Here is a 59,952-nt window from a genome sequence, read left to right on the forward strand (position 1 = left end):
CTCAGATATTCATCAAAAGAGGCTTCCTGCTCCCTAGCATCCTGCCTGGAGTTATTGGAGTTCTTCCTGAGGAGGAAAACAAGCTTTGCAGGTGCTCGCTTTGTGCTGTTCCTCTGCTGCTCGTGGTCTCCAGGCAGAGGTCACCTCTGCTCACCCACCACTGTCTTATGGCAACACCGGCAGAAAACCGGAGAAAGTGCCCACGGAAAGCCCCGCTCCGTGCTCTCCGGGCACGCACTCCCGCTTCGGAAATGCCTAGCGGGTACCAAACGGAGGCGGCAGCAGCACGGAACGGGACGATGCGCCGGCTGCCCGGGCTTTCCCGGCCTGCAGCCGCTCTGCGACACGCGTGAGGTCCCCGCTCTCCGCCTCCCCCCCGCCGGGGGCCGAGCCGCGGGGCCCCGCCGAGCCGCTACCGGCCGCGCTGCCGGCGGAGTCGGGCGGCACCTGCGGGCCGGGCCCGCTACTGCAGCCCGGGCTGGCGACGGGGAAAAAAGCTGGGAAGGGTTTGGGTGGGAGAGAGCCTGGGGGATGCCAGGGGCTCCTGCTCCCATCCCATCCCACCTCACCCCTGCCTCCCAGCCCGGGCAGGACTGGGGGAAAGCAGCTTCCAAACCCAAAGGCGGATCGCAGCAGGGCTCCTGGCGATTTATCGCAGCATCTGCAACTGCTGGAAAAGCTGTGTTTCCCTCCCCAGGGTGTGTATTTAAAAAGGAGGTGTCTAGGCCCAGCTGTGGCACGCTCAGCACAAAGTGCTGTGAGTTTGGCTATTCATTGACAGCACCACTTCGCAGGTGATTTGGGAGCCCCAAGCATTTCCTCCCAATCCACATTTTCTTTTTAAAAAGGTGGCTTCTTTTGAACCAAACGCTCCTGGTCTTTTCACATCCGACTGAGTGGAGAATCACAAAGCACCGCAAGCCCAAATGTTCCTGGGGATTTCTACAAACCCCATCTTTTCACCATCCGACTGGCTGGGGAATCACAAGGAGTCACAAGCCCAGATGTGCCTGGGGATTTCTAAAAATCCCAAACACGCACTACAAAGCAGTTCCTGAAGACGTGGGAGCCTTTCCAAGCGTTTGTGAGCTTCCAGTGAACTGAACCGCTGAGGCAAATCCGAGGGCTGGCGGCCTGGTCGCTCGGCGGGAGGGAGCAGCCTGGCAGCCGCGGCTCCGCGCTGGAGCTGCTCTGAAGATTTGGGAAAATTGCAACGGGAAGAAGGACCCTGCTTCATCTGCAGAGGTTCTTGCGCAGATCCTCCCTGGGCAACCACTTCGCAGCTCCCACTGGAGTGAGCTGGATGGGTAAAAAGAGGAAAACTGGACAGAGCAGGTTGAAGCAGCGTGCCTGCGTAGGGGCAGGGGGCTCGGCTCCGAGGGGCTGCTCGCGCGGGCGGGGGGCGGGGGTCGGGGTTGGCGTGTTCAGCTGAGCAGTCAGATGTGGGGACTGCCTATTTTAGACAAGTTCCCCACGTAGCAGAGCACACGTCTCGAGGATTGAAATAGACAGCGGTTTGATCATTGTCTCTCCCAGGGAAACGGTTTTTAATGAGGTTTTAAATAATAAAGTGGGATAATTTCCCTGGCTGGCAAGATCGTGTAATTTTTATGCCTCCTTTCTCTCCCAAAGTTTTATCACCCTTTATTTTTAGCGACGCATAATCCCCCTTTTTGAAAGAAAATTAAAAAAAAAAAAGAAAAGAAACCACTGATTTAGGGAACGCCGCTCCTCGGCAGGACCTCTTGGCCGGGAAGTGCCGGGGGCAACTCCGCAGGCAACTCTGCCCCACACTCCGGGGTGGGCCAGGACCCCGTGGGGACAGAGGGGGCCTCCAGTGCTGGTGCAGGGTGCTGGTGCAGGGCGCCAGTATTGGCCTTCCAGTACCTAAAGGGGGCTGATAAGAAAGATGGGGAGAAACTTCTTAGCAGGGCCTGTTGGGATGGGACGAGGGGTAATGGTTTTAAACTAAAAGATAGGAGATGCAGACCAGCTGGAAGAAATCTTTTTACGCTGAGGGTGGTGGAGCCCTGTCCCAGGTCGCCCAGAGAGGTGGTGGATGCCCCATCCCTGGAAACATTCCAGGCCAGGTTGGCCGGGGCTCTGAGCAACCTGATCTGGTTTGAGATGTCCCTGCTCCTTGCAGGGGGTTGGGCTGGGTGGGCTTTAACAGTCCCTTGCAGCCCAAACCATTCCATGATTCTGTGATTCTCTTGGCTACTGGGTGCTGGTGCAGGGTGCCAGTACTGGGTGCAGGGTGCCGGTGCCTGATCGTGGTACTGGGCACCAGTACTGGGTGCAGGGTGCTGGTGCCTGATCGTAGTACTGGGCACCAGTACTGGCTGCAGGGTGCTGGTGCTGGATGCGCGTGCAGGGTGCCGGTACTGGGTGCAGGGTGCCGATGCTGGTACCGGTGGGGATGCCGGTACGGGTGCGGGTGCGGGTGCGTGTGAGCGCGCTGCCGCGGGGAAGCGCGGGCGCTGCCATGGCGTTCGGAAGTCAATCGCAGGGGCCGGGGGACGCGTGCGCAGTGCGGCCGCGCCGCTCCGCTCCGCTCCCGCTGCCGCTCCCTCGCCCTCTCCCTCCGGTGCCGAGCCCGGAGGCAGCGCAGAGGCGGCGGCCGCGGGGCGGGGGGAGCGGCGGCGGCGGCGGCGGGGCCGCGGCCGGGGGCTGCGCGGCGGCGGAGCGGAGCGGATGCCTGGCCCGTGAGTACCCCGCGCCCCGGCCCGGGGTTGCCGCGGGATGCGGGAGGGGGAGACACGGGGGGGGACACACGGGCCCATCGCCCCCTCCCTCGCCCGGTGCCCAGCCCTGCCTTCCTCCCCACGGGTTGCGGGCCGACCCCGCTTTGCACGCCCCCTCCCTCCTCACCTGCATGAGCCCCCCCGCCCCCCCGCATCTTCCCTTCCGCACGTTTTGCCCCCCCGTCCCCCTTCCCGGCCACGCACCGGGCACCGCGGAGCGCCGGGGCTGATGGAGCGGTCGGGCTGTGCGCGTCTGTCCGTCCGTGTGTCCGGCTGCTGCCTGTCACCAGCCCCGTGTGCGAGGCATGGAGGGGGGGACACCCGGCGGGATGGTCCGTGGGGACCCGGGCAGGGAGGGGGCCCTCCCCGCCGCATCGCCCCGGGAGCGAGGAGGAGGAGGATGGAGGTGGAAGGAGCCGGGCACCCTCCAGCCGCAGGGCCGGTTGCACCGGCGCTTGCCCAGCCCAGGGAGGGAGCTTGCAGGGAGGATCCCCCGCTTCTCCCAAAAGCCTCCCCGGCCCAGGGCTGCCCCGGCCCTCCCTGCACCCACAGGTGGGTGCTGGGCCGGCTCTGGAGCACCCACGCACCCTGGCAGCGGCTCAGGCGTGCGGCTCCCCGTGCCCCCCGGTGCAATGGGGTGCCATGCCTCGCGTGGCGAGCAGCAGCAGCGTGGGGAGCCCTGACCTGGCCAGGGCTCGGGAAGGTTGGCTGAGGTCAGGGGGACAGCGGGCTCCCGTCCTCGCCGCGTCCCCCAGCAACAGCGCGGCCAAAGGGTCGAGTCGGGGGGTGCGCCTCGGTGGTGTCCGGGACGTAGCTGAGGATATCCGTAGGGATACGAGACATATATCCCCATATGATATCCATAGGGATGTGACATCTGACCGTCGCTCATTTCGTGGGCAGCGGCGCGGGATGCTGTGACTCCGTGCCGCGTCCCCATGGCCAAGGGATGGAGAGGGTGAGGCCGTGGAGCTGCTCCGTGTGTGGATCACTGTGCATCTCTGGGCACGGAGAGCTTCCCCCAGGAAAGCTCCCTCTCCCCGCCACTTCCATGAGGCTGCTCTGGCACGGATCCATGGCCTTATTTAAGAAACTAAACAAAAAGTGTTAAGTGAGTGGGAGGGATTTCCCCGCTGCGAGGGGAGTTCATTCCCCTCCGGATGCGTCTCCACCATCCCTGGCGATAGAGATGCTCGTCCCATGTCACGCTGGATGAACGGAGCCCGTGGCGTTTGCTGGCCTGGTGGATATCGTTTTCTTTGGGAAAACGGGTCACCCCAGTGGGCACATATTTCAGACTGTCTCCCAAGGGAGAGCGCCACATCAGATTTCCCTACAAGGATTTGAGCTCCTCCGCGTCAGCCCTTCCCCACAAATGACTCAAGCCGCTAATCAAAATACAGTCGTGTTCTTCAGCAATTAAACAAACTCCACCTCGTAAGATATAGTGGAGAAGCAGGAATTCAGTGACACGAATATATCTCCATCAGGGTACGCATGCCTATCTTGATATTGTTATTATAAAAAAAGAAGGAACCAAAGGCAGATAATCAGATAATGCAACTCAAACCCAGAGAAAGGGAGAAAAATACATTGGCATAGTAATTAATGCTGAGCCTGCCCGAGGTGCGGGAGCTGCACGTCTCTGCTGCCTCCCGAGGTGCGTGCTCTCCTGTCCTTGCTTATCCCTGGTTGTGGGCTCACTTTTAGGCTGGACTTGGGCTACAGCATCTTGAGTTTCAACCGGGCTCGCGCAAAGTGGGCGGGTGAGCTCGGTGCTCAGGGCTCTTCCCTGCGAGCAACAGGTCCAGAGTGGCAAAGCGGCCGCCAAGCCGCTCCTCAGCCTCTGCGCAGCACGCACTCAAGCGGCCATGGCTTTTCCATTTTTTTTTTTTTTCCAAATTTCTATCCTCTGGATAAAATTATTTTGGAAAGTCAGCTCAAGAGGAGGTAAGAGCCATGCTGGGTGCTGAGCCATCCCACGGGGCGCCCTGCCTTCCCTTTCCAGCTCCTCCTGCTCCTCGGGCCGGTTTCTTCCACCAAATCCGGCCGTGCCCGAGCACCCCGAAAGCAGAGCAGCCACAGCGGAGCGAGGCCGGCTCCGCACCGTGCGCTCTCGGGGTTTGGTGCTTCGAGCTCTTGCCTGGAATAACAGCGGCTTCCGGGTGAGCCGGTGCCCGCAGCCTTCACCGAGACTTCCTATTATTCAGTTCCTTATTCGTCTCTGCACATCTCTCTACGCGTGTCCATTACAAAAGCTGTTCAGAGAGGGCTGGGTCTAAAGCCAGTTGTTTATATACATTTTTTCATAGCTACCTCTAAATTTGGGGGGAAGAAGAGATACTGGACCTTATCACCCGTTATTTTCATCCCCAATGTGTTACAACATGTTTTTCGCCCGTGGGGAGGGACAGGATGGGGGAAGAGTGTCTGACATCTTCTGTGGTGTAAGAGGGGAAGAAACTGAACTCACCAGCTCGCGGGGACTCCAGCAACCCCGTCGCAGACCGGGAAGCTGCTCTGCGGTGGCCGTCACTGCCCCTGCTCCAACTGGCTCGGGGAATGAACGTCTAGCCCCACAAACATCTCCCTTTTCATCCTGTCCTGCACCCAGCATCGCACGAGCCTCCTCCAGCTCGTTTCCATCAGTACTGGGCTCAGCCAGCCCATTTCTTTCCCCAGCTGCTTCGCCACGGGTTGCCCTGTGCAGCACAAGGGAGGGTGACCTGCAGAAAGTCCCCGAAAGTCCTAAATCCTTATTGCCGCAGCTGTGCGAGAGCAGTGTGGAGCCACGGTGTTGTTTGCGGTAAATAACTCCGCTGGCCGGCTCTCCCCGCTGCGATCCTGAGTTTCAGGACACCCGTAACTTTTTGCAGGGCTTGGATGCCTTAAACGCTGCCGTGCGTGCGCTGCAGGAGCCGCCGGCCCGGTGCCCTACTGGGGCCATGCTGGTCCATGAGCTGCGGGGTGGGACCCCTGTGCAGCCCCCCAGCCTGCCTGGGTGCTCGGTGGGACCTGGGGATGTTGGAACTGATGGCTTTGGGATAAAACTGTAGTGGAGGCAAAGTCCTGGCTCTTGCTAGATCCAGAGAACCGCCTAAAACAAGGCAGCAGCTGCTGAGTTTTGATCGACCCTTCGCCCTTCTGCGAAAGCACTGGGAGCAGGGAGAATTATTTTATTTCTGTTATTTTTGGCTGGAAATCCACTGGGTTCCTTCTTTGGGAGGGGAACCAGTGACAGAGACCTCCTGCCTGCATCTTACCCGTTCCCAGGCCACTGGGGTGGGCACGGAGGGCGATGCCCCAGCCCACCCCGTCGGCTCCTCCGGCTCCGTGGGAGCTCGGCCGTCTCGGATGAGTTTACTGGGAGTGGCGCGGAGCGCTCTGCCTCTCGCCCGTCTTGCAAACCTCCTGTCTCTGACCGTTCCGTGGGAGCAGAGATTTAACCGGGGGGAAGGTGGAGCAGCGGAGTCAGTCGGGGTTCAGCTTTAACGTTCACCTTAGACATGGAAAAAAGGGGCTTTCCTGACTGCGGGAAAATGTGTGGTAGAGTTTTATAACAAGCTGCCCTTCCAGTTCTCTAACCGCGTGGGAACAGCCTCAGTTGACCTTTCGTGGGCTCTGTGCTCAGGTTTGGGGGCCCAGCTTTGCCGCGCTCCAGGCTTGCGTGTCAGCACCTGCCCGCTCCGCCGTCAGCGGGGGCTCCGGGGCAGGGACGGGACGGGCACAGCGGGAGCGGAGCCCCCGGCGTCCCCACGCGTGGCCATGGCTCTGGGTGCGGGGTCAGGCTGTGGGTGCGCTGGCAGCCCAGTCCCGGAGCCAAATTTATGGCTGGTTCCGTATAGAGGGGGTCAGGCAGCCAGCAAAGGGGTGTGGGGTGAAGGGTTTGAGTTTTCCAGCTGCTCCCCCTCCTGCAGGCACGAACCCCTCCGACAGAAGACAAACGCCCGAGCGGCGTTGCAGTGCGAAGGACAGGAGAAGAGCAAACGGGTACGGATTGGCATCAGGGGGCAGGAACCTCAGAAAAGGAAGGGGACGCTTCAAGCTAGCCTTGGAAAAGAGGAAACGAGGAGAGACGCTGCCTGCGGGTCTGGTGTGGGTTTCACCATGAGGAGAGGGCTCGCAAAGGGGATTTGGGGCCGGGGGAATGTATCGCCGTGGTGGCGGTGGCAGGCGAGCTGCTGCGTCCTCCGGTGGCACAGCCCAGCCCTGCAGCGTCCCGAGGGCTTGGCCAAGGGCACGGCGGTGGCCTGTCGCGTCGGGGTTCTCGCTGACATCCCCGGCCAGGGCCGCAACCGCCGTCTGAGCACGGGTGCGGTGGGCACCCGCCCCGGCCGTGTCCCGAAGCCATGTCTGGCAGCAGCGTGCCCGGCCAGAGCGGGATGCAGCGGCTTCGGCTGCCTGGCACTGCCCTGGGGCCGCCTCTGTGGCACAGGGGCCACACAGAATGACAGTGCTTCCTTCCTCCCCGCGCTGCCAGCTCCTCCCCGGGGATGGCCGAGCCAAACCTCGCCGTCCTTTTTCCCCTTTGGTCGGGTTTTAAATAGCCAGCGCGGCCGGTCTCAGAGGATGCGAGTCGTTCGCGGAGCTCCCCGTTTCTTGTCGCGGCTGGAGCAGGGCAGAGCATCACTGGTGCTGGGGAGGCCGTGGTGACCGCAGCACAGGGGTCACGTATGTCTCTTGGGATGCTCCAGAGCTGGGACAGGGCATCAGGTCACCAAATCCCCCTTGCCTTGGGTATTTGCCCCCGGGACGTTCTCCTGAGGGTCTCCTGCAGTCCCTCACTGTTTTAATGTTGGACCAAAGTGTGATGTGGGAGGAAGTTTCCTTACTGGTGCAAGCGGGAGCTCGGCTCTGCAAGCTCTGCTCCTGGGACCCATGGTGGCACTGGGTCTGGGGCCAGGGGGACATCCCAGCCCTGGGTGCTCCACGGTGAGGCGTGACATCTGCCTGATGGACCCCAAAAGCATCCATCAGGGCTGGCAGCATGCGGGCAGCGGGGCCCGGCGCTGCCCAGGCGAATAAACCGCGGTGGGCGAGTGTCCCCGGGGTGCAGTGTTTGGGGGGTGGTCCCAGCTGTGGTGCTGGCGTGGCCCCGGCGCGGCCGGTCTCACCGCTGGCTGAGCTGGCTGCCGGGCTCAGCCCTGCCCTGACCACATCAGTGCCGTGTGGCGGGGAGCGTGGCTGGAGCGCAGGGCCGGACCTGTCCTCGGCACGGCCGGACCCACCGCCCGCCTGTGCTGGCGCAGGCTCCCAAACCTCCTCCCCGTGCCCGGCCAGCAGCTCCCGCGCTGGCACGGGTCTCCGGATGCAGCCGATGGGGTTTGGTCCCGTGCCGGGGCTGGGGAGAAAATCGCCCCTCGGCTGCATCGGGGAGCGTGCGGAGCTGCGGTAAGCGACCCGTTTGATGCGGAGTTTCCCTGGGATGCAGCGTCCCTCCTTTTCATCCCCATCCGGGCTCGATTCTCTGTCTGGTTCCTCATTTCCTCAAAAAGGTCAGTTCCTCATCTTCTTACCCGTGGTCCTGCCAGCATCCCTGTCCCCTAAATCACCACTGATGTCCCCTCCTCTGCCCCGTGGTCCCCACAGGACACGCTCCTGCCCTCGCCGGGATGGGGATGAGCGGGTCCTGGGCAGGCAGCACCCCATGGGGAAGGAGCACCCTGCCACCCATCCAACTCGGCTCCCACCCTGGCCACGCCGATGCCGTATCCCTCCCTTTCCTCTTCCCTTCCCTTCCGTCAGCCGCCGGGCTCTGTCCGTGGGGTTGAGCCCCTGTTGAGTATTGATTGCTGTGATGTTTCTTCTCCTTTCGCGTGGATCATTACCAAATGCTTCATAGGCGTCTGCCTTAGCAGCGTCGTGGTGCCTCTGCTAATAGAAACGTAATTGTCAGGGCTCGCCGTATAAATCCCCCAGCTGATTGTCGTGGGTGCTATTTTTACACTATGAAATATTTAACTCCGTTTCAGAGCAAGGGCCGGGGCCACAGGGGTGGGTGCTGGCAGCACCGCGCCCGTCGTGCCGCATGGCAGCCCACGGTGGCCGTAACAGCGGTGGCAGCCGCGCCGGGACGGGGCTGCGGGTCCACTTGCCTCTTTCCAATGGGTGCTGGGGAGGTTCGCGCGGTCCTTTCGGGAGGTGAGGTTTGGCTCAGAGGGTGGTCGGTGCAGAAATACAGCCGGGCTGGGGATGAGGAGAGGGGCAGGGAGCAGAGAAGGACCCTGCCGTCGTCCTCATCCCAGCAGGAGAGGCTCCCACGGGGCTGTTGGCCCTCACGGTGCGGAGGACCGGGAAGACGTTGGGACACGCCGCAGCATCTCCCGGCTCCCATCACCAGGACCGGCCTTTCCGGTCTCAGGGGATGGCAGAAAAATCACTGCCGGGCAGAGGAGCTCTGCCAAAGGCATCCGCTCACCGCCGCCGCCTCCGCCACGTGCACGGGCACATCTGCCGGCGTTACCGGCAAGGGTGGCAGGGAGGCAGCCGGGGCGCGGGCACGTGAGCATCGCCACCCCCTCGTCCCGGTGGGACCAGGGGAGTCCGACCCAGCTGGTGCTCGGGGTCAGCCCAGCCCCGTCGCTGCGGAGCAGGGGGACTTGAGCCTCACCTCTTCGGTCTTTTTCTAACAGATTGCTAAAGTGGAGGGGGGGGAAGCCAGGTCTAAAAATAGCTCCTAAAACTTCCTGTCCCGCTGGCAGGTGGCTGGGGCAGGGTGCGGGGGCGGGCGGCAGCTGTGGGGCTTGGCAGCGGTGCTTGGTGGGGTAACCCCGGCAGAGGGGAGTCCGGGGGGTGCCAGCCCCTCGCCGCTCCCCAAGCTGCCTGGGGGGCTGGCCAGCGTCTGGTGGCACTCGGTGGCCGGTTTCAGCCGAGTCTGGCAGAGGTCGGAGGTGCTGGGTGCCTCCCGGGAGAAAGGCAGGGAGGAGGCGGGGAAGCTGCTCAGCCCTTATTAGACACTGGAGAATCCAGCAGCACTGCTCCCCGCTAAGACATTGCTGGCATGTGGTGGGTCTCGGTCTTGGCCGGGGATGGTCCCTCCACCGGCACCCAATGGGTGCCCCGAGGCCGGTGAGCTGGGGGTGCTGGGGGCTGCCCCTCGGGAGCGCGGCCGCGTCCCGGCAGCCCCCTGCTCCGAGAGCTGTCCCTGCCCGGCAGCGGCGAGGGGAATCCTGGAAAACCAGACGGAAAATAAATGAGGTGCCGGTGACTGGAGAAACAGAGCGGCGCTGGGCGCCTGCGAGGACGGCGGCACCGGCGGGGTGGGCACTGGCAGAAGAAGGGGCTGTGACTTTTGGGTGGCAGGAGGGGGTGGGGTTGGGGATGGTGACGCCGCGACCGCTTTGGGTTTTGGGTGCCGGGTGATGCGGCGTTGGGGAAGAGAGGAGATGACAGCTCGGTGTCCCCGGGCGCCGAGCAGGGCGCTGGGCTGGGCTGATAACGGGCCGGGCGCCTGGCCCAGCCCCGCGGCCCCGGGGAGCGTGCAGGGGTGCCTGCGTCCCCCCATCCCTCTTTCCCCCCTTTTCCAGCTGCGTGAGCCCGCGTCAGCGAGGGGGCAGCCACCAGCGGAGACCACAAACCAGTTTCGGTTGCTGGTGCGGTGCCAGGGCCGGAGCCCCCTCCACCCGCAGCGGCGCTCAGGGTGAATTTAATCAAGGAAACCGAGCTTGGGCGTCTGATTTCTCTCTCTCTCTTCTTTCTTTTTTTTTTTTTTTTTTCCTGAGGAGGAAAAAAGAAAACCAAACAACTTTGTTTGTGAGTCACTCTTGGCGGAGGGAGCCGGGCTTCGCTCGGCGCGGCGGGCAGGCTGGCACATCCCCGCGTCGCAGGGACGATGCCGCGCGGCAGGAGGCTCTGACTCAGCCCGCCCTCAGCCCCCGGCCCCCTTCCCTCTCCGCCCTCAGCCCCCAGCCCCCTTCCCTCGCCGCCCGCGTCCTTGCCCCGCGCCCCGGGGACACCAGCATGGCGGAAAGCGCCGGCGCTTCGAAGCGGCCTCGGCCAGGCGCTGGGAACCAGCCCGTGCCCACCATGGGACGGATCCTGCCCGTCGCTCCTCGGGGAAGCCGCGCCGGCCGCTCCTGGCCCGTGGGGCTGTTCCATTGCCGGCGCGCCCGGGCTGCCTCCATCGCCGAGACGCCCGGGTGCAGGCGGCACCGTGGTGGGTGCCCATCCCGGCCGGGGAGCCGCGGCTCGGCTGCTCTCACGCCTCCGGATGCGTCCGAGGGGTGGGAAGCAGGAGCGCGACCCAGCTGAGCTGCTGGCAGGGCTCGCTCTGCCCCGCTCCTGCCTCGTCGGGGCGGCGAGGAGAGCAGCCGGGCCCCGCCGGGGCTTTCCCAAAAAAGGTCTGAACTCTTCGGTTGAGTTTGCCACTTCCCTTACCACTCCCTTTCCTGTGAGAGGATGTGTTCGGCCACTTTTCTTTTCTCTTTCTCTCTTCTTTTCTCTCCCGTCTCCCTGCCCTCGGACCCAGCAGTCCCGGCGATGCCGCGCGCCCCCTGAGCCGGCTGGGGTCACCCTGGCTGGCGCCCGCCGCCACGATGGCCAGGCTGCAGGTACGGACGCGCTGCCACCGGCTCCCCCCGTGCGCCCCGGGGTCCCCCTGCCAGCGGCGGTGCGGGGCGAGGTGGGCGTGGGAGCCAAGCCTGGGCTGTGCCGGGGGTCCCCCCGCACCGGGGTGGTTGCTGGTTTCCACCCCGGTTTGCAGGAGTGGGGGTGGCTGGAGGGGGATGCCACGCTGCTCGGGGCATCATCCCCGGCCGGGGCGCTCAGGAGAAGTGGGGTGCACGGAGAGGGGTCATTCCCACGGCCGGTATTTGGCGTCACCTCGGTTTTGCCCGTGGGGGCACCCCGATGCCACGGCTCCCACTGCAGCGGGGTTTTGGCGACTGCTTCTCCCGGGACGAGCAGGTCACAGGGTGCTCCGTGTTTGGCCGCACAGGACGGGGCCGACTCGGCCACCCCAGCAAAGTGGAAGGGGAAAGTTCCCTTCAAAAGCGATTTTGGGGAGCGCTCGTCTTGTCTCGTGTGTAGGGGGGTCCCCTCTCCGTTTGGGGAGAGGACGGGGCGGTGCCAGGCTCGGCGGGGACGTCACGGGCGCGTGAGCTGGCAGGGCCCGGGGACACCCAGCAGACTGGGGACTCCTTGGCCGGGCGCCGCAGCTGCTGGGCGGCGATGGCGAGGGCTCACGGGGGGATTAGGGGGCTCAGGGGGTTCAGGCAAGGGCGGCTTTTGGGGCGTCTCTTCTCCCTGCTGGGGAAACGTCCCCTTCTTGTCGACCTTCCTCTTTTTCGCAGCCTCGCGCATGCGCCCTCGCCCTTCTCTCCAGTGCTCGTCGGCTCTGCCGCCCGACGGGACTTCCTTATCCATGGGCACCCACGGCTTCGCGGCAGTGCCCGGCTCTGGGGGCGGCTGGAAACGGCCCTGCGGCACGCAGCCCCCGCCGCCGTGGTGGGATGGGGTGGGACACCGGCCCTGCGAATCCGGACCGCGCCGGCGTTGCCTTTCAGTGCCGTGGGGGCCTTTGCAGCAGCCGGGCGCTGCATGCACCCCGCGGGTGTGGGATGGGATGTTCCTTACTGGGGGATGCTGGGAGCCCCTGGCGGGTTTGCTCTGGCCGAGCTGCAGCAGCCGTGTGCCTGGCAGCTCCCGCTGGAGTGATGCCACACGCTGTCCCCACGTCCCCGTCCCTTGGCCACCCTCCGTCCGCCTGCTCCGCACCCCGCGGCCGCCGCTGCCTGTGTTTTGGGGCGAGCCGGGAGGATTTTCCCAGCCTGCGGGTTTTCCTCCTGCTCGCCCCGCTCCCGCAGCCTCGTCACTGCTCGCTGGGAAAGCCATGGCGGCCATGGCTCCATGGGGCAAGCGCGATGTTGCCGTGGGTGGGCAGGGGGAAGAGAACTGGAGGTCAGGGGAAAGCAAAGGAAAGGGACAAAAGTGGGGGGGAAATGGACCTGAGGGCAGCGCGGAGGGGAGCGGAGCCTGCCATCGAGTGGGTGACAGGGCCACAGCCATCCTGCCAGCGCTCAGGGCTATAAATAGGGACAACTGGGAGCACAACGCAGGCTCTCTCCTTTTTCGTTCCTGCGGGAGCGATGGGAGCCAGCGAGAGGCTGTGCAAGGGCCTGGGTGAGAAGCTCACGGAAAGCGCTGCCAGGTGATGGCCGGGGGGGACTGCATCCATGATGGGGGACACCCTGGGGACAACCCTGTCCCCAGCTGGGACCCACACCCCAACTCCGTCCTCAGAGCCAAAGCGCTGAGACCTGGGGCAGCTCGGGACAGGGATGCTGGGGCTGGGGCAGCCGGGGGCTCTCCCTGCCCAGTGCCCCCCGCTCCCGTTCCTTCCTTGCCCCGCTCCAGGCTGGGCCGATGGTGTCGGCAGGCGGGCGCAGGGGGACGATTTTGCAGAGAACAAACGCGGCCGTTGGGCTCGGCCAACGCTTGGCACCGGGCAAGTTTTGGTTCAGTGCTGGGAGCCGTGAAAACTTCCCTCCCCCCAACCCCGTTTCCTTCCACTCACATGATGCCGTGAAGCGCCTCCGACTTCCCCATCCTGGGCCCAAACGCACCAGGGGGGTCCGGCCGCACTCCGCCATGGCACGGGGCATCGCCGAGGGTGCACGAGGCCGGCCCTGAGCCCCACACCCTCCCCGGGGCTCGGCAGCACCCCCAAAGCGTGGGAGGGGGTCCCGGGTGAAGCGTGGGGCTGGCAGAGCATCTGCCGCTGTGTCCGCCCTCCGCCTTTCCTTCTCGCTTCCTTTTCTTGCACCCTCTGGGTTTGCCCGCCGTGCCCCCAGCCCGCCGCCCGCGAAAGGCTTTCCCCGGCGCAGAGCAGCCCCCCCACCCACGCGCCCGAAGCCAGGGGGTCCCTCTGCGAAGGTGACGCGGTGCCGCTGCTCTCCCTCCCCGCAGGCTCCGTCCAGGAGGCGGCAGGGACGTTAGCCGGGGGGTCCGGGCGGCACGGCTCGCCCGCGCGCCGGCGGGAGCCGAGAGCAGCAGGAGAGCCCCGGAAGCACGACCCGACCCCGTCCACCGTGTATGAGGCTGGGACGCAGGTGAGGCGGTGACCGTCTGGGGGCCGGCCCGCGGGAGCCAAAATTAAATCCCAGCGAGTCACTGTGCGGGGGTGGGGGGTTCCTCGTTGGCCTGCGGCTGCTTGCCCGTGGCGGGGGGGATAACCCTCGACGGCTCGCTCACCCGCTCCCTGCCCTCGTGCCTTTCAGTACGCAGGACCCGCGTCCGCAGAGACACCCCTTCCGATGTCCCGGCATGAGACTTCTCCGACAACGGTGCAACCCGCCAGCCACCACCGCCCCAACGCCTGCTGCTTCTGCTGGTGCTGCTGCTGCAGTTGCTCATGGTACGTCCCGCCGCCCGCCCCACCGCCCGACGGCCGAGGGTCCCGTGAGCAGGGGGGATGCGAGGGTCGCCTGCCTGTTGCGGGGCCGCGCACCGAGCGCTTGAACATGGCTGCTGCCCAAGCAGGCGCCGGGCTTCGAGGGGTACAGGGTCCCCTGGGCGCGGGAGGGCGGCCGGGATGGAGCCGGCCCCGCTCAGCGAGCCAGAGTCGCGTCTCCGGGCCGCTGGCGTGCTTGCGTTGGGTCGGGAGTTGAGGGTGCCGTGGTTCGAAAGGGGGTAAAGGGTGTTTTGGAGCGGGTGGGCAGCACCCTGAGGGGCCGTGCTGAGCCGCGCCTCGGAGCACCATGGCTCCTGCCCATCAGCCAAATCTTTTCAAATACATCAAGCAGGAAGCGGCACCGGGAACCCTGCTCCGGCCCTGCGTTAACAGCTCTCCTGGGCTGGGCGTCCCCAGCGTGGTGCTCAGCCGAGCTGCCTGACCTCTGCCTCCCAACGCGCCCTCCCCGGGTGCCAGGGCGGGGGGACGCTGGGCACAGCGCTGCGCGTGCAGGGGGACGTCGCTGCGTGTTTCAGGCAGGTCAGGGCAGGGGGAAAGCTGGGTTTCCCTGCCCTCTCACACCCGAGGCAGACGGCCCTTGTCCCTGGGAGCCCTCCCGGGCGCCTCTGCCGTGGAGCAGCGGGTGCAGAGTCCGGCCCTGGGCTCCCAGCGCTGCTCAAAGCCGAGGACGTAACCAGCCGCTTGCCCGCAGCATCGGCTCCCATCCTCTCCGAGGATCCCCAGCTCCTTATTCTCTGGCTAGCCCGGATTTTGGAGAGCCTGTCTGCTCTCCATCCTCAGCGCTGGCCCGCTCCGACATCGCCGGTGGCTTCGAGCTTTGCAGCAGCTTTGGGCTTTACAGTTGCCAGCAGTGCTGAGCTCAGAGGAGCAGACAGCCCCGGAGCTGAGCTCCGCGCGCACCCACGCTGCGTCCCCGGCACTGGTGTCAGCCCCGTGCAGACCCCGACTGCATCCTTGGGGCCCCATCTCGCCTCATCCCCTCTGAATTCCCCGCTTTTGCAGGGCAGCAAGGGTGGCGATGGGTTCCTGGGTGGCTTGGGGGGCTCACGGGGCACTGACCAGTGCCAACCATTTTGGGGCTCAGGCAGGCCAGGCAGTGAGTCCCCGGGTCGGCGTGGGCAGGGACGCGCCCGCAGCTTCGCCCACGCTGGCCACCCGTGCCGCCGGGGGAGAAGTTTGCGCGTTTAATCTTGTGCGAACGGCGAGGGACGGTGTCGCAAACAGGAAGCACTGCGGTTGGTGCTGGGCACCGAAATTCAAGGGCCCGAAGGAAGTTGGCTGCAGGCTGCTCTCCCCTTGCGCCGCCGGCACCCCCAGGGCCGCGGGATGGCGGGGGGACAGGGAGCACCGGTACCCCCCAGCCCTGGCGCCGCTGTCCGGTGCTCAGCCTCTGGGCTGGCCCGGTGCTGGGCTGTCGCGGGGGTGCAGGGTCTGGCCCCTCGTCTGTCTCCGTCTGCCCTGGCCACCAGTGTCCTGGGCGAGCCGGGGCCATCACCAGCTGGGGTGCTGAGCACACAGCCCCGCGCCCCGCAGCCACCCCCGTTTATTTATTTATCGGTATTTATTTGTGGGCTGAGCCGGCTCTGACCTCTGCCAGCTGCCCGGCCCTGCGGCCGCTCCGGCTCCGGCTCGGCCCTGGGACGCGTGCGGGGCGCTGGAGCTGGGGCTGCAGCGGTGCCTGAGTGCAGGAAACACCCTTGCGCGATGACGGCAAAATTGCACAAGGAGCCGGGGTGCCACCGGGGCAGGCAGGGTGCTGGGGCGGATCTGAGCACAGGGGGATGCTGGTCCCGCAGAGATTTGGTGACTGGGGTCGGTCGGGGGTCACGGTGGGGGTCTGGGTGCATTCCCAACGCCCCTTACTACCTTTCCATCTCCCCGTTAGGAACGAGGACCGGGAGCGAGCGTGGAGGGCGGGACGGGAGACCAAACTGGAGACCATCCCAAACTGTGAAGCGTGGTGAGTGCGAGGGCGGCGCGGCGGGTGCGGGCAGAGGGGCACCGGCACGGCACGGCACCCAGTGCCACCCACCATGGTACCAGCCCTGCATCCCGCCCGCTGGTGCACACACGGGGAGCAGGACCGGGGTGCCGGGACTCGGGGGCTTCTGGTGCTGCTTCCAGCAGCACGTCCCCGGTTCCCACTGAGAAATGGGGAGCTTAGTGCCACGGGCTGCAGCCCTCCACGTTCCTGGCCCTTGGACTCCTTACAAAGGGAAACTGAGGCACGCAAGGACCTCAGAAGCTTCCAGGCCATGTCCCGGGGCAGAGCCTTATCCTGTTAGGCACCCTGCTCCAGGGATACCGAGCACCCACCCCGGTGGGACTGATAATTACTGACCCTGCGCTGCGTTAGCAGGTAACGAGTGTTTGCTGGGGAGCAGCCTCCCTCCCGCAGCTGTGAAGGATGAGGGACCGATGTCGGTCTCTCTTTGGCTGGGGCTTGGCAAGGGAAGGGCTTTTGCCTGCTTCGGTGTTTGTGCAAAGCCAGCACCAAAATACATCTCCGTTTGGGAAATTCAGCTGAAACCAAGCCCACGCCCCAGCCCGGCCGAGCGGAGCTGGGGCAGACCCCATGAGCGACCGCCAAAAGCCCCCATAACAACCGGAGCCCAAGCAGGAATGGCCTCGGCGTGAGCCCGGGGGATGCGTTCGGGCACCGTCCCTCCGGAACGGGACCAGGGACGCGCAGAGCCGAGCTGCACAGGGAGGGACGCGGCGGGGACCCCGCAGCCCCACCCGGCCGGCCGTAACGCTGTCCCTTTGTCTTCCCCGCCGCGACCCCGGCAGCACCAAACCCACGCCGGAGGAGGTGCGAGGCTGGGCGCAGTCCTTCGACAAGCTGATGAAGAGCCCGGCGGGTCGCAACGTCTTCCGGGAGTTCTTGCGGACTGAGTACAGCGAGGAGAACATGCTCTTCTGGCTGGCGTGCGAGGAGCTCAAAAACGAGTGCAACACGCACACCATCGACGAGAAGGCCAGGATGATCTACGAGGACTACATCTCCATCCTCTCACCCAAGGAGGTACGGGGCAGAGCCCCTCCTGGTGCTCCCGGGGGCTGGCTCAGGCTAAAATGGGGCTGGGGTGGTGCTTTTTAGGGAGAGGGCTTGATCCCAGCTGCCACCGCAGCCTTGCGGCAATTTGGGGATGGGGTAGGGGTGGGTGAGGATGAGTTTGGCAGAGTAATGGGTTTGCTTCACGCTTGTGCGTGGCAGTGGGGAGGGTACCCCCGGCCTTCCAAAACCCCCGAGACACAGCCGGCAGCGGGACCGCCGGCCGGGTTGTGCTGCGGGGCCGAAACCTCACGAGGGCACCAGCGGCCCGAGGAGATGCTGGAGCCCAGCTCGCAGCATCCCCAGAGCGGGGACACGCGGGGTGGGAGCACCCCAACCCACGCCCCTACACCCAGCAAGGGGACATGGAGAGGACCCCCGAGACCTCCCCGCAGCTCTCTCCAAAGCACCCTGGCTCCGGTGCAGGGATATTCGGGGTGGAGCACACCGGTCTGACCACGCCACATTGATACCCAGTTTCCCACGAGAGCTCGCACAGGGGTGGGTGTTGGGGATGGGGGCTTGGTACCGGGGGGGGTCCCTCAACCCCTCCGTTTCTCTCCCAGGTCAGCCTGGACTCGCGGGTGCGGGAGGTCATCAACCGGAAGATGCAGGAGCCGTCCTCGCACACCTTCGACGACGCGCAGCTCCAGATCTACACGCTGATGCACAGAGACTCCTACCCTCGCTTCCTGAACTCTGCCATTTACAAATCGCTGCTCCAGAGCGTCTCCCGCTCCTCCTCGGAGTCCTAAGGGTGCCCACGGGCCGCGGGGACGCCAGCGGGGACGCGGCGGCCGGGGGGGGTGGTTCAGTGCCCCCTCCCCTCTGCTGCCCTCCCTGCCAAGCCCCCCTCCCAAGTTTTTAGCTTTTTACCTATGAACCGTCACCCCGGGTTCTGGGCCACCCTCCAGGACTGGTTCCCAGTGCTGGTGCCACCGCGGCAGCGCGGCCCGGGCTGGCTCGTACTACTGAACCTCTGCCCCGTCCCCGCCGCGGGCCGGAGCGAGCCGGGGGAGCGCGCGGGAGAGGGCCGGGGCCCTGCTCCCCACCCCCAGCTCCACCCGCCCCCCGTTTTGAAGAGGTCACTTTATCCCCTCTCCACCACACCTGGGGACAGGGCACGTCCCCGTTTCCCACCTGAGACCCAGTTGGGGACTGGGTTGGGGGTTTTTTGGGGGTGGGGGGGAGGTCGATGATTGTTGTTGTTTTGGTTTTTTTTTTAACTTTTTATTTTAAATGCTTCTTTTGTTGGCTTTTATTGGGGGACTGGAGGGGCGGGAGGGGGGTTTGACAAGCGTCTCTGTACATATAAAACAAGTGTCAGGTTTACATCGCTCCGTCTGTTTGAAGCGGCCCACGGGGCGGGGGGCAGCGCTGCAGCCCCTTTGGTATTCCCCGCGGATCTGCGGCGCGGCGCTGGGGCTGACGGAGCAGAGAGCCGGCAGCTCTCCCTTCCCGGTCTCCGAAGCTGCCCGAGGGGCTCTGGAGGGGCAGAAGGGACGGTGGGGCCATGAGGATGCGCTCGGGGGGTGGGCAGGGGGTACCCTACGGCTGCCTCCTCTGCGTCAGCACCAGTCCAGCCCTGGGACACCGCGCGCTTCTCACCTCAAAGCCAGAGCATCCTGCATCCTGGGTTCACGGACCTCGGGGAAGAGGAAAAGAGACGTGCAGGTATCATTTGCCCCCCCCGCAGAAACCCGCAGGCCCCGGGACCCCTGAAAGCAAAGGTTCCCAGCCGGCCCACGCCTGCCCCGCCAGCCGGGAGAAGCCCAGGGCTCTGCCCTCATCCCTCGGGCGCAGCTTGGCACCGAGCGGCGGCCGGGCAGGGCTCCACGCGGGATGGGAAACGTCACAGGGAAGATAAATGGGATGTGTGTATTTTTGTGTGGCGTGAGGAACGGTTTGCTGGAGCCTCGGCACCCAGAATTAAAACATTTCTGCCAGCAGCCCCTGCCCTCTGCGCTGAAACGAAGCCAGCGCCGCACTCCTGCCCCCCGCTCGGCCACGCTCCGGCTCAGCCCTGCTGCAGACCAGCGCTTCTCTCTGCTTTTCCCAGAACAGCCCGTGGTTTCCTATTTATCTACCCCTTCCCCTCCTTCTCTCTCCATCTCTTTCAAAGAATAAAGAAGGAGCACTGGTTCTTTTTATTGAAGATACTTTTTTAAACAAACAAACAAAAAATTCTCTCTGCTCTCTCTGTTTGTTTGTTTGTTTCCTAGTGGCACAACTGTGCGGAAAGTCATGTCAGTAAATTCAGTTTTGTTTGCCAAGCTGGAAATACAGTTCAAGAAAATGTATTTTTGAGAGAGCCCAGAGTTCGTTCGTCTGTCCAGGAATGTCGGCGTTGTTGTTATTTGGTTGTTACTGGCAGGTTTTCTCCCCCAAGTGCCCAGTCTGCACCACTGCAGCCCCGCAGCACCCCCGCCCTGCACTGGGGAGGTTTGAGTTCTGGCGGCTTGGTTTGTTCTGTGAGTGAAGGAAATACCTCGTTCCCAAAACCTGGCCCCAGCTCGAGGTTTGGAGGTTGAACATTCAAGAGGACAGCAGAGGGGTGGGAGCCTCTCCGCATGCCACGGACATCTCGGCCCAGGGAAGACCCCCGCTGCCACCAGATCATCTGGTTTGTCTCTCCCTCCCCGTCCCAGCGCTTTTAAACACCTCGTGAGCAAATCCTCACTTCCAAGACCCCTCTTTACGCAGCGGCGTTCCCCTCCCCGGCTCTCCTTGGTGTAATCCCAGACACCGGCACAGTAACTTGCCCTGAGACGTGGTACTTCTCCCTAGGTTTGAGGGGCTCCTTCAGCTTGGGGCTCTCCACCCCCAATTCAGGATTGTCAGCAAACTGTACCCAAGCCCCGCTCCCCTCCTTGCAGTAACACAAGAAGAAAAGCAGCAGCAACTGGTAACCAGCTGGCTCCAGTTCACAGCGCAGGAGCCAGAGGCCCTTGGCCAGCGTGGGTTTCGGATCCTGAAGGGTTTTTTAAGCATTAATGCGAGGACACTGCTCCTTCCCAAGCCTGGTTTGAATAACCCCGTTCGCCGCAAGACTCGTGAGGCTTAAACGAGTTGTCAGCATCTTTGAATCTTTTCCTTCTTGGGAGACTTGGCTGCACCCCGTCAAGTGAAAGCCCTGAGCAAAGGATCCTGTTGGGATCCCTGCCTCCCGAGGAGCACAGCCCTCAAAGGGGCTGCAAGCACATCTTCCGCTGCTTTCATGTGGCTGCTTCCTCCTCTCTAACCATCTCCAAGGTCTCTGCTGAATGTCTGCTGTCTGGCAGGCTGAAAAGCCAATGGAAATACTTGTTTTTCACTCTGGAACTGGGAAGCAATGCCATAAGAGATGTGACTACAAATGCTGCTGCGCTGCTTGTCAGAGGACTGCTCCTGAGCAGCCTCCAACGCAGAGGCCTTACTGGGGTCCCCCAAATGCTGCCTCACCCAGCTAAAGGCTAGGAAAAGAATAGAGATTTTTAAGTCTCAGGTTGAAAGCTCTTGTGAGGACAGACAATTTCCACACCAGGTTCTAGTTATCTCCCAGAAAGAGCCTGATCCTGCAGGTCCCCCTCCCAGGGTCACATTTGCAGAGGTGGCACCTGAAGCCCGCTTTGCTCCTTTCTGTGCCTCGCCCCTTCCCAAACGCTGGCCTCAAGCTCACTTCAAACCCCACTGTTTCTAGAGCCACGCGAACATCTCCCACCAATAGCTGTAATCCCTACCTGCTCCAGGTCCAAGCCTCTGGAAAGGTTCCTGCATTTGCAGCATTTCCCCTCCTGAGCCTCTCCAGCAAGTCCCTCTGACAATTCAAGCTGCCTTTTAGCCGTCAAGCTAAGAGCAGAGCACGGCACAAGCCAGAAAGTGCTGGGGAATCCCGTTCAACACTCACACTGGCCCGTGGATTCCCACTGCCTCCCCCTGCATGGAGTTTAACTGTCCCCAGGTTCCCTGCATGATGGCCACGGGGGAGCTCGTGGCTACACGGGTCTCCTTCCACAGAGACGGAGTGCTAGGAAACACTGACCTCGCCTGGGTCTAGCACACTTCCTCCCTCTCCTGCTTTCCCAAATCAACAGTTTCAGTTTGGGGTTTTTTTTTCTGTGCCTGATGTCATCCTGCTTTCAGTCTGTTACAACCTGGGCAGGACATTCTCATCTTTGCAGCAGCCTGCGCTGTTGGGATTTCAAGGTATGCATTTACAAATCGCATGAATGCTGATCTGTGCCCCAAAAGCCATCTTCCATCAGCAGGTCCATCAGAGGAAGACCAGTACTGCCCACCCAACCACCCCAGTGGTTTACATTTCATGTGTTGACTATGAACAAACCTCCATGCACCAAGGGTGTACCTACCAGCGGCTTGTCGCTTTCTGGCAGCCCGGGCAGCGTTCAGTCCTCATCCCTCTGGACACTGACTGTCCGTCAAGCTCTCCTGCCGTTCCACGCCGCAAAAGGAAAGTGCTGCACGCACACAGTTCAAATAAAAGTCAGAAACTGACAAAAATGTTTAATATTAGTTTTGAAGAAAAAGTGACCGTACTCGCTTAGATGAGAAAATAACGACTACGTGTGTTGAAGTGAGCTCTCCTGCCACCCTGTCAGCCCACAGCTGCGGCTCTCCACCGAGGCCCGAGCGGAGAGGCAGGCCTCCCCGCCGCCGCTCTCTCAGCGCGTGACAATGCAAACTCACTCAGGACACAAAACACAATTGCCGTGGGAGCTGGCGTATGGAAGCTGCGCTCTGATCTGCGTTTGGCTGCCGCTCTCGGGCCATGGCACATATCAGCAGAACTGCAAGAGAAGGGAGTTTAAACCCCGATTAGAAAACTTCGCTGCCAAGGGGAGTTGCGGGTCATGCGCGTGCTGCCTAGAAGAAAAGAGGGATCCGTGTGATGGTCTTGTTTCTGAAGCTGGCAAAGGTTTGGGAATTCTGCAGAGGCAGGGCTCGGCCCCTGGAGCAGGGGTTGAACAGAGCTGCCGTTCGAATCTCTCAGCTGTGGCTCTTTGGCACTGGACAGCGGTGCCATTGCTGCTCACCACTGACCGGGAGATTTCTGCTCGCTCCCAAGCTCTGCGCACAGTATAACAGAGCAGTTTTAAAATCCTGAATGTCATCACCATCATCTCTCAGGGGGCAGAGGGAGCACGGAAAGCACTGTGAAGTTGGTCATGGCAGAAGAGGGGATGTTGAGGGGAGGCAGGGAACGTGAGCGTGAGACAACCCCAGCTGGTTTGCAGAGATGGGTTGAACCCAGGAGCTCCTGCCTCTGTGCTGGGAGGAAGGATCACTTGCTAGAGCCAGGCAGCGTTTGGCAAGGACCTCTGAGGGCAGCAGCTAAGCATCTGCAGTACCCTAACACCCCTCAGTGCCAGTAATATCCTTGGTGTGCTACCTTCCAGCGATTCCCACACTCGTTGCACACGACGAAGGTGGTCATGGGCTCATCGGAGCTGCGAGTCTGCACCTGGGGGAGGAGACGAGGGAAATGAGAGCCCAGCATCACACGTGGCCCCGTGGGGGATCACGGGGAGCTCCCTGTCCCTCTGGCCACCAGGGATTCATGCTGCGGTGACACTGTCAGAAATCAATGAGAGGCCAAGGCTTGGGAGGGCAAAAGGAGCTTCCCTGTGAAATGATACACACCTCGACACACATCTCATAAGCCCTCTACCTGGAGTGATGTGTTTTGGGGCAGCACATTTCCCTCCTCGCCGCTCTGCTGCCCATTCCTTGCAGGAGGCTCCGGAGGTGGACCACAGCCAGGCCCTCTCCGTACCGTCCCCCGGGAAGGGACACGGCCAGCGGTGAGAGGACAAAACCCTCAGCCCACCAAGCACGCGCTCCGCAGTGATCCATAAAAAAGCACTCAACGCATTCCCGTTTACAGAGCAGTCCTATGGCCTGGCCTCACAGGAACATGCTCTGGGTTACCAGGTTCTGCACACTTCCAGTCTGTTTTGTATTTGAGCCATTAAGGAGCTCTGATATTTAACCCAGATGTGACTGCTGCCTCTGAGTGCCTCTTGCCAGAAACACATACTTTGCTAAAAATCAGATTTTCATGGCATTTGAATACCACAAGGCAGATCTACACCAAAAATACTGGCACTCCCTGCACAAGTCAGACAGAAGGACTATGTCGAGGGGTAATTATGGTGATCTACATGTGTAATTAGCAAATGTGCAAGAGTCACAGCATTTGCATGATGCAAAACAAGCATGTTTTGCAAGCTAAGTTCTGTAATTCTCACCCTACATTACTGCTTGGCTTCCAACGCTTTCACAAATGCCAGTTAATCTACTTGGAACTTGCAACATCTCAGCCACCAAGCAGTGATTTTGCTGGAAAACTAATAAAAATACAGAAAACCTTCTGATATTTCTATTTAGAAGACACTGTGGTCACCTGCCCCAATTCCAGGCAGTCAGACTCCAGTCCTCTACAGGTAGAAACAGAGTCCCACGCGCTGCTGAGGCGAGCGAGACAGCCCAGGCAACACTTGCAGCCGACTGACTGGGACGCGCTCACAGAGCCAGAGCCCTCGCCTGAGCCAGCCGCAGGACGCAGGGCTGCTGCCGAGCCAAAGGAAAACCCCCGGTCAGCCGCCGGGCTCTCATCTGCGTCTGCACAGCACATCCAAGCGTACGAAGGCGTTTCACTCGGCACTTGCACACGCAGTTTGTGCGCACCCACTCAGTAGCAATCGCGTGGTTGCTGGTGAATTTTTGGGTATCTGCACATTCTGAAACACTGACTCACAGCAAAGGCACATTTATCTCCAGATGCCTGGCGCAAACATGGGAACTAAAAAGCACTGGTAATGCACAAGGCTTCCAGCAGCGGTCCACCGAGAAGCAAAATCCCCTCTGCTTGCTCACGTCGCTGATTCGTTTATTCCTTATGTTTCACGATTTTTTATTTTAAATAAGAGCCTCGAGTGTACAAAAAGGTTCTCTCCACCAGTGGCAACATTTGTGCTGTGCCGCAGGGTCTGTCACAGAGCAGTAAGAGCTTGTGACCATGACAGATCATGTCCTGTGCGGAGGTCAACAGTGTGGAGGCTGTGGGAGCAGGAGGACTAACCTGGGTGTAAGTGCAGTTCTTCTTCTTGCATTTCCCACAGGTGAAGAGGTCGGTCTGCGTCCCTCCTGTCTTGGCCATCTGATGCTCCCGGATTGCTTCTTTCGTCATGGCTTTCCTGATCTCTTTCAGCTCATTACTGGCCATTTCCTTTCAAAAAAAAGCAATACAACCACATCTGTCCAGTTTTACCATCACACTCACTACAGTGGAAAGAGTCGACAGGACAGGGTGGCCTAAGAGATGAGTATTAAGACAGAAAACCTTTCATTTCTGGTTCATAGCTAGGCCCCCATGACGATGTGAAGTACCAAAAGACAGCTCTCCACATTGCAAACCCCAGTGCTAGCTCACTCCCCATGCACTCTGGCAGCAGCTGCTGAGAAATCTGCAACTCTGGCTGCACATCAGCCCCCTGCTTCAGTCCCCAGAGCCCACACCCCCTGCTCCTCAGGCTTCCTCACCTCCGAGGTCATCACCGCTATCTGCTCAGGGGTAATTGTCCCACACAGCACGTTCTTTTTCAGCTCAGGATTTTTGGAGTCCTTCAGATTTGAGATGCGGCTCCTCACTCGGTTTTTGTATTTCATGTCGGTGTTCTTGACATCTTGGTATATGCGTACACGGCAGTCAAGGAGTTTGCGATCAGCCCAGAGGCCTCCAAGCACTTTCTACATCACGTGTGAATTGCAGGGAGCGTTACCCGCTGCCAGGACACAGATGGGGGTGCTGGGACCCAACAGCAGTGTCTGCTCTGGGAGGTTAATGCTGGGTTTGAGGCCAGGCTTATACAATCCCAGAGGCCAGGGGCTTTCAATTCTGGCTTTTTCACTGTGATGGAAATAACCTTTATTTTCAGTTATGCCCTGAGCTCCCAGCACCACACTGGTGGTTCGTTAGTGACCCAGGACTCAGCCAAGCAGAGCTGGAACCAGAGCCCTGACTAGCAGAGCTGCAGCAGATCATCTACACAAAGAAAGACTGCTCCATTTTCCCTCCAAGCACACTAATTTCATGGCCTGGAGGTACACAGACCCTCGAGGAAACCCTGCACGGTAAGGATATATTCTTCAATCTGGGCTGCTAGGTGCTCACAGTCGGCGCCAATGGCAATATAGTCGTCTGTAAGACAGGAAAAACACGAGGTCAATGACTTCCAAGCAGACAAGAGGTCCCCAGGCTCAGTATTTCTGAGATACAGATCTAGATAGTCTGCTATTTTGATTTACATGCTTTTTCCATCAACTGGCATCTTGGCCTTTGCTCTAGCTACCTTTTGGTCCTTTTCAAAACCGCAGTGATGAAAATAGACCAGTCCAGCCAGTCTAGACCCTCTGTCTCTCTAGGAGATGGATGGCACTAGACAAAGCTAAAAAGGACCTGGCCCCCAAAACATACCGGTTTCCAATATATCCTTGGTATAGTTGACACCAAACATATTGGCATGAGTCTCAGGAACTCATCAGATATCGGTGTCAACAAGGAGTAGCTCTACTCCGACCAACAATCTGGCAGAGCCTGAAAGCGTGCAGCATCAGAGTCAAGCCTGCGTTTCTCTTCTCAGCTCAGGACTCCGCCCCTCTCCTCTCCCATGCTGCTTCTTGCCAATTAAACAGCATCATCCAGAGTGCAATAACTGCCCCGAGTTTGGACACTGGCGATGGTAACCAGTGCCGTAAAGCAGGGAACAGGGACGAGCTTAGCAAAAGACTCGAGGGGACTGTTTCCCAGACTTCACATGGAAAGGTTTTTTCCTAAGAGTTATACAAAGTGCTTCATGCAGTATATATGTAACACGTGCACGCGCACAGGAAGGCTCGAAATAAAGACTTTGTGAACTTCTCCATCTGCTATCTACATTCCTTGGCTCCAAATTAATAAAACTCTGCAGTGCTTAGACCTCAGTTTTCCAAAGGGATTTGGAATTTGGACACCAGCATGTGTTCAGCTTGAGGTGTTTAAAATCCAGCTTTCAGAGACGCCGAGCACCTGCAGATGCCTCTCATTTTAGATGGCACAGCCTGAGTGCAGGAGAGACCTTCTCCACCCCAGACCCACAGGGGACCACGATATGGAAGGGGCTTCAGTTTGCAGGGGCATGGGAGTCTAAGAGCACGTGGTGACTGGCATGAGCACCATTCCTGACAAATTCCATGCATTGAGCTGCATTTTGTGCCCCAAGGGTAAGCAGAGATGACAGCTTCACTTTACAGCTGAGACCTGGAAAGGGAAGCAAATACCTGCACACCTTAAGATGAAACTTCTGGCCCAACCACCCCAGGCTGCAGAGCAGAAGAACCCACATAACCCCATGTTCTCGACAGCCACCGCCGGACACACTGCCGTGCCTCTGGCTCAAGCCAGGTCCACGTGCAAGTGTCTGAAAGTGCTGCAGCGCCAGCCAGTTTGTCCAAGGCTACACTGAGCTGATGGCAACAATCCTTCGGCAAGGCTGCTCCAGAAGAACACGTCTAAGAGGAGCTGGCGCTGACCTGCACGCGGACATCTCTGACAAAACACACCAGGAGCTGTGAAGCCCTTTAGGCAATGCAGGGTTTCCCCCAGCACTTACCATCAGCCTGGAGAGCCGCTGTCAGCATTTCTCTGCATTTGTTGCGGACAGCATCGCAGGTGACGGGCGCTGGAGGGAAGGTGGTGATTTTGGGGGTGGTCGGAGTCTTCGGAGGCTCCTGCCTTTTGTTGGAGCTAAAAGAGAAACTTCATCTGTCAGAATGTCTCAGTTCGAGTCACTGAGAGCAGAGAGAGGATCAGCAGGTATGTGTCCAAGCTTCCTGTTAATCGTAATACAAAACCAGTCAGAGGAAAACGGTGCAAAGACACTTGCCCCAGACACTTGCCCAATCCAGCAACCGACACCATCAACCCAGGTGTGAGCTCTCCCGTGGGCTCTGCCGGCTGTAAATGAGGGTTTACTCCAGGAAGCAGGCCTGGCAACCAACTTCTGTTATTGAACACACATCACAACTGCCACATCGCTGGGCATCAAGTGAAAATATCACAAAGCTGCTGGACACTCAGTAACTCAAATATACCGAGGACTTCCCACGACCATCAGCGCTCTGAGAACGGTAGCGCAGTGCACAGATGCACGGTGCTTTATTCCCCTCTCACTTTGCAGGACACAAAGCCCGTAACTGCTCTCAGCAGAAAGGGAGCAGAAGCCACCACTAAGGTTCATCTCAGCTGGTTCCCCGTCTCACATCCTTTTACCGCCAAGATGTCAGCAGCAGGAAAGAGAACAGCTAAATTAAAAAGCAATCGAGCTTTCTGTAGCTGTCAGGGAGTGCAGCACGCTGCCTTCTGGGGCAGAAATCACAGAAGCCTACACTAGCCCCTCCAGAAGGAGCTGCTGTGCTAAGGAAAAGAAAGAAAATGGCTCCTTCAGCTACAATATCCAAAAAAAAATCACGGGCACGAGCAAGGGAATGCAAACACCTGCCTGCCGTGGCTGACTCAGTCAGGTCTTCTGCCAGGGGAGCTGGCTGGAGAGACGGAAGGTGAACAAGCACCGCACAGGCTGGGCTCGCACGCACCGCGGCGAGGTTTGCGTGCCAGAGGAGTAACCTCACCGAGCAGCTTGGCTGGGTGTACACCCACAGCGTGGAGACATCTTGCCCATAAATCCTGACATCTGCTCAGAGAGTTAGTTAGCCCTGCGAATAACTGCTGGTAAAAGATTTGGGCTATTATGATTCCCAGATGATTTTATAGAGCTCCCCGTCACACCCCTTAAATCTAGGCAGCAGAACAGCAATTTTTTTTCAGCAGAGATTGCTCTGACTTTGGTGTTTGGGCCATAAAACACACTTATTTATGGCCAATGCCTGGTAACGTTAATGCAGTAAGAGACAGAGGGGAAAAAGAGAAACCCTGATACCACACCCATGCCATACTGGCAGCATCTCCTTGAAGGTCCAAGTGGCTTGACAACTGCTTTTAAGCTGGGTCACTACTGCCACTTCTTTGCCATTAAAAATAAATCCGTTATGAACAGGCACTTCCACTACGCTGTCCTGGAAGGGATTAGTCAGCCCACAGGAAAACAGCGCTGCGCTGGAAACCTTCCGAACCTACTGCTGTAGAAACGGAGCCAGGCAACTTCAGCGACTTATCCTGGGAGACTCTGCTGCTGCTCAGTTCAAACCCAGTCTGGCTCTGCAGTGCCTCAAAGCCCGTATATCATCATTAGGGCTACTGGATTGCTGCAGTTCAGCACCTCGCCAGGCCCTTTTAAGAAGCATCCAGCAGTGCACCTTCAGCAAATTGTTCAGCTCAGACCATAACAGATGATTATTTCTTGCTCAGATGAAATAGAGGGAGGCTATAGTGTGAGCTCATCATGTTTCTCTTTGACCAGTAGCTGAATAAAGACACTTTACCAGCTAGTTTTACTGGTCAGCACTGCAGGAGGCTATTAAGGAACAGATTTCATGGAATCATAGAATACCAGGTTGGAAGGGAACACAAGGATCATCTAGTCCAACCTTTCTTGAGATTTGTGTCCAAACAGCTCAAAACACTCAACAGGATTTACACTCACGTACTGCAAAAAGAAACAACAACTTAACTTGCAAATAATCAAAGCATACACAACTCGGGAATGACTCATCTGAAAATCACAGCTGATCATGTTGCATGAAACAGTTTGGAAAAATGAGACTTCCCAAAGGACAAAGGCAAAAAGCCTAGAAAACATACCTACAAGGCAAGACTGAAGGAACTGGAGTGGTTTGCAGCAGGGAAGACTTAGAGGAGACAAGTCCTGAAATACTGGAAAACTTGTAACAAAAGGAGGACAGTAGGAAAAGTCCTCCATGCTTGCTAAAGACAAAAGCGTGAAGAAATGGTCTTAGCAAGTCAGGTTTTGATTGAGAGTAAGTTTCAAATTGTACAGGTGAGTTATGAATTAGAAGATAATGCCACGGGTAGCTGTGGAAATGTCTTACCCTGAGGTTTTTTAGGAGAAGAAGAACTTGGAGAAAGGCCTGTCAGGGACAGCTTTGGCAGAGCTGGTGCTGTCCTGGGAAGGAATGGTGGGAGAAGCTTTCCTGAGAGCTCTTCTAGCGTTAACTTTTGGCTCATTTTGCAAGCAACAGTGACACTAATGTCACCCAGAGCAGAACACCGCATGTGAGCTCTCAACTCTGACCCTCACCACATTCAGTACTTCAAGTCAGGTCTTTAAACTAAAATTTGCACTGGTAATACCTGATTTTCAGGAAGGATCTGTCTGTAAATGCTATTTAGATGTTTATTCCCTGGAGGTGGAAAAAAGGCTAGACAAGATGCATGGTTATCGCACTTCTGTTAGCTGACAAGTAATCAGACGAAACAGACTTCTCAGTCATTCCAAAGACTGTACAGAAAGTTATTAATAAATAATAATAAGCTTTAAGAGTTAGTTTGTCATTAGAAGAGTTGGGAAAGAGACCTCAAACACACCTAGAAGACTTATTTCAGGAAATCCTTGTGGTTCACACTGTTCTTGTTAAACAGGAGAAAGAGCTTGTAAATCTATCCAGGCAGCAAAAGTTTATACATGAAAAAGGCTACGCTGGAACAAAATGGTGGCACAGCACCAGCCAGGCACTGGAAGCAGAACCCAGGGATGCACCAGAAGAAAATCCCACGGAAGAGCTGAATTCAGGCCACAGGTCTAAAACCTCCTAATAAAGGCAGTTTAGAGATTCCTGGGAAAGAAAAAGCTCATGCTGCCAGAGACAGAGAAACATTAGACACAGCCCATTAAAATACACTACACTAATGGTCTAAAACACTACAGAATGTGCTTCGGATTACAGTAACGCAGCAAATAACTGCGCAGGTGCCAGCTCCACACTGGCTGGCTCAGAGCCCCCAGGTCTTGGTGCTCTTGAGTCACTACAGAGGGATTTCTACATCTGTGTTCCAGAAAGCAAGACAAGTTCCAGGCCAAGAGCTATTCAAGTATTTCTCCCTGACAGAAGAGGAAGGCCTAGCCAAAAGTTATCAGACTAAGTGGCTGAAATATCTGAATACAAGCTGATCTTGCTAGCAGCCTCATCTGAACCAGCAATCACACACTGAACAACGAGTCAGACCCCCTTCATCACAGCCTGTGCTTCACAGAACAAAGACTCTTCACTGCTAATAAACTTTTTTTTTTTTTTTGGCAAGGCAGATGAGTTTATTTTGCAGCACTGGAGAACAACCAGTCCTGTCTCTGCAAAGAGAGCCTGGCTCAAGGGGCTGACACCCAGCGCCAGCCGCTTCTGCTGGTCTGTGCTGTGCTAATCCGTTTGCTTCTGTTCACCCTTCACACCAAGAGGATGCCTTGCCATTCAGAAGATGGAGGCTGAATACATGTAGAAAGCATCAAGGAGAAAAAAACCACAACCCTGCAGTATCTGCAGCACGTCAAGGCACAGGGGAGCATTAGCAGCACAAGCCACTTCGCTTACCCCTCGATAACTGTCTGACAAGGGAAGGGGACAGCGGGATTTTGCCTCTCTGCCTACAGCCAGGATCCTGTTCTGAGTGAAATTACTACAAGCCTCAGCCTTCAAACCAGATGTCCCAGCAGGCCCAGCTCGTTCTGCTCCTGAAGTGTCTGCTGCCACTCTGCCCATGGAATGTCTCACACTTCCTTCCCTCCAGGCTCTATTCCACGAGGTTAATTTTCCAAAGGTTAAATCAGAAGCTTCCCTTTTTCTTTGAACTGCAACACTACGTCCTGGCTTAAGCAGGACCAGCCAAGTTGGTAATGCTTGCCTTCTCCTTTCCTCATCAGGAACAGTCAACAAGTATTTCCAGCAAGGCTTCTACGCTCACCCTGGAAGGAAATCTGCCTCCCTTGACCAGTGAGGGCACACACAAAGGCTCCTACCCATGACTGACTCAGTTCCTACCCTCATCAGCCTTACAACAGGCTCTTCCTGCGTCCACACCCTGGGGAAGGCAGTACGGAGTACAAGGATCAGGAAGAGAAGGTATTTGCATCACAAGGCTGGTGATGACTGCTCAGACCAACTCTCTCAGCTTACAAAGCACACTGACTGCTCTTTGACCTCCAGTCCTCATCTCCTCTTACCGGGACGAAAGGAAACTGCAGCTGGGAGACTCCATCCTACTGCTTTTACCACTGCCACACACCAGCCTGCCACTGGAGGTGTACAGCAGCCTTCTGCATGCAGCGGCTGCGCAGAGCTGCAAAGGCTCACATCGAAGTGTCAAGCCTTGCGAGATTCAAGAGGAAAAGGAAAAGCAAAGGGTAGAGCGACAAAAAAAGTGACCAGAGACAGCCTGCAAATACAGGAGAGCCTGCAAACCAGCAGGACTGTAGCCTTAATACTCCAAATCTGCTGGCAAACTCGGGAAATTGGCTAAATCACGTCAGGGTCAAACCTACGTGGCGCACACCCTCCTGGGATGCGAGGCTGGCAGCAGTATCTCGCCTCTGGAATAAAGCTTTGAATCGCATTTGCCTACTCCCCTTTGATCACTGCCTCCACTCAACGGCTTGGCAAGCACAGTCATAGACAGTGGAAAGCAACATCTGAGGCACGGCAAGCGTGCAGCGGACCTTGCCAGATGGGTGGACATCGGTCTAGAGTGAAAAGAGGACTTCTGCTGGGACTCGTCAAGGACAAAGCAATGGAAGTTTTACTACAGCAATGTGTTGGTCAAACCCATCCATCACTAGAAATTGCAAAGGCCAAAAATAATCCTCATTCTAAGGACTACAATGTTAGAAATAAGCAAAAATACACAAAAATGCAACACAAGAAAGAACAGAGGAATGTTTTACTAACAGAAAAACCAGCACATAACCAGGAGTAGAAAACCAGGAAATAAGACGTGAATAAAACAAAAAAAAAAAAAAAATCACTGAAGCCACTGTATTTTGTAGATGTCGATTTCTGTGTCACAATTTATTAGAAACACTACACAGATCGTCTCTGCAGAACTCCAGACTCCTGGTGTTTCCAACCAGGAATTTGACTACGCAAAATTTCCAGCTCAGACACTTAAAAACAACAATGTAAGGCGCCATAAGAAAATCCAAATTCTGTAATAGTACCGTCTTTGGTTAAAGGGAAACATTACCTTTGGTCTCTTGAGTTACCAGTCTCCTTCGAGGAAGATGTTGGCAAGGACAGGCTCTTCTTTTTCTCCTCACTCTTTTCCTCAGAAGCATCTATATTCAAAAGAAGAGACACAGACGCTAAAGGGGACAGAACCGGTCTTTATGCTGCAGCCCTGCATACAGTACGCAGCGTGGGCCTAAGGCAAGGTATTATTTTCCCAAAAGAATGAGGAGAAAGAATGCCTTTATGGCCTTCCTGCTTTCCAACAGACCTTTTTCTTGCCTCTAAGTGGAAAGTAATTCAAACAAAAGCTTTCCTCACCAAACTCAGCAAACACCTTCCCTGCCTAGGAGATAAGCTTCCTCACAAGACATGCCTCATCACAAAAGTTTCTTTCAGAGACATCCTGGCTGCTGAGCACAGATTAGATCAAGTTCTCTAAAGCACCACTAAAAGCAGCATTTCCAGCCAGCACCACCTGAAGGGCCAGCACGGGCCAGTCCTTCTGGGAACACAACTTCTAGTGTTTCCCAAGTGCTCTTGAAAGCCTGGAGAGCAAAGCTCTGGAGGGGACTTTCATTACACCACAGAACAAGTGTGACCCAGAGGTAAACTGTCTCAGCCTAGCCCATACACACCAAGCCTAATGAGGAAGTGACAGTCCCAGTTCCAGGACAGGAAAACACGGCTTCTAATGCTCATTCAGCCTACCAAGAAACAGGGAGCCCAGGAGTGCAGATAGAGCCAGCTGCACGTTTCATTTTGCCTCAAACACCACATTGCTAATATTCCTTTTACAAAAGGGCAAAATGCCCAAAAGATTCGTTTAAAAAATAAGCAGCGTTTGAGTTTTACATTGAGGTACTTTGCTGCTAGCAGAGTGGGAGGCACAGGGTCTTGTTAGCAGGACACGGGTAGAGCTGTCCTTCCAATCTCAGCGCCGCAGAATCTCAAAGATAACCACTAAAACCGTATTTGTAATTCCTTCATCTGCAAATTTGACATTAGTCTGTGCCGTATCACCATGAAAATTTCTCAGATAGAATTACAAGCTTCTGCTTATCACTGTCCACCCCCATGAAAGCCTCCCCAGCAGGAAACAGTCCATGTGAATTTCCCTACAAGGTGTTAAACTAAGGTCCTTCTATAGCTCATCAGCCAAAACGCATTCCAGCGTTTCTCTTTCCAAGTCGTTGCACAAGGCTGACAGCACACGCTGTATTACTGCCACACAGCACACAACTGGGGTTGAGCGCAGATACTGTTTCTACAAATAATGCTGCTAATCATCATACGAACAGGTACACATTAAGAACAGTCCTGAAGCTTTCAATGCTCTTTCAAGGATGAGCTAGCTAAACAGGAGCTACATCTAGAGGAATGCATGGTAGGAGACAAAACTTGAAAGACCGAGGGTGCAACTGTAAAGGCTGATTATTCTATTCATCTGAATAGACAAGCTCTCCTGAGAAACCCAGCCTCCCACTGCAGCCAGCTCCTTCACAAGCTGAATCTGACGGGAAGATGCTGATTTTCTTACCTAGAAGTTTTTTCCAGGATTTGATGAGGGATTTGGCAAGCGATATCACTTCTTCATCTGTGCTCTGCTTTCTCAGTGCATTGACTGACATCCCAATGCGGGTGGACTGCAAGTGAACACTCAAATGAATCATTCCAGAGCAGATTTGCTATTTGTTACTAATCGAAATCAGAAATAAGCATGACAAAGTCAAAGCAATGACCAAGACAGGAAGTATCCAAGGTCTTGCAGAATTATTATCTCCTTTCAACTTCTGAAAGCGAGATGACAGGTTAATCCCCAGGTTAATCAAACCCATCAGAAGCTAGACATCCAATCACCCCAAACACCTTCCCTACACACCTGTAAGTGATATTCAAGCCTAGAGTGAAAAAATCCAACGTGCATATCTTAACCTCTGAATCGTAATTCTGTTCACACCTCCCCAGTGTCTTGAGCATCACTGTTATAAAGACGCAAAGAACTTTTCTCTGTGACTGCCTTTGTGTTTGCTGCTCTGATCTGGCTGGTCTCTCCTCTTTTTGAAGCCTAAGAGAAGATGCGAGCAGTTACCCACATTTGCCTCACCAGCTGTGCACAAGCCTCAGACAGCACACGGTGGCCCAGAGCTATCAAATTGCCAGTCCAAAACCCAGCTTCAGTACTATTTTCTGGATTTAATGTTTATTTTGATGCTTTGAATGAGGCAAGAAGCGAGAAGAAATCTATTAAGCTTATTTAGACAACACTTCGAACTCACCCAGATAGACTTCAGCTTTTGACCCTAGCTGTGCAACTCACCTGCAGTAAGTCCAAGGTCATAGGCATACTCTTCAGTTCTTTCAGTAAATCCATTGCACCATCCTGGAGAGGAAAAGAGAAACAGAGTGAGTGCCTCACCTTCTAGTAAAGAAATGCAACAGCCTGGGAATAACTTCAGAAAGCTGAATTCAAAGGGAAAAACACCAACAAGCCTTCCCCAAAACATCAGCGAGATTACTGCTGGGATTGCTGTTCCGGACAGACAGTAGATCCCACAATCTGGAGAAGGCACCTGAGATATTGGAACGGGCGAAACAGAAGAGCACTAGAGCGCTACAAATCTTTGCTGGTGTACGGTACAACCGCAGCATCAGCTTCTTATCCTCACCTGGCAAGCTTAACACTTTTAACACCTGGAAAAACACACTCTGAATCACAAACTGACCCCTCAGCACACCACTTGGCTTGCAGGAGTAATCCTGCTATCAAACTCACTGTTCTGAGGGCCCTGATTGTTCCATTAGCTGACAAGAACAATTTACCATAGTTGCAAGAACTTCAGTCACCAAGCTGAAGCTCAGAATCCCTGTCCAGAGCCAGAGCTAAAAGAATTGCCCTGCTCAGGACAGGAGCTAACAGCAGGAGCAAAGCCATCAAGCAGTGAAGCTGAAGAGCTGGTTGCTTGAAACGCGCTACGTGAAGTTTCCTTGCATCAGCTCTGCATCCCAGAACTCAGATCAAAAAAAAAAAAATCTGACAAGGCAATCTGTACATACCTAAAACTGGCAGTCACTCAGGGAAATGGCAGGGACAGAAGCAGCAGCCTGCCTTCAGCAGCACTCAGCAGAGCGCAGCCGGAGAACGCCTGTCTCCATTCGGCTGGCTCCTTCCTCCCATCCCCCTTCCATCAAACAAGGCCTTCTACTGTTCACTCGTAACCAGCTCATTTAAACACCAACCACTCCAAACCCATCTGCAGCACAAGACCTACAGGGCCTACGACTGCGGAGAGGCAAAGCAGCCTGCGCTGACAGACCCTGTCCCGGATCCCGGCCTCCCTACGCAGAAGGGGTTTCCGATTCACCGCAGGAAGCAATCCAGCTGCCAGTGCCACCCGACAGAACAGATGCTGAGAAAGCCAAATTAAAGCAGAGTCAAAGCTTTCGGCGTGCAGACAAGCAACTCACAACAGCACGAAGCACGCAGTACCGTACCCAGAACCAGCGGCTTCCCGCTCAGGCGGTTTCACACCTTTCCGTTCCTCCAACAGCCAAAGGGACTCCATTAAATCCAGCCCTGAACACACAACGCGACCGGGTGATTCCTGTCTCCGTTATGAGAAACGGAGCCACTTGGCACAGCGGCAGCAAAGGGGGATCCACGCAAAAACTAGAGCAACAAACAGGTACTCCAGGCAAGCACCCTGCAGGAAGAGTTCGCAAATTAGCCGATACACAACAAACACGCTGCGGGTCAGTCCCGTATAAAGCGCCAGCCAAGAGGAAACATTTCATACCGCTCATTTAAGAAGCTGCCTCTTTCTCAGTGAAGCTTGGAAGCAAATTCTGCAAGGTTGCTCCTTTCCTATTTCAACAACGGTGTTGAAAACCTGCCGTCAACGGGAACAGACATCACAGGCTGCAGTTTAGCCCAAACACGCTTTCCCGGGTTGTTACACCAGCTACACAAGTGCCAGCGCTCAGCCCGATCCACGGCTGGCAGAGCCGGTCCAGCATCCAAAAGTTCATGTGACAACCGCACCCAGCATCCCGTCACCCAAATACCACGTGTCCCTAACCCTCCTCACCCATCACCTCCCACTCCCCACAGCCCTCCTCAGCCCCAGAAGCCCTCTCCCCCACCCCAAACACAGACATACCTCCGTCACAAACCCTCCTCAGGCAGCTTGCTGCCTTGGCGCTGGCGTGACGCTGTTTGTAGGAGCACCAGCTGACATATCCCTTTAGGCAGGGAAATACTTGCTGCTGTCCCCCCTGGCCAGTCCCATTGCTTACAAGGCACCCTGCAAGACCCCCAGTGTGCAGACAGCAGCAAAAGCCAGCCCTCCACACTCCGAAGGCCACGGGAGAGCGAGCAGAAGTGGTGTTTGCATGGGATGGGGATGCAGGAGGCAAATAGAGAAGCACTGGGGTTTTTCCTGAGGGCACAACAGAGCCCCAGGCCAATGCTGGGGGGGTGCGTGAGGATCCCCCTCCCCAAGGGGACAAGGGAGGAGGGCTGAGGATGCTCCTCAGGAGGGGAACAGCCCAGCAGGCAGCACAGGGTGAGCCCCAGGGTGCTGAGCTGTGGGGCAGAGGGTGCGTGGGGTGGGGGGGCACAGTGTGGGGAGGAGGGGTTGCCACAGCACCATAGGGGAGAACATGGAGCCCCCCTGTAACCAGCAGTGGGCTGGAACGCGGCGGATCCCACGCCACAAGGGATGGCGGCCCATGGAGAGGGAGACCACCCCACGGCAACGGGGGCTGGGGGAGCGAACCCCACCTTGAAGGGGCGGCTGCTGCTCCACCACGATAACGACTGCATGGAGAGGGAGGGCCCCAAAATGGGGGCTGGGGAAGGGGAAGGCCCCCTCACAACGGGGACTGAAGCAGAAGCGGGGGGTCCCACACCACGGGGGCCCCACGGAGAGGGGAGGCCTCGGCTGCCAGCCCCCCCCAACCGGGCTGCGGGGGGCCCGGCCGTCGCCACTCACCGCGCTCTTCTTGGCCACCATCTTGTCCAGCCGCCTGGCGATGCGCACGATCTCCTCCTCCCCGCCCATCGCGCCGCTCCCCGCGGCTGCCGGGGCCGGGGGCCGGACGGACGGGGCGGGGGGGGGGTGGGGTGGGCGACCGGGACAGGACGAGAGCCGGCGACGGCTGCCCGGTGCCCACCACCGCCCCCGGTACTGCAGTCCGGGCGGGCGGCGCGCGGGGCACGACGGGAGTTGTAGTCCTCCAGGAGCAGGCCCGCCTCTTCCCGAGGGGGCGGCAGGACTACAACTCTCAGCATGCCCCGCGCCGGCCCAGCCCGCCGCGAGGCACTGTGGGGGCTGTAGTCCCTCCTCTCAAGCCGCCGCCCTCACGGGCCGGTAACGGAACGGGTCTCCCCCTCCCATGGTATCCCCGGCGGTGGCGTTTCAGGGTTTTCCCGAGCCAGCACAGACTACACGCGTGTCCTAATCTGTTGCGGGGTAACGGCGGCTGAGCCAGGCTACTTTCCCCCCAGCCTGGAGGCTGCCCCATCCCTCCGGGATCCCCCGCCTGCCTAAACCGAGACGCGGGGCCGTGCAGCCGGTCCTAGTGCTGACTTAGGGACTTGAGACTAATTAACGGGAGTGGGGAGAAGGGAGGGCCGGTTTGGGGGTGCCCAGGGCGGGGCGCGGGGCCCCCCTGCAGATGGCACTCGGGAGCTGCGCAGTGGCCGCTGGCGGGCCTCCTCGGTGCTCTCTCCATCTGGTTGCTGGCAGGGGGAGAACTTCGAGGCCTCCTCCGGCACAGCCGGCTTCGCAGCCCTGGCCGAGCGCCGATGTTTCGGAGAGGGCCCTGCCTGTGCCGGTAAAGAGCGGCCCTGTCCCGCCCCGGCTGCAGACGAAGCAGAGGCCCGGAGCCGCGTTGTGCCTGGCCGCGGGCTGCAGAATTGGGTAGCGGGAGCCAGGGCTCCCTCAGCTCCGCGCAACCGGGTCACTGAGGGCAGAGCTCAGCTTTACCGGCACACAGAGGTGGGGAGTATTGAACAGAGCCGTGCTAAACCTCTCCTAGGTCGTTATCCCCCAAAACTGCCTGTTGGTACCCCAAGCTGCCAGCTTGCTGTTCTTTATGGCAGCTGACCTGGAATCGGACAGAGCTGTGGGATGCCCTCGAGCTAGCGCGGCTCCCTAGATGTGCAAGAAACGTTTTAATTCATCCCCAAAACAGCGGAGGTGGCCCCAGACCAAACCTGAGCTCCAGACCCTCTCCCTGGCGTGACACTTGGAGCCACCTTGAAACTTCTTGGCTCGGCCCCATGTTTGCGAACGCGACTTCCCTCCAGCCCACCGTCTGGAGCCTCTGCAGAATCTGGAAAGCCTCCATCCCTTGGCAGGGTCTGGCCAGGAAGCCAGGGGGTGCCATTTTGGAGAGGCCCACCTCTGCGAGGGAGGAGGAAACATGTCCCAACAAGGGGACCTTCTGGAGGTCCCTGGAAGCGGGCAGCTGCCTGTCCCGTGTGTGGGGTCGGGTCACGCCGGTCCTTGGCGTCAGAGGCGCGCTCGAGCGGCAGTGCTGCCGCTGTGATTGTGGTTTGTATCGCTGCAACGCGAAGATGGTTCCCGACCACAAGTATGGCCGGGGACGTGTCTCAGATTCCAGAGCTCACAGTCACCGATGCCGAGCGCCGTCACCCCGTCGCTCCCTGCCTCAGAGCGAGAAGCTCGTCACCCCAAACGCCAGCCTCCCGCCGCGGCCAACCATCCTTGCCCAGGCCCCGCGACTGCCTGGTTGGCAGCGGCTTCCCAAGGAACGCAACAGCATGAAATCCTCACGCCTGCACCCCCGTCCGCTGCCTGCTGGGTGGGAGAGGAAAATGCCCCCTGCCCCTGCACACCCACGGGCACAGGCCAGCTCTGCAGCCTAACCCCGCCAGCCTGCGGCTCCGCTCTTCCCAAGGGTTAACGGGACAGGCGTCTGCGGAGCGAGGAGGGTTTCTGGCTGACCTTGGCTGGGAGGCAGCAGTGGCGTCGCTCAGCCCAGCCCCCCGAGCGTGGAGCCGGTGGCCGGAGCGTTCCCCAAGCCTGGGTGGAGGTAGATCCAGAGGAAACTCCACCTCCGCGGGAGCCAACCTGCTATTGCAGGAATTCCCAGAGAAATTCCCGCTTGGGCTGATCTGTCAGCGGATCCATGAACTTTCTTTTACCTCTTGTGAAAGCAGCTACTTGACTGTGCTAAAAACAGAGCAGGGGTGAGCCTGTTGCTGGAGCTGGGCTGGGGGGAGAGGTTGGGAGGGAACTTTAGCTGACCCCCACGCACCGAGAGGCACCGCGGAAGTCTCTGTACCCGGACCCTTGCTGGCAGCTCCCCACAGCAGGCAGAGCTGGTGGAGCCAGTTTGCTGCAAAATAAACCTCCAGAAAATCTCACCTGATTTTCCCAAGTGTTTCCCAAGTGACTCTCAGCTGCTTCGGACCCGGCAGATGGGCTGGATCAAGTCGGATGAGCTCTCCTTGCTTCCAGTATCACCAGCAGATTCGATTCACTGATTCAAGTCACCGTCATTCATTTGGAGATCGGCCACCAAACCCCACCCTTTCTGTTGCTCCCAACCACCGGAGGCTCCATCTGGTCCGTTTTTGGAGAAGGCAAAGACAAGAGGCCCTCCTGGGCCCAGCCTTGCCCCCCTACCCACCATGAGACCCCTGGGGAAGCTCTGTCCTGAGACACCCCCTAACTTCAGGTGTGCCAAGATCTCAGCCTTGGGGTCACGGCTTGTAGGGACAGGAAGGTTGGCTGTCCCTGGGCGACACGCTGGGCTCTGAGCTGCTAGCGAGAGACCCCATCCAGGGAGCGATGACGGTAAGTAGATGGTAGACCCCAAGCCCTCATCCAGCACCACATACGCCAGCCAGGTGATGGGAGCAGCTGCCGTAGGCTTTGCCAGAGCAGCACTGATTTGGGGGAGGAGTTTTGGTATATTTTCCCTCCTTTTCACCCTCGTGAGGCTGCCTTGGCAGCAGTGGTGGGCTCCTGGCTCTGCTGAGTAGTTGACGTTGCCCTTTCGCACTGATGGTCAAGGCATTCCCAGCAGTGACCTCCCTGGGGATGGTTATTCTGCTGTTCCTCCCTGAGCTCAGGGCAGCTCAAACCTGGGAGAGGAGGGAGACAGTGGGACCGATCCCCTGGACATGACCTTGTGGCAGCCCCCGAAGAGAGGCAGGGATCTGCCTTTTGTCCCCCTCCTTGCTGCAGTTGTCTGATGTCCTTAGGGTCCTAGCCCTGGCGCCAGGGACATTGACCCTGGAGGCCTAAATCCTCCATCCAAACACTTAAGAAACCTGGAGAATTTTGCCCGAATGGTGACTTGCATTTCTGTCTTGCAGACCGTCACGTTTTCTCCTCTGAGGAGCCAAGGGACCTCTCCACACCTCATCTTGTGGCACAGGCCCTCCTAACACAGCAGAAACCAGCGTGGCTTCCAGGAGATACCACGGGCTCCATCCGTGCCACTCCGGCACAGCAGCTCACAGAGGCTGCATGTCCTCTGCTCCCCACAACCTCCCACCGCATCTGTCCTGGAGCTGCTGGTGAGCAGCCCGTGCCTGGGGACGCTGCCATCTGGACCTCCTGGGACAAGTCCTGCACCAGGAATGGCTGCAAGATTTGGCTGAGGCGGGCAGCCGCCGTGGAGGGGAACGTGGCCAGGACCACCCCGCGTGGTAGCCCAACCTGTGCCACCCTGCGAAACGGGGAGCGTGGAAGGGAGGACGCGGAGGAGATGACGGTTCCCTGGGGCCCGGCTCATTGCAAGCACCAGGGTGGAGTTTGGACCTCCAGGTTTGCAGATGCTCTTCTGAGACACTTTGGATGTTCCCTAAACCTTCTCCTTCTAACAATTTAAATTATACTGGCTGCTGTTCAAAATAATAATGACGGGGGAGTAATAAGTGCTAAGCAGCAGCCTGTCACACTTCGCGAGGTGCTCTCGGGGGACGCGGGGCCAGACAAGCCGCTGGCCCAAAGCTGTGCCAGGCGAGTGGGCACAGGCTGCCACCGGCCACCGACGGGCCCTGGGGCCTGGGCTGGCCCGCGTGTGCATGAGAGCGTGTGCGAGCGCTCAGGTCTCCTTTCTCTCCCCCCTCTGTCTCCTTTTATTCGCTTTCATAAAACATAGGAAGTTCAAGCCATTCATTTTGCTATTTGTGTCTCCCTCCCCACGCCCCGGCTCCCTCCCTTGCCCCCTGCAGCCTCTCGGCTCGCTGCTTGCCCAGCATCCTTGACCCCGAGGAGTCTGGTGTGTCTGCACTTCCCTTTTGGCCCATAGAAAGCGCCACTCTGAACTGGTGCCTTGATAAGTCTGCTGTGGGAAGGCAGGGGCTCCTGGGCTCTCACACAGGGCTTTCCCATGTAGCATTTCCTATGCTCTCCCTGCTCGCCAGCGCGATCTCCAGACCGGGGCGGTGGGGAAGCTCTCTGGATGGCTGTGCCCCTCCGTGGCGGCAGGTCTGACCTCGGGCTCTCGTGACTCGCTCTGTGTCAAAAGCCGTGGCACGTGGAAAGAGGTGTCCTCCCAAGGAGGAGGAGGATGGTTAGCATCTCATGGGCTAACGCGTCACCTCTCAGCTGACAGCAAAGGATTGCAAAGGGCCTTGAGCCCCCCAGCCCCTTCCTCTCGGTGGTTTTGCAGAGAGGGCTCTGTTATTGTCTCCCACCGAGTTTGGGATCGGTGGGACCTGTGTCCTGCCTGCCAAGGAGCAAGCACACGGCAGGGCAGCCAGGGCTGGGATGGAGACCTCAGAGGGGCTGGAGACAGGGATTGACTGGCAGAGAGGGAGGAAGGAGAGGCTCAGTGAGGGGGGCTGGGGCAGCATGGAGGGGTCTTTTCTCAGAAATACCCTCCCCTCAGCTGCCCTGCTGAAGAGCAAGGCCCTTGGCGTGTCAGCCGTGGGCTGGGGGCCACAGCGGTCCCTCCATCACCACGAGGACACGAGGACGGTGCCCATGCAGAGGCTGCCTTTGAAACCCCCTGGACACCCCCTTGCCCCGTGCTGACCGCACGGCGGGGCCCAGCAGCGCCAGGTCACCGGGATTTCGCCATGCCCTCTGCTCTCCAGCGATGGGACGGCAGATAAGGGCCTTCTCCCCCTTATCGCCCCATCAGCAGCGCCACAGACGGCTGAGCTGCGCCACCGCCGAGCAGCGAGCCCTGATCTCATCAGCGTGCCGCACACTTGCAGCTCGAACAATAACCTCCTTCCCTGCCCGACACAATTCCCAGAAATGCACAGCCTCCTGCTAAAGCCTCCCTGGGGGAAAACATGCCAGCCGGCCTGTCGGCACCAGCGCGGACATCGCTGCCAGCCGCTGGCAAACGCAGCGCGCTGCATCCCCGGCACGGAGGCACCTCTGCGAAAACAAGGGTGTGCTGGGTGGGGTGGAGGGAGAGGCCAAGCCGGAGTCCTTGGGGCCATCCTTTAGCTGGCTGCGCTCAGGAAGTCCCTCTCCTTTTGGGTGTTGGCGACCAGGCGCCTTGCCCCGTCCCAGCCGCCCCGTTCGCAGCCCCTCACTTGGCTGCCATCGCCCTCCCTGCTCCGAATGCTTGCGGGGTGCCCGGGGGCTGCTCGTGGGGCCGGGAGACAAAACCAAGCGCCGGCTGCCTGGGCTGGGAGGGCAGAGATGGGGCTCATGCCTCCCCTCGCCCCTGCAGACCCCCAGCCCGGAGACGCTCTTCTGCATCTCACAGCATCACCAAGCTCCTCAGCTTGCCGGAGGTTTTCCTCAGCGCGTTTCAGTAATCGCCCTTGCTGCTTCCAGATGGAATATCTGGACACCCGGGCAGGCACGTCTGGGTGTTCGTGGTGGGTGTTCACCCTGCCCTGGCTGAGCTGGGAGTGGGAGAGGGCCAAGTCAGCAGCTGGCACAGCTGTCCTTTCTCCAGGGGCTTCCTCCGGGGTTTGCCAGCCTCTCTGCCCTGCTCATGTGTCTCACCGGGGCCAGATGCGCCGTCTAGAGAAGCAGGGGCACGGCAGCACGCTGGTGCCGGAGTGGTGCAGGCTACAGCCGGTGCACGCCATGTTTTCCTCCCTCCAGATCTCACAGCGATGCAGCGGACACGCCAAATCCCTGTGCCAAAGGTGCGATGCCGGCGTTGTCCCGCAGCCCGTGCGGATGGCGAGCGGCACCCGGCATGGCACGGTAGCTGGGATGCCAGCGCGGGTGCAAGCTGGCCGCATGGGAGGACTGTCCTCGCCGTGTCCCTGACATGGGGGTGCATTGTTCACGAAAACACATGGGGAAGGCTGAGGAGGACAGACTCGCTGGCTGCATCGGGCTTCCTGCCTCCCACCGCCGCCTGACATCATTGCTCCCAGTGGGAACGGCCGCCCCGGCCCCGCTCGGCCCCTGCCAGCAGCCAATAAGTTCCTGACCTCCTGCCCCGCCGCGGTGTGGGGGCTTTTGTGCGCACTGCCCCCCTGCCACCGTGGCACGACGGCTGGCAAACCTGAGTCCCCTTCCTCACAATCGCGGGCACGGCCAAGGCCATGCTCCCCATCGCCTCGCCAGCCAACTCCGAGGGTGCGGGACGGCACCGTGCCTCGGCCCCGCTGGCCCGGCTGCTGACCACCCCTCTGCCAGCCGGGTGGCTGGAGACCCTCCGTCTTGCATTTTGGGTCCTACAACCCTTAAGCACCCTCTCTGTGCCCTCACTGGCGTGTAGCATCGCGGTTAGGACCTTGCCCGGGTCCTGGGGCACAGCACAGCACCAGGGTGGGCTGGGCAGAGCCATGGGCACATGGCAGCCCCGTGGGTGCCGCTTCGGAGGGGCTGCTGCCCTGGGCAGGACGGTGGCCCCATCCCACTCATCCTCTCATCCCACTCATCCACCTGCACATCCAACCCAGCTCGGGAGTGCGTGTTCCCCCAAAATCCCCCATTTAGATTGACAGGGGCCCGGGAAGGCTGAGGAGGAAGAATGTGGGAGGATGTGTTGGAGGCACCAAGCTTCTCCTCACCATCCTCCAAATGCCAGCAGAGAGTGGCTGCAGCACGTGCTGATCACCCATCCGCCCCGTGCACACCAGTATGTTTTTTTTTCAGATAGACAGACTTGGTGAGAGGGATCCCACCAGCCCCGGGTTGTCACTGCGGTCACTCCTTCACCTCCCAACCCCTGCTCGGTCATTTAGAGATTTTTTTTTTTCCCAGAGCGGGACCTCGGGCTGACGTGCTGCAAAGCTGCCCTCGCCCAAACCCGCTGCCATCAGCACTTTGCCGCAGCTGCTTCCAGCGCCGCTCCGAGAGTTTTTCCTCGCAGCCGTAAACCCCCCACCCCCCGGCTCCGTCCTGCTGGCTCCAGCCCGCTGGGGATGGAAGGTTTCTCCTTCCCGAGTACAAATATAACCGTAATCTGCTAAGCCCCGCTGTTGATCCCGGCGGCATCCTCCTGTCCCGAGCTTTCCTACAGCGCGCCTTTTATACCGGTAATAGCAGCGGGCTCCTTCTCCCATCATTGTTGACTCGACAATGAAAACTGTTTGTATTATTGTGTCCCCGAAGCTTTGCCAACCGCACATGTGTCCCGAGCTGATAGCAACAGGCTTGGCAAGGCTGCGGCTCCATCAGATAAGAGCCTTTAACCTTATTTCTCCAGCTCCGGCACGCCGCGAAGGGCCGCTGCGTCCTCAGCCCCTGCTTGTCCTTTCCCCAGCGCTTCCAAATCCGAGCGCGGGCCAAGCGAGAGGGGTCGTCGGGAGCAGGGCGGAGGGGGAGGCATTCGGGGCGAGCGGCCTGGGAAAGGGCTTGGGTTTGGGTGAGGGAAAAGCCTCGGAGGGAGAAGGAAAGACAGAGCCGCTTTCCCAGGCGATTTCAGGGCTAAAACGCGCAGCCGTCCCTGCCTTCCTCGGGGACCCGCTGCACCCCGCCGTGCTCCACCTTGGCCCGGCTCCCGCGCACAGCAGGAGCGAAGCGGAGGAGAAACACTGGAACCCGGAGGCCCTCGCACACTCCCGGCTGGCCGGCGAACAAAGCCTTTCCCTTGGAGCCCTTCCCTACCGCCTGCCTCCCGGCCCCGGTCCCCCTGCGCCCCGCCGGCCGCGGGGATCCCTGGCATCCACGCAGCCTTCATCCCTGGGGGTCCACACCGTCCTCCTCCTCCCACCCTGCATCCCTGCGCCAAACCCCGCCATGGCCGCTCCGAGCATTCCCGAGCCCCAGCGCCGTTACTGGAGGATTTCGCTGCCGTTTTCCCCGAGTTGCAGCGCAAAGGATGCTCAGAAAGTTAAAGCTGCTGCCTGTGGCGTCTCATTTTTAGGCCAATTTATGGGGGGGATGTCACAGTTTTGGGGGTTTTGAGCTGCAAATGCTGCACGTTCCTGCTCATTTCCCTTCCCAGTTCATTAATGTTCCCTCCGTAACATCCTTGTCCTTGCTGCTGGGTGGTGAAAGCCTTGGTGAAGAAGAGAGCTGGCCACCAGATCTCGTATGTGAGGTGGGCTGCGAGCTTCGGCGAAGGTTGTCGCTTCCAGGGATGGTGCAAAGGCCTCCTCTTCCTCCAAGGACGGTGCAAAGGCTCCTCTTCCTCCAGGGATACTGCAAAAGCTCCTCTCGCTCCAGTCCTGGCTGGGATGATGCTCAGGAAGCGGGTGACTGCCTTCCAGGGATCCTGTGAGCAAAGCAGGCAGCACATGGAAAAGCCGAGAGGAAAGCGCTGGGTTCAGGGGCTGCAGACGGAGCGGGGAGAGGGGAGAGCGGAGCGCGGCGCAGCCCGCAGCCATCTGCCATCTGCGCAGGCCGGTGAGGTAATGCCTCGCGCTAAGTTAAAACATGTCGGGAGCCACAGCAGCTCTTGAGAACGGCAAACCTTTCCCAGATGGAGACATCTCGCGCTGCTGTATCCTCCCTCCCGGCGAGGGAGAGGACGGGCCACCCTCCTGCTGCCGGCCGCGGGGCTCGGGGGGTGCAGGGGTGCAGCCGGCCGCCCCCTCTCCCCTGCTCGCCTGCCGCTGGAGTTTGGTTTTAGGGAGCTGAGAGGCAATAACTGGCTGAGCCTTCGCTGAGGACTGAGGTGCAAAGTGATGGTGCCTTCCGTAATTCCCCTCCTCTTCACGGCTTGGAAGCAGCATCCTTATCCGCGATGCAGCGCAAGCCCGTTTATCTGTGGGACTTTCAGTCCGACGATGCTGGAAGAGCAAGGGACGAGCAAACACCCAGCGGGGTGCGGAGGTTGGGGACCCCCAGAGCAGCGCCTTGGTGAGAAAGGTTTTGGCAAAAGCAGGGGCTTGCACTTTTCCTGGCGGGAATATCATCTCCTGGCCGTCCCCAGCGTGGCAGGGCCGTTGGTGTTAGAGGAAAGCAGAGGACACACGGAGAGGGACCACAGTCGGGCTGCCCCAACCCACCTCCCCAAAAAAGCCAGGCTCAGAAATCCTCCTAATTGCCGGTTCCTTTCCCCGGCACCCGAGAGGAGGTCGGGCGGCCCGGAGCGGCGAGCCTGAGGATGCGGAAAGAGCGGGATCCTGGTTCTTGGCCGTGTCTCCTGAACAGACACCAGTGAGCAGCATCTTCTGCCAGCTGGAGCGATGGAAGCCGCGACTAACCCCGGCGTGCCCGGGCTCTGCGCGGCCCAACTGGCGGCCAGCTGCCTGTTCCTGGGAGGACGCGGTGCCACGGGCAGAGCGCGTTTTCTTGCTATAACCGAGAAAATAAATTGTGCCGATCGGAGCAGCTGAACGGCAGCCAAATCTGCTTCTCGGCGGCTTTTCTGCAGTCTGTGTTCGTGTATTTGGCATGAGTAGCTGCGCATTGAGGTAATTCATTAACGCTGAACCAAAAATGTGTTTATGGGAGTCTTGAAATAGTTGGTAGAAGTGTAAGACTTTCCTTCCTAAAAGCCCGGGCTCTTTCCGTGATGGGAACCAAGTATTAAAGCCGCCGCCGCCGTCGGCTGCCGGGGAAGCGACTCGAGCCGGCGCGCACGCCCTCCTTGTGCGCCGAGCCGCGCCGAAGCCTTTCCCCGGCGTGAGGCTGGCCGTAAGCATCCTGCAGTGGGGGCTGCAGTGGGAGGGTGGGGGCCCTACCCCAGGTTTCGGTGGGAGCAGATTGGGGAGCAAACATGGGGTGATGTGGCTGGGAGCACGGCACCCTGAGCTGGTGGGACCGTCGCCGGAGATGGGGATCTGTGGAAGAAGAGGCCGTGGCTGGGCCAGGGCAGGGGAAGGGGAGGCAGGACGGCCCCGGTGAGGACCAAGGGCTCCAGCTGCGCCGGCGCGAAGCGAACAGCTTTTTTGGGTTAGCTGTGGGTTTCGCTGCTCGCGCTATGGGTATTGCTGTTGTCGTTCCAGTTAAAATCCTGTATAAACAAGGCTGACCTCTGGTTATTGGAAAGAGCTGAAAAAGAAAGACAACTTTCTCCGCTTCCTTGGATGCGGTGTCTGATTGCTGGTCTCGGCCGGCGCGGTCCGCAGCGTGCTGCCGGCTCAGCCCCGGAGCCGTCGGGGACCTGCTGGCGTGGGTGGCAGTGAGGCAGAGTGGCAGCAAGCACCGGGCCGGCCACTGCGACCCAGGGCACCTTTCCACTGTCACCAGTCCCCTTCCCTTGTCAGCTGGAGCTGGGAGCCAAGCAAAAGAGCAAACGAGCAGAAAACAGTGGAGCCGGCCCTTCCCAGGGCTGGGGCTCACCACCACCCGTTCTCCACCTGCCCTGACTCGACTGGGAAAGATTTTGGTCCCCGCTGGGGACACGAGGGACGCGTCACCCTTGCGCAGGCACACGGCTGCTGCCGGGGACGCTCCCAGCGCAGATGCCGTACGGCGTCTGCCGGCGCCCAGCAGTCCCTGGCCGGCTCCACCTGACCCACTGAACTTTCTGTCCTCAAGGAAACCGGGCGCTGAGCTGGGCCATAGAAAAAGGGAGGCTCCGGCGAAACGCGGAGCATTTCCCAGCAGATGACTTCAGCCTCCCTCACACGCAGCCCTGGCCCCGGGTCCTCTGCTCTCCAGGAAGCGCCTTTCTTCGGGAAGCCTTTGTTCCAGCATGGCTGTAGTGGTCCCGGCCCCAAGGGAGCACGCGGGGCCCTCCGGCGCGGGGAGCACCTCTCGGGGTGCTGGGTGACCCTGCACAGGTCCCCAGACATCGCGTGGGGAATGTCCCTGCTCCCCTCGGCCACCCCTGGTGACGGACATCTCCTAGGGATGAAGAAGCGGATGTGGGTGTAGGTCACGTCCATCCCGCCTGGCCGCAGCACTCCAGGGACTTGTGATCCTGGATAATTATTAGCTGTAATTAATAAGAAATCTCTTACTGTGAAATATCTCATGCGTCTGATCAGACACACCACAGCACCGGCCACACACCGATAATTGCACGGTGATTAATTCATTAGCGGCATGGACGCATCTAGAAGCGATGCTGGGCCGCGTGGGTGGGTGGAGAAAGCGCTGGCTGCTGCAGGAGCCTGCCCCTGCACCCTTGTGCCTTGCACCCTCTGCAAAATGAGAATAAAAAGCCATTTTCCCAGGATCTGGGGACAGATCCTGCTCCTGCCCCTGCCCCATCGGCTGCTCCCCTTGTGCCTTGCACCCTCCGCAGAATGAGAATAAAAAGCCATTTTCCAGTCATGGTTTGGGGCTTTGCTGCTGCCGTGCTGCAGGGGCCAGCATCCACCTGCCGCCTCTGTAACCTGGATGCAGATTTTGGGAGTAAATCTCCTGGATTTGGTTGCACAGCTCCTAGCCCAGCCCGGGGCTCCCGCACCCACCCGCAGCCTCAGCAGCAGAAATAACCATCAGGCTGAGCCAGCAACGCTCGCTCTCACGTTCTTGCCAGCCCCACCAGCCCTCCTCAAGCCCCCAAATCCCCGAGACCCCTTGGGATGGTCCAGGTGGTGCTGAGTTTATTTTTAAGCGGCTGGGAGCTCGGCGTCAGACCTGGCTGGGAGGAATAACCGGCAGCAAGAGGCGCGGGCTGGGGGCAGGGAGGGAAAATGCCTTTGTGCTGGGGAGCGGAGGCTGCCGTCCCCGCCACGCTTCCTCTGCTAGGTGTGGTGCTGGGCTGCGCGGGATGCTAGGAAGGGAAACGGGGGGCCGGGGTGGGGGCGGCAAGCCGCCAGCCCAATAAAACTGGGGAGGGGAAAGAAAAAAAAAAGGAAAAGAAGAGAAAAAAAAAATCTGCAACTCCTGAGGACGTGTGCCAGGCTGGGATCCGGCTCGCCCGATGCCAGGAGGGTGCGGGGAGAGGCCACGGGGATGTCCAGCGCTTCCTCCCCAGCGCCCCGTCCCACCTCCCCGTGCTGCCCAGAGGTTGTGCTGCCAGGGCTTTGTGCGTCCCCTCTCTGGGAAAGCCGAGCCGAGCACAGACCCTGCGCCCTTCGCCCCGCACCGCTTTCACTCACCAGGGCAGATGCCGGCTGCGGGGAGCGAAGCAGTATGGCATTGCCCCCCACCCCCCTCCTGGGCCAGTCCAGGCATTTTTGGGTGCTCTGCATGCTGCTCCATCCCTCCTCGCAGCTCTCCTTCCCCTTTTTCCCTGTTTCACAGCTCTCATTCCTCCTCCTCCAGCAGTCGTACCCTTCCTTTCTGCCTCTGCCGCCCTCCCTGGCACTTCCCCCCCCATCCCTGCACCAGGATATGGCACCACCGGCAAATGCTCGGCAAGGCAGGGTTTGCACCGCATGCATGCTCTGGGGTCGAAACGCCCAGCTTTGCTGCCTGGGCAGAGGACATCCCAAACTAACCCAGGGGACAGCAGCGTGGCTCTGATCCTCGTGCCACCTCCGGCACGGAGGAGGCCCACACTTGGAGCGGTTGCAGAGAGCAAGCCTCTGCCTCTGCCTCCCCCAGGAGGGTTTGCCCTGGCTCTTCGCATCATTTCCAGGGCTGGAAAAATCTGAGCTGCTCACTCTCCCACCCCACTGCAGCTCATCCTAACCACATCCCAAATACCAACCGTTGGCACCGGATCCAACCCCGGCCAGCTCTGAGCTCGCCCGGAGGCCACGGATGCTGCCGGGGCCGTGTGGGAGGCCACAGGGTGGATGCGGCCGGGGAAAGCGCCACGTGCTCAGCCCACGCCTGGGAGAAGGGCTGGGATCGGCAGCAGGAACGTCCCCAGCAGCCGCCCAGACCGACTGCCCCAAAGGCCGCTCGCTTCACCCCACGAGCAGCCATGGGCCCTGGCCTGGGGGGTCCCAGTTCCCCCAGCACCCACCTTGCTGCTCCCGGGGCTGGGGCAAAGACGAGCCCCATGGCGATGCTCCGGCAGAAGGGGAAGGATGGGGCAGAGCGCAGAGGAGGCTCCTTGCAGCCGTACGGGCTCTCCCACGGACTGGTGCTGATTTGCTCTTGCAAAATATTAACAAGAGGCTCCGGGAACGCGAAGGAAATCTAGCCCCAGACCTCTGCTGCTCCTGGCTAGGGATTGAAAAATACATGAGACAAGATTTTTTTTAATTTTTTTTTTCATAAGGCCTTTGTTTTGTTAGGGTTAACAGCAGATCGGCTTGTTCAAATCACTTCCAGACACACAGAAACCATGGCATGCAATACCCCACCGCTGCGAGGAGGCTGGGAGCTGGGTTCTTGCGCAACCCGGTGCCCCAAGTCTCCCTAACGCTGAGCTTCACGTTTCAGGCTGGGGTCTCGGGCGCGTCCGCGGCCGGAGGGGGCCCGGTAGTGGATACCCGGAGCTGGGGCATCTCTCACACATCAGCCTGGGGGGGTCAGGGAGTGGGGACGGTGTGCAAGCAGATCTCCTTGCTTGCAAACGGGTCCTGCAGTTCCTAATTCCTCGGTGCCAAGGGCAGAAGGGACCTTCAGACCACCTAGCCTGCCGCTTGGCACTGCCAATGTCTGCCGGCCGGCAGCCGAGCGAGCGGAGTGGTGACCTGGTGACATGGGACACGCCACTTCTCCGCAGCGCAGGCGGCCATGGCATGGCCGTGCCAGCCCCAGCAGCACCATTGCTCACCAGTCCCCAGGCTGACAGGCTGGAAATATATTTATTTTCATATGAACGGTGCTTAGAAGCGAGGAGTCTTTTCTCCTCCCGGCACGGAAATTCCCACCAGAAAATTGCCGAGGGAAGAGGGCTTGCCCCTGCCTTCACCCCAGGGCTGCTCCCGACCCCGAACGGGGAATGCTGGCCAAAATACACACACATGAAATAAGTCATAAGAAAAATAAGCGCAGAGCCCCAGAGCATCCCTGCAAACGGGCAGCCTGGCCGGCAAATCGAAACACTTCCCTGCTCGGCGCGGGGGGAGCAGAGCGCAAGTAGCCAGAAAAGGGGCTTGCAAAGAAAAAAAAAAAAAAAGAAAGAAAGAAAGAATGGAAAAGAAGAAAGAAGCAGAGGAAAAATTAACAACCCTCCTCCTTGGAAGGAAGAGAGCTGGGCAGCAGCGTCCACACCGGTCCCAGCCCGGCCCTCCCCGGGCGACTCTTCCTGCTGGTGCCTGGGGACGCCCCCCTTCCTCCTCCTCCTCCTCCTCCTCCTCCTCCTTCTCTCCCTCGTCTCCTCCTCCTCCTCCTCCTCCTCCTCCTCCTCCTCCTCCTCCTCCTCTCCCTCTCGTCCTCCTCCTCCTCCTCCTCCCCTCCGCCCCGCTGATTGGTCCAGCCCGGCTATATTTTGCCCTTTCCAGCCCAACATCATCCCAAAAAGTTTTTTTTTTTGGGGGGGAAAGGGGGGAAAAAGAAAAAAAATAATAATAATAATAAAAGAGGATTTAAAAACAAACAAAAAAAAAACCAACAAAGAGAGAGAGCCGAGCCAAGCGAGCCGACCCCGAATCCCCCCGAAGCGCAGAAGCGGCGGGGCTGCTGGTGGGCGGCTGCTGGAGCCGGCGGGACGCGGCGGGACCCCGGTTCTCTCTCCGGCACCCGGTCGGGTCGGCCACAAAGTGCTGTCCAGCTGGAATGAATATATCTGAGTCTAGCTACTGCCGAGAGGAGATACCGCAACCCCGGGGCGACTGTTCATGGGTCACCGCCGCTGAGCCCGGGCTCGCCTTCCCTCGCCCCCCGGGAGCCGCCTCCCCCGCCAGCCGCACGCCCAGCCCCGAGCCCGGCTTCGCTTTCGGGCCCGGCCCCGGCGCCTCGGCCCCCGGCGCGGCCCCCAGCCGCACCCCCAGCCCGGAGCCGGGCTATGGATACAGCCCCACCGCCAACCGCCCCGAGGGCAAGGCCGCCGGCGAGGACTCCCGCATCCGCCGGCCCATGAACGCCTTCATGGTCTGGGCGAAGGATGAGCGCAAGCGGCTGGCCCAGCAGAACCCCGACCTGCACAACGCCGTGCTCAGCAAGATGCTGGGTGAGCGGGAGAAGGGGGGTTGCGGGGCTGGGGGTGCGGGGACTTTACGGTGCGGGGTTGGGGATGCGGAGGTAAGGGGCTGGGGGTGCGGGGATTTGATGGTGCAGGGCTGAGGATGCAGGGATTTGATGGTGCGGGGCTGGAGGTGCAGGGATAGCGGGGTACGGAGCCGGGGATGTGGGGATGCAGGGGCTGCGGGATGCGGGGATGTGGAAGCGCAGGGCTGGGGATGCAGGCTGCAAGAGTGCAGGGATGCTGGGGCACAGGGATGGGGATGCTGCGGTATGGAGCCGGGGATGTGGAGATGTGGGGGTACAAGGCTGGAGATGCAGGGGTACACAGCTGGGGATGTGGGAATGTGGGGGTACAGAGCTGGAGATGCAGGGATGTGGGGATACGAAGCTGGGAATGCAGAGATGTGAGGGTACAGGGCTGAGCATGTGGACTGCAAGAGTGCAGAGCTGTGGGATGCACAGGCACAGGGCTGGGGATGCTGGGGTACAGAGCTGGGGATGCAGGAATGTGAGGGTACAGGGCTGGGGATGTGGGGATTTGATGGTGTGGGACTGGGATACGGGAATACAGAGCTAGGGATGCAGAGATGCAGGGGAACAGGGCTGGGGATGCTGGGGTACAGAGCTGGAGATGTGGAGGTATGAAGCTGGGGATGCAGGGATGCAGAGGAACAGGACTGGGGATGAGGTGATGTGGGGCCGGGGATGCAGAGATATGGGGTTATGGGGCTGGGAATGCTGGCTGCAAGAGTACAGGGCAGTGGGATGCAGGGATGTGGAGCTAGGGGTGTGGGATGCGGGAGATCAGGGCAGCAAGATGCAGGGATCAGGGCTGAGAGTGCGGGATGAAGGGGTACAGTGCACTGGGATGTGCGCTGCAAGGGCACAGGGCTGCAGGACGGAGACTGAGGATATGGGGCTGCGGGAGCTGGGTTACACTGGGGGGCTGCTGGTTACGGGGCTGGGGGATGCAGGGCTGTGAGCTGCGAGCTGTAGGGATACGGGACGAAGGGAGGGCGATTGCAAGGATACAGGGCTGCAGGGACATGGGCTGCGAGGATGCGGGGCTGTCGGATCAAGGGCTGTGGGGTGCAGCGCTGCGGGGCTGTGGGATACGGTGTTAGAGGACGAGGGAATATGGGGCTGCGGGTTGTGGGGTGTGAGGATACAGAGCTACATGTTACAGGGAAAGAGGGCTGGAGGAGGCAGAGACACGGGGCTGTGGGGTACGCAGCTGCGGGGACGCAGGATATGGGAATACAGGGCTGCAGGATGCGGGATACACAACTGTAGGATGCGGGATGTGGGAACACGGGAAGCAGGATATAGGTAGAGGGAGCAGCAGGATGCGGGACTACGGGAAGCAGGATATGGCCAGATGGGGCTGCAGGATGCAGAGACACCCGGCTGCGGGGTGCGGGGACGTGGGATTCAGGATACAGGGCTGTGGGGTGCGGGGTCTGGGGGCAGGCAATTGGCACTGCAGAGAAATGGGGCTGTGGATGTGGGATGCAGGGAAGCAGGCACCCCAGGGACCAGGCTGTGCCGAGGGGCAGCGGGAGGTAGAATCCCCCACCCTGGCAGGGGGGCTCCTGCAGCCCCCCTAGGGCTTTGCGCCCTGATTCTCTCATTGCACTGAAGCCAGGTGAAGGAGCCCTTCCCATCCCCAAGGGTGCCCTCTTCCCAGGTGCCCCCGCGCCCCGGCCAGCGCCGGGTGGCCGAACCGGTGTCACAGAGCTTTCCTTTCCTCTTCCAGGCCAGTCATGGAAAGCGCTGAGCGCCAGCGACAAGCGTCCCTTTGTGGAAGAGGCAGAGAGGCTGCGAATCCAGCATCTCCAGGATCACCCCAACTACAAGTACCGCCCAAGGAGAAAGAAGCAAGCCAAGAAAATCAAGAGGATGGAACCCAATATCCTCCTGCATAACCTTTCCCAGCCTTGCAGTGACAACTTCAGCATGAGTCACCATGGCGGCAGCCAGCCGGGCCACCCCCAGCCTCCCCCACTTAACCACTTCAGAGAACTCCACTCCATGGGGTCGGATATTGAAAACTATGGCTTGCCAACTCCTGAGATGTCTCCCTTGGATGTCTTGGAACAGACCGAGCCGGCGTTTTTCCCTCCGCACATGCAGGATGACTGCAACATGATGCCCTTTCGCGGCTACCACCACCACCACCAGCTGGAGTTTCCCCAGGAGAAGTGCATGGGGCGGGACGTGGCGGTGCCCTACGCGCAGACCCCCTCGCACTTGGCCGACGCCATGAGGACTCCCCATCCCTCCGGCATATACTACAACCAGATGTGCTCGGGAACTCAGAACGGGCTTTCCGCCCACCTGGGCCAGCTCTCGCCCCCGCCCGAAGCCCACCACATGGAGAGCGTGGATCACTTGAACCAAACCGAGCTGTGGACGGACGTTGACCGCAATGAGTTCGACCAGTATTTGAACATGAGCAGGACTCGTCCCGAAGCCTCGGGACTCCCTTACCATGTCTCCTTGTCCAAAGTGACTCCTAGGAGCATCTCCTGCGAGGAGAGCAGCTTGATATCCGCCCTGTCCGACGCCAGCAGCGCCGTTTACTATAGCCCCTGCATCACCGGTTAGGTTGGCCCTGCCGCCCGCCGCTCGCAGCGCGAGAGCCCCGGCTCTCCTCTTAAAAACAAAAAGCCATCCTCCTTTAACCACGAGCTCCATAATATTTAGAGTATCTCATTAAATGCATCGCTTTCTTTTGTTCGTTTTTTGGTTTTTTTTTTTAATTTTGGAAATTTTTTTAATATTTTTTTTTTTTTTTTTAGAGACAAACCATGCTGAACTCACTGATATACCGTATACCTATATACCACAGATAGACGCCTTTCCCAAGCGCTAGCCTGCCTGCCGCGCTCCCCGCTCCAGCCCTCGGCAGGGCGGAGCTGCAGCTCCCGCCGGCTCAAAGGGGCATTTTTAAGCCGATTCCAGTAAATCCTGCCCAAAACAATCACCTCCACGATGAGCCGAAGCGACCTGCCCCCGATATTTAACCCAAGGGCAGACGAACTTGCAGGGGCCGGAAAGCTTTTAGGAAGACTTTGCCGGGACCGCTAAAGAGTCGGCGCCCGTTAGGGGTGGGCTTTGGGACAGTTTTTACTTTATTCTCAGCAATATATTTTAATTGGGCAACAAAACTATATTTTTACTAAGCATTTTTATATATAAAATGGTATTTAATGTCTTTTGGGGGTTTTTTTATTAGACTTTTTAAAAAGAAATCAAGGGATATCCATGAGATCTAAAGCATTTATGTAGCAAAGATGGATTTCAAAAAAAAAAAAAAAAGAGAGAGAGGGAAAAAAAAAAATGGAGATATTTTGTGAAAAGGGAATGACAATGTAAATATTGTGGAAGGATCGACTGGAATTTTGTACAAAAGAAAAATATGACTGCAAACACTTTTATTGTCTAGAACTGTACGGAGAGCTAACTGTTTTATACCGGTTAATTATTAAAACATCTTCATATAATTGTTCCCATCTTGTGTGCTTGTTGTGCGAACACATATTTTCCGCAAATACATGTTGTCCCAACCGTTTCCAGATTTCTGTATCCGTTGATTAATGTTTTGACAACCTGGCAAATGTATTAATTTCCAGGCTGCCGCCCGCCCGCCCCGTCAGCCGCCTCGGCAAGCACGGCTCGGCTCGGCACGGGACGGCGACGCCGGCAGCGGGACGGGATGGGATGGGACGGGATGGGACGCTGGCGGCCGCCCCGCGGCACCGCGCCGTGCCACCCGGAGATGTGCTCTGCAGGAAAAACAGCTGTTCTCAGATTAAAACATAATAAAACATGTGATATCCTCCTCCGAAACCCGCCTCGGTGTGGTTATTATCTTGCCAGTGCATCGGTGTGTTATACCCAGGGCTCACCCCGTTTTCCCGTGAAATTTCCCCAAAATAGAGCCCGGCTGCTCTGACGCCTTCGCTCTCGTCCTCGGAGCTGGAAGAAAACGCCGTGTGCCCGAGCCCTGCCACCTCCCGGCCCTCGCCGGCTGCCTCCCAGCTCCGGTAGCCGGCGGATCTCGCCAAGCCGTCGCCGTGCCCGGCCGGACCCTGCTCGGAGCGGCCGGTGCTTTGCCGGAGCGTCATCTCCCTCCCGTGAATCACTGTATGATTTACAGCATTTTTTTTATTTTTGTTCAATTTGCAAAGGAGAAATGACAGTCTGTTGCATAAAACCCCGGTGGCATCCGTTCCTTGAACGCCGAGTGATTTAAACCAGGCCGATATCACCAAAAAAGGCTGTTTAAAAAAAAAAATTGAATAGAAGAAGAGTTTTTTTGTTGTTGTTGTTGGCAAAGAATTGCCTTTTAGGGGAAATGGATATTTAACAAATGACATTAATTTTCAATCTTCTCCTAAATTAAATTCACATTAGTGTTAACAGGGCTAAATCCTGACTCACTTTTTTTTTTTCGTGTTGTTTAATGTCGAAGCGCTAATAAACGGGACCACTTTGGGGGCTGGCGACGCGTTCGCGTCGAACGCCAGCGAGGCGCTTCATTGTCTTGCCATATACAGTATGCAGAAAGGGGGAATACATGGAAAAATGACCTCACTACCTACACGGGAGGGCTGGCGGGCGCCCGGCGGGTGCCAGAACCCCGCGCCGCGGCAAACAAACACACAACACCAAATGAGAAGCATCCTGTGCCGCCGCCGATGACTATGAAAGGAAGCGGCCGTCTATAGACTCCGCTCCCCGAAGCGGCCGGGGAGGAAGGAGATGATGGGGGGAGGAAGAAAGCCTTGACTTGTTTTCCAGCCCCCTCAGCTTCCAGGTACCTTCCAGGCGAGGATGCCATCACTTCCCGCCGGTTGAAGGAGCGACGCACGCGCCGGCCCTCGCCCAGCTGCCCCGCCGTGCCGGGGGAAGCCGGCAGCGGATCGCATCACGGAGGAAACGTTAAGTCATTTTTCCGCACCAAAAATTCCCTTCTTTCCCCACGGCTCAGGCCACACCAGCTCTCCTCTGATCTCGGAGGATGGCTAGAAATCCTCGGGGCGCTTTTTTCGGTTGCGGTTCCTCACTCTGGAGCAATTTGGGTCCGGCACGTCCCGGTTTCGGGTGGCTGGGCACAGCAGGAGTTTCCCCAAAGCACCTGGGCTGCAAAACTGTGGAAAACACAGCTTTGCCTTGGGGCTGGGGAGGGGGAGCGGGGGTCTCCTCTCCGAGGATGCTGCCACGGGGCTGGGCGGGTACCAAACTGCAAACCACGGGGTGACGGAGTGTCACCCCCATCCCTACACGCACCAGGGACGCATGGTCCCAAAACCGCGGCTGCCGCACCCCTGGGAAGGGCGGTTTGCCGAGCCCCAGGGCTAGATTTTGGCTCCCCAGTTCCACATCCCTGCCAGTTCTGCGTCCCTCTCCCGCGGCGCCGTGTTCGCCGGCAAAGCCCCGGCTCCTTTCCGCACAAAGCGGGCAGAGCCCCGCCAGCCCCGGGTGTTTGATTAATAATCAAGCTTAATTGCAGCCCAGGCCGCGGACAAGGCGCGGTGGAAACCCTCCGCCGGCGGTTTATTTCCCTGCGTGCCGGTGGCTCAGGTGCGACGCGAGACGGGAAGCGGCCGGGGCTGACATAGTTTGGGGATGATTTCACCGCCGTTACGGCTCAGGCCGGGGCTGTTACCGCGCAGCCCCTTCCGATTTTTATGACTTAATCTCTCCGAAGCGCCGGGGCCTGATGGTTTGGGGCTGGGGAGGAGGAGCGAGGGGCTCTTAGCAGGTCGTTACGGCAGAAATATGGGGGAGGTATTTGACAGGTATATGTGGGACCTGACAGGGGTTACAAAACAGCCCCATCCTGCTCGCTTTCCCGGGATGGCGGCCGAGGCAGGGATGGGACCTGCCTGGGCTTTTCGGACAGGTGGCATGGGCTCTGCGTCCCCTGGGGATGTGGGGGAGCGAATCCCCTCCGGCTCGCTACCTCACACACCGCAGCTGCTTCTGCAGAGGTCCCCACATGCCGTGACACGTGTGAGGGCCACCGGCCCCAGGGCAGCGTGTGCGCCGTGCGCACCCGCCCTGTCCTTCCCGTGCCACAGCTGCCGCTCTGCTGCACAGCGGGCAGGGGGTCAGGGTGGCAAGAAGAGTGCGTGCATGCGTGCACATGCATGTATGTGTGTGCGTCTCAACAGATCAGTGTGCAACATGTGTGTGTGCCCATGCACGTATGTGTATCGGCGTGTGCGCGTCTGCAAGCACGTGTGTGTCTGTGTGTACGTGCATCACTGTGTGCATCCGTGTGTGTGCATCTTTAGGTATCCGTGTGCATGCGTCTGAGTGTGTGTGCACATGTGTGTAGCTCTGCATGTGTATGTACATGTGTGTTTCCCTTCTTGTGTGCGTGTGCATGGGTCTGCATGTGCATCCACTTGTGTGTCTGCATGCATTCACATGCACATGTGAATCCATGTCTGTATGTATGTGCATCCCTGTGCGTGCACATGCATGCGCATGGCCGTGTGTATCTGTGTGCACACCCGTGCACGTGTGTGTTCTGCTGGAGGCTCACTGGTCAGGTTTATAGACGTTCTGGTGTTTTTACGGCATTTTAGAGTGCTCGATGACATCACCCAAATATTAAAACAGCATGTGTCAGCCAGCCCGGCGATACGCGGCTCGGGGCTCGCCGCTCCCGAGGCCGAAGCCGTGCCGGAGCAGGGGGCAAGCGGGACCCGCCGGGGCGGCCGGCGGCAGCCCGAGCCGTCCTCACCCGGAGCCCACTGGAGAAGAGGGAACACGAACGGATGCTCAGCCGCAGTGAAGTCATCCCGGCTGGGATGTTAAGGGGGAATTAGAGCTTCTCGGTCCGGTGTTTTGGGTGCTCACCACCACGCACCCTGCGGTGGGGACGTCGGTGGGAACGGGAAGATGCTGCCGGTGCTGGTCCCCCACCCGCGGCACCAGCCAGCTGCTCCACAGCTATCGGTGGGATTTTTTTTTTTTTCCTTCTTTTCCACCAAAAAAAAAAAAAAAATGAAGATTTATCAAAACCAAACCTGTTTGTGGCAAACGGCTCCAAAACATTTCCTGACTCGAGAAAATGAGCACTGGGAAAAAAAAAAGTTTCCAGGTTTTTTTTAATGGGAGGCAAACCATTAGAGAGGTAATGTGCTGCAGAGGTTAACCAAAGGGAAAAGGCTGAAATGCGAAGAAAGATTTTGAATGTTCCCAGCACAACCTTTCCTGACCGAGCTGAGGAAAAGTTCCCAACCGACCCCAACTTTCTGTTTTGCAGCCCGGTTT

At 58.9% G+C, this 59,952-nt stretch overlaps 3 protein-coding genes across 7 annotated transcripts; 2 read left to right on the plus strand and 1 right to left on the minus strand.

Moving 5' to 3' along the window:
• The first annotated feature begins 2,561 nt into the window (after window positions 1-2,561).
• Window positions 2,562-19,509, plus strand: RGS19 (regulator of G protein signaling 19). 3 transcript variants are annotated; one of them, XM_086760314.1, is made up of 6 exons: window positions 2,562-2,705; window positions 13,650-13,792; window positions 13,961-14,097; window positions 16,040-16,114; window positions 16,945-17,179; window positions 17,776-19,509. In XM_086760314.1, the coding sequence occupies exons 3-6, from the start codon at window positions 13,997-13,999 to the stop codon at window positions 17,962-17,964; spliced, it is 600 nt and encodes a 199-aa protein (XP_086616440.1). In that variant the 5' UTR covers window positions 2,562-2,705; window positions 13,650-13,792; window positions 13,961-13,996; the 3' UTR covers window positions 17,965-19,509. The 3 variants fall into 3 exon arrangements, with proteins under 3 accessions (XP_086616440.1, XP_086616439.1, XP_086616441.1); XM_086760313.1 differs by lacking the exon at window positions 2,562-2,705 and adding an exon at window positions 11,141-11,293; XM_086760315.1 differs by lacking the exons at window positions 2,562-2,705; window positions 13,650-13,792 and having other exon boundaries at window positions 13,969-14,096.
• A 2,171-nt stretch (window positions 19,510-21,680) lies between these two features.
• Window positions 21,681-37,582, minus strand: TCEA2 (transcription elongation factor A2). 3 transcript variants are annotated; one of them, XM_086760311.1, is made up of 11 exons: window positions 37,369-37,510; window positions 36,172-36,264; window positions 35,870-36,078; window positions 34,695-34,757; window positions 33,915-34,020; window positions 32,394-32,484; window positions 26,860-26,993; window positions 25,353-25,409; window positions 24,752-24,906; window positions 24,291-24,437; window positions 22,015-22,670 (listed from the first exon to the last, which is right to left on the minus strand). In XM_086760311.1, the coding sequence occupies exons 4-11, from the start codon at window positions 34,746-34,748 to the stop codon at window positions 22,569-22,571; spliced, it is 846 nt and encodes a 281-aa protein (XP_086616437.1). In that variant the 5' UTR covers window positions 34,749-34,757; window positions 35,870-36,078; window positions 36,172-36,264; window positions 37,369-37,510; the 3' UTR covers window positions 22,015-22,568. The 3 variants fall into 3 exon arrangements, with proteins under 3 accessions (XP_086616436.1, XP_086616437.1, XP_086616435.1); XM_086760310.1 differs by lacking the exons at window positions 35,870-36,078; window positions 36,172-36,264 and adding an exon at window positions 21,681-21,996 and having other exon boundaries at window positions 22,599-22,670; window positions 37,369-37,582; XM_086760309.1 differs by lacking the exons at window positions 35,870-36,078; window positions 36,172-36,264 and having other exon boundaries at window positions 37,369-37,582.
• Window positions 37,583-52,017: 14,435 nt separating this feature from the next.
• Window positions 52,018-56,511, plus strand: SOX18 (SRY-box transcription factor 18). The gene is made up of 2 exons (XM_086761057.1): window positions 52,018-52,645; window positions 54,416-56,511. Exons 1-2 carry the CDS (start codon window positions 52,252-52,254, stop codon window positions 55,264-55,266), a joined length of 1,245 nt encoding a protein of 414 aa, XP_086617183.1. The 5' UTR covers window positions 52,018-52,251; the 3' UTR covers window positions 55,267-56,511.
• Window positions 56,512-59,952: the final 3,441 nt, after the last annotated feature.

This window comes from Chlamydotis macqueenii, chromosome 16 (assembly GCF_036417535.1).
Source record: "Chlamydotis macqueenii isolate bChlMac1 chromosome 16, bChlMac1.mat, whole genome shotgun sequence".
In the NCBI taxonomy this organism is placed as follows: domain Eukaryota; kingdom Metazoa; phylum Chordata; class Aves; order Otidiformes; family Otididae; genus Chlamydotis; species Chlamydotis macqueenii.

What these genes read in the sequence shown, in the direction of transcription:
- RGS19 (XM_086760314.1), top strand. Translation starts at nt 13,997, where the DNA reads ATGTCCCGGCATGAGACTTCTCCGACAACGGTGCAACCCGCCAGCCAC. An exon ending in TGCTGCTGCAGTTGCTCATG is followed by an intron (nt 14,098 to 16,039) that starts GTACGTCCCGCC and finishes TCTCCCCGTTAG; the next exon opens with GAACGAGGACCGGGAGCGAG. An exon ending in CCATCCTCTCACCCAAGGAG is followed by an intron (nt 17,180 to 17,775) that starts GTACGGGGCAGA and finishes TTTCTCTCCCAG; the next exon opens with GTCAGCCTGGACTCGCGGGT.
- TCEA2 (XM_086760309.1), bottom strand. Translation starts at nt 37,437, where the DNA reads ATGGGCGGGGAGGAGGAGATCGTGCGCATCGCCAGGCGGCTGGACAAG. An exon ending in GGTAACTCAAGAGACCAAAG is followed by an intron (nt 26,994 to 32,393) that starts GTAATGTTTCCC and finishes TTTCTCTTTTAG; the next exon opens with CTCCAACAAAAGGCAGGAGC. An exon ending in AGAACTGCACTTACACCCAG is followed by an intron (nt 22,671 to 24,290) that starts GTTAGTCCTCCT and finishes CTCCTCCCCCAG; the next exon opens with GTGCAGACTCGCAGCTCCGA.
- SOX18 (XM_086761057.1), top strand. Translation starts at nt 52,252, where the DNA reads ATGAATATATCTGAGTCTAGCTACTGCCGAGAGGAGATACCGCAACCC. An exon ending in CGTGCTCAGCAAGATGCTGG is followed by an intron (nt 52,646 to 54,415) that starts GTGAGCGGGAGA and finishes TTCCTCTTCCAG; the next exon opens with GCCAGTCATGGAAAGCGCTG.